We start from the raw sequence: 72,089 nt of genomic DNA on the forward strand, positions 1-72,089 counted from the left end.
ATACTTGCCAAAGACATTTAACTCGGTTTGATCCAAGGACAAGCTTCTTCACACCTCCAAATAAGGGTTATCTTGTACCATGTTGAGTTAAACACTTAGAGCTCATTTTCTAGATCAAACACTAGGTTTACAAGCCCACAAACATGTCATATGCTACCACTAGATCAAAATAAGCATAGAAGCAATAGTGGTACCATACAATCATCAAATTCATTTGATTTTCATGAATGAGCCTATTAAATGTGAAAGATGTCTAGATGCACTAAACAAGTCCTTAGCAAGGATGTATGCCATGCCAATCAACTTTTACCTTGGATTGCTCGAAGGAGAGGCATGTCATATGAGTGGGGGTGCATCAACACATATTTGAGAAATCCAATATGTTCAACTCATTCCTTAGCTTGCAAAACCTTTTCTCATCCAATGGCTTGGTGAATATATCGGCAAGTTGATCTTCGGTGCCTACACTCTCAATGCAAATGTCCCCTTTTTGTTGGTGATCTCTTATGAAATGGTGGCGGACATTAATGTGCTTTGTTCTTGCATGTTGAACCGGATTATTGGTCATCTTGATTGCACTCTCATTGTCACATAGCAATGACACTTTCTTGAACTTGATTCCAAAATCACTCAAAGTGGCCATCATCCAAAGTACTTGTGCACAACAACTACCGATGGATATGTATTTGGCTTCGGCGGTTGATAATGCAACACTATTTTGTTTCTTTGATGACCATAAAACAAGTGATCTTCCCAACAATTGACATGTGCCCAAGGTGCTCTTCCTTTCAACCTTTCATCCTACATAATCCGAGTTGGAGTAACCAACTAGCTCAAACTTTGCTCCTTTGGGATACCACAAACCAACATTTTGTGTATGCTTCAAGTACCTCAATATTCTCTTAGTAGCCTTCAAATGACTTTCTCTTGGTGAGGCTTGAAATCTTGCACACATGCATACACAAAACATGACATCCAGCCTTGATGTGGTCACATAGAGTAGGCTTCCAATCATAGACCGATACAATTTTTGATCCACCATATTTCCACTTGCATCACTATCCAAGTTACCATTTGTTTCCATTGGTGTGCTAATAGCTTTGCTATCACTCATGCTAAACTTCTTGATCATGTCCTTGATATACTTGCCTTGACTCACAAATGTACCATTCTTCAATTGTTTGATTTGAAGACCAAGGAAGTAACTCAACTCTCCAATCATGGACATCTCAAACTCATTAGCCATCATCTTTCCAAACTCATCACAAAAGTCTTGATTGGTTGATCCAAATATGATGTCATCTACATAGATTTGCAATACAAATAAATCTTTTCCAATCTTCTTGACAAAAAGAGTGGTGTCAACCTTGGCCATTATGAACCCTTTAGAGAGTAGGAAGTCCCTCAATCTCTCATACCATGCTCTAGGTGCTTGCTTCAAGCCATACAATGCCTTCTTCAACTTGTACACATGGTCGGGCTTCTTATCATCTTCAAAACTAGGAGGTTGCTCAACATATACTTCATTGATGTAACCATTGAGAAATGCACTCTTGACATCCATTTGATAGAGCTTGATATTGTGGGCATAAGCATAGGCTAGCAATATTCTAATTGCTTCCAATCTAGCAACTGGGGCATATGTTTCTCCAAAGTCAAGACCTTCAACTTGTATATATCCTTATGCTACCAATCTTACTTTGTTCCTTACTACTATCCCATCTTAATCTTGTTTGTTTCTAAAAAACCATTTGGTTCCAATCACATTGTGTCCCTTTGATCTCTCTACTAATTCCCATACTTGATTTCTTGTAAAGTTATTTAACTCTTCATGCATAGCATTCACCCAATCAACAACCTTCAATGCTTCATCTATCTTCTTTGGTTCAATGGATCACACAAATGAGAAATGCTCACAAAATAAAGCCAATCTTGATCTAGTTTGCACACCTCTTGAAATATCACCAATGATAGTGTCCAATAGATGATCCCTTGTAATATTGGTTGGTTGGAGCATTTGAACTTGATTGCTTGCACTTGCTTGATCATTGGGTTGAGATGATGTACTAGCCACTTGATCTTGTTCATTTTCATAAGAGCCACTTGTACTAGCTTGATTTGTATCATCTTGAACATTTAAGTTAGAGAGCACTTGCACTTGATCATCTTCATCATCATTCACTTGCCTAGGCCTCAATTCACCAACATCCATGTTCTTCATGGCATTTGAAAGTTGAATGCCTCTAACATCTTCCAAGTTCTCATTCTCTACTTATGAACCCTTGGTTTCATCAAATTCAACATCATGAACTTCCTCAAGAGTACCACTATCCAAATTCCAAACTCTATATGCTTTGCTTGTAGTGGAGTAGCCAAGTAGGAATCCTTCATCACATTTCTTGTCAAACTTGCCCAATCTAGTGCCTTTCTTCAAGATATAGCATTTGCAACCAAAGACCCAAAAATATGCAATGTTGGGCTTTCTACCATTCAAGAGCTCATATGGTGTCTTCTCTTTCAATGGGTGACAATAGAGGCGGTTGCTACAATAGCAAGCCGTGTTGATAGCTTTGGCCCAAAAAGATTGACTAACATTATACTCACTAAGCATAGACCTTGCCATATCAATGAGTGTTCTATTTTTCCTCTCAACAAGGCCATTTGATTATGGAGTGTACTTGGTCGAGAATTGATGTCTAATTCCAAATTCATGACACAACTCATCAATTCTAGTGTTCTTGAACTCACTACCATTGTCACTTCTAACTCTCTTGATGGTTGTTTCAAACTCATTGTGAATGCCCTTGACAAATGATTTGAATGTTGCAAATACATCACTTTTGTCCACTAGAAAGAATACCCATGTGTATCTAGTATAATCATCCACTATCATAAAGCCATATTTGTTACCACTGATGCTAATGTATTGTGTTGGCCTAGACAAATCTATGTGCAATAACTCAAATGCTTTACTAGTGCTCATCATGCTTTTCTTGGGATGGGTGTTTCCAACTTGTTTTCTAGCTTGACAAGAGCTACAAAGCTTATCCTTTTCAAACACAACATCTTTCAAGCCTCTAACCAAGTCATGCTTAACCAATCTATTCAATTGTTTCATTCCAACATGACCAAGCCTTTCTATGCCATAACCAACCCATGCTAGACTTAGTTAATAAGCATGTAGATAATCTAGCTTCACTAGCATTGAAATCAACCAAGTATAGATTCTCATATCTAAAGCCTTTGAAGATCAAGTTAGAGCCATCTACACTTATGATCTCTACATCATCTACCCCAAATATGCATTTGAATCCAAGATCACACAATTGAGCCACGGATAGCAAATTGAAGTTCAAGCTCTCTACTAGCAACACATTGGATATGCTCATGTCATTGGATATTGCAATCTTACCAAGCCCTTTGACCTTGCCTTTGTGATTATCACCAAATGTAATACTATCATAACCATCATTGCCATTGGTGTTGATTGAGTTGAACATTCTTGCATCACCGATCATGTGTTGAGTGCACCCACTATGAAGAACCCAATGCCTTCCTCTGGCTTTGTAATTGACCTACAAAAGAAGATCAATTCTTTTTAGGTACCCAAACTTGCTTGGGTCCTTGAAGGTTAGTTACTAAGCTCTTTGGTACCCAAATGGCTTTCTTCTTTGAGCCCATCCATGGTTTACCAATGAACTTAGCCTTTACACCATTTGCACCCTTAGTAAGTACATAGAAAGAATTAATCTTAACGGAGGATACATTAGCATTTTTACTCTTGTTCTTGCACTCATGCTCTTTATGACCAACTTGCTTGCAACTAGTGCAAAACTGACCATTGTTCTTCATAAAACTAGTCTTGTGAGGAGCAAAGGCCGCCTTGCCTTTCTTGGGGATATAGCTCATCCCTCTTTATAGAGAGAAGCTCTTTGGCTACCCAAGCACATAAGCAAGCGGTCCTCACTACCAAAGGCCTTAGCTAAGGTGTGAGTGAGCTTATTGACCTCCTTCTTGAGGTTCTCATTCTCAACCATTAGTAAGGCATCACAAGTGAAACCATCACTACTAGATAAGGTGGAAGTAGAAGTACTACAAGAAGGGTTAGTGGGAGCAACAATGATAGGCATAGATAATGATTCATCAATTATATCACAAGTTAAGCCTACATTACAAGTTTCAACATGCTTCTTTTTATTTTGCTCATTAAGCAAAGAGGAATGAGCTTTTTCAAGCTTCTTGTGAGCCTTGCCAAGCTTCTCATGGGCTTCCTCTAGCCTCTCATGAGTTGCTTTGAGCTCATCAAGGGCTTGCTTAAGGGCTTTTACCTCCTTATTCAAGCTCTTGCATTCCCTTCTCTTAATGTCAAAGTGTTCTTTAGCATCTTCTAGCATGTCATATAATTCATCTTTAGTAGGTTTATCATCATCACTATCACTACCATTTTCATTTTTGTTATCATGTTCTTCATCACTTCCATCATCACAAATTTGTACCTTAGTGGCCTTAGCCATGAAGCATGATAGAGTATCGAAGAGAGAAGGCTTCTCATTGATTGCAATGCTTGCAAGTGCCTTCTTCTTGGTGGTCTTGTCATCATCACTATCATCATCATCACTTGAGGAAGCATCACTATCCCAAGTGAACACATATGAACCACCCTTCTTCTTGAAGGTCATCTTGTCCTTCTTCTCTTTCTTTCCCTTCTTGTCCTTCTTGTTATTCTTGTTGTCGTCATCATTGTCGCTATTGTATGGACATTGAGCAACAAGATGACCTTTGCTTCCACATTTGAAGCACCTTCTTGACTCTTCATTGTTCTTGGATGAAGATTTCTTTCTTCTAGCATGGTACCCTTTCTTCATCATGAACTTGCCAAATTTTTTGACAAAGAGAGCCATCTTCTCATCATCATCATCATCCCATGAGCCATCATCTTCACTTGATGTTTCTTGCCTTGCCTTGCCCTTGGATGATGTGGCTTTGAATGCTACACTCTTCTTCTTCTCATCATCACCTCTATATGTATCATCGGTCATTATATCTCCCAACACTTGATTTAGTGTCATGGTGTCCAAACCACTCCTCACTAGAATAGTGACCAATGTGCCAAATCTTGAAGGTAAGCATCTTAAGAACTTGTGAGAGAAGTCCTTATCCTTCACCTCTTCTCCAAGTGTTTTGAGATCATTGACAAGCACTTGAAGCCTATGAAACATCTCTGGCACACTCTCATCCTCCTTCATCTTGAAGCTTGTAAACTTCTCTTTGAGAATATATGCCTTTGCACCCTTCATGGCTTGAGTGCCTTCAAATGATTCCTCTAATTTCTTCCATGCCTCATGAGCCATCTCAATATTCTTGATTTTCTCAAATGTTCTCTCATCAATTGCATCATGAATGGCACTTAGAGCAATGTCATGGTTTTGGAGAAGCACTTCTTCGGCCATGGTGGGATTCTTCGGATCACCAATCTTGGTTTCTACCACCTTCCACACTTTTCTATTGATTGACTTGATGTTTGTGGTCATCTTTGATTTCCAATATGAATAACTTGTGCCATCAAATTAGGGTGGCTCCTTGGTGTTGTTGATTTGAGCCATTTTAACACCGAAGGTTGTTAAGCCTCAAATCACGGTGACCTCGGCTCTAATACCACTTAAAAGGTCCTAATGGCTAGAGGGGGGTGAATAGCCTATTAAAAAAATCTACAACAACACTTAACAAACCGGTTAGACAATTATGAGGCAAAGCAAGTGTTATGCTAGCCTACTAAAATAGCAAGCCACCTACCACAATTCTAGTTTATATAGTTTCTATCCACACAATAGCTATGACACTACACTAAGTTAGTGTGCTCTCAAAAGCTAACTAAAGAGCCACACTAACCAAACTAACAAGCTCTCATAACTAGCTACACTAAAGACCTTGACAACTAGTTTGCGGTAATATAAAGAGAGTGAGCAAGATGTTTATACTCTTGTGTTGAGGAAGGAGCCAAACAATCACAAGAATGAATACCAATGAAGACCAATCACCTCGGAATCAAATGATGAACACAATGATTTTTTACCGGTTCACTTGCTTGCTGGCAAGCTACTCCTCATTATGGTGATTCACTCACTTGGAGGTTCATGTGCTAATTGGCATCATACGCCAAACCCTCAATAGGGTGCCGCACAACCAACACAAGATGAGGATCACACAAGCCACGAGTAATTCAGTACAGTACCTTTTGGCTCTCCGCTGGGGAAAGATCAAGAACCCCTCACAATCACCACGATCGGAGCCGAAGACAATCACCACCCTTCGCTCGACGATCCTCGCTGCTCCAAACCGTCTAGGTGGCGGCAACCACCAAGAGTAACAAGCAAATCCTGTAGCAAAACACAAACACCAAGTGTCTCTAGATGCAAACACTCAAGCAATGCACTTGGATTCTCTCCCAATCTCACAAAGATGATGAATCAATAATGGAGATGAGTGGGAGGGCTTTAGCTAAGCTCACAAGGTTGCTATGTCAATACGAATGGCCAAGAGAGTGAGCTTGAGCCAGCCATGGGGCTTAAATAGAAGCCCCCATGAAATAGAGCCATTGTACTCCTTCACTGAGCACAACATGGGGTGACCAGACGCTCCGGTCATATTGATCGAACGCTAGACCTCAGCGTCCGATCATGCGATGCGTGCCACGTGTCCCCTCTCTTCAAATGTTGATCGCTTGATCTCAATGGTCAAGTGACGATCGGACATTGAACCCCAGTGTTTGGTCATTTCTAATAAGCATCTAGAGATGACTTTTCATGACCGAACACGTCCGGTCATGTTTGACCAGACACACCCAGCGTCTGGTCACTCAATGACTCCTCTATCCACTGCCATGTTAGCAGGACCGGACGCACCCTGTTAGCGTCCGGTCACTGAGTGACCCAGTGTTTGGTCAGAGACTGACGCTACGCGCCCTCTGCTGCCACTGACCGGATGCGTTGGTCCAACCGAGACTAGCATCCAGTCACTTACAGTGACCTTCATCTTTTCTATCTAGGGCGCCGGTGAAGTTCCTAACCCTTGCTCAAATGTGCTAACCACCAAGTGTATCACCTTGTGCACATGTGTTAGCATATTTTCACAAACATTTTAAAGGGTGTTAGCACTCCACTAGATCCTAAATGCATATGCAATGAGTTAGAGCATTTAGTGACACTTTGATAACCGCATTCCGATACGAGTTTTACCCCTCTTAATAGTACGGCTATCGAACCTAAATGTGATCACACTCTCTAAGTGTCTTGATCACCAAAATAAAATAGCTCCTACTATTTATACCTTTGCCTTGAGCCTTTTGTTTTTCTCTTTCTTCTTTTCAAGTTCAAGCACTTGATCATCACCATGGCATCACCATCATCATGTCATGATCTTCATTTGCTTCACCTCTTGGAATGTGCTACCTATGTCATGATCACTTGATAAACTAGGTTAGCACTTAGGGTTTCATCAATTCACTAAAACCAAACTAGAGCTTTCACCAGGCAAGATAGGAAGGATAAGAGTAAAGTGTTGACTGTCTTGGCTGAATAACTGAGGATGTATGTTTAAGATTGAGCACTTGGTAGCACATGTTAGCTTAAACATTGTGTCTCCCTTTATAGTATGGCTTTTCTTATACTCAAATTCAAAATATAAAAGAATTTAAACCTCCTTTGAGTTTGAAGCCATCAACATTTGTAATTGGGGGCTCCTCTATTTTGTGTAACATCCTTGAATATAGATTCTATGCTTGTCATCTCGATAAATCTCATTAGTTCTCTAATTGCGTGGTCATTATCACCAAAACCCACAATGAGGGCTTGATTGCACTTTTAGTAATGTAACTAGAGGTCGGACAGAGTCTATGTGTAGGTTGGCTCATATGATTCCGTCTGTGCCGATTAAGGACCATATCATTGTTGGAACTTCTATTGAGATTGAACGCATGCCTCTCACTTGGCTGGCTGGATAACTCGTTCCGACCGTGAAGCCGAATAGCTCAGCTTAGGCCGAGCCCCGTTCTATTAGAGTGCGTACTCTAAATGGTAGTAAGGATGTGCGGGGAGCCAGATGTGAGCCCAAGGGCAGGGTAGTCCTGATCATCCTAGCAGTTGGTTGTCCCTAGTTGTGTGGCACTGATTGAACCCACGAAATGTGTACCTGAGTTGTACCAAAGGTGATCGTTGATCTGGTCTGCCTGGGTTTGTGTTAGGAATAAATTTCTAGCTGGTTAAAATCGATTCGAATCACCATATCTCCCAGACAGTGAGAAACTTGGCTAGCGCGAACATCGTAGTAACTGGATTATGGAATGATGGCTATGGTGAACTTGGAACTTTTACACCGGCTATGGTTACTACTATATGCTACTAAATGATATACTACATGTTTGGCACAGGTTAGTTGCTAATCTAGAGATGAATAGCTATAATTAACTTGATGATCAAATTATAAATGTATACCGGAATTAGTAGCTTTTTATGCAAAATATTGTCAAGCTAGCTCTACTTATAAAGCCTTGCATGATCCTTAGAGTCACTTTCTTTTTGGTTTATGATGGGTAAGTATAGCTGAGTACCATCTCATACTCAGGGTTTATTTTCTAGTTGTTGCAGATGGTACAGTCTATCATGGCTACTGTAAGAACTACTTCTGTCCCACCATGGATGAGGAGTAGGGCCCTGAGTAAGGCGTCTCTCGTTAATTCCCTCTATCATGCTTTTGTGGTTGTGATCATGGGCTGGCACTGTATTGGAACAATGATGTGAGGTGTTGGTTTTCAAACTTAATTGCTTTCGTGACTATTTTTATTTGAACATGGTTTGTAATAACTCTTAATCGTACTCTGATGTATGACATTGTATTTGTGAACTGATGTAACATGTGACATGTCTGTTGAATCATGTACGATCTTGGTTGTATGTTGACGGTTAATCGAGACCCTTCGTGGTACTCGACGGACTACCAGGTTTATATGGGCTCAAGTATGATAGTATGACCGCTTGTGGACTGCCATTGTACTTGTGCTCCTATAAATTAGACGGTTCTGCTACAATAGTAGGCCTCACTATGTTGAGACATAAAGGGAGGAGTTGGTAGTCAAGATAACTAAAAAATATATGAGAAGTCTTACCATGCTTTGCCACAGCCAGGCTGGGCAAGGCTACCCCATCTAGATACCAAAGATGTTTAGGGAGGATAGGAGGGAACTTAGAAGACAAAGGGAGAAAGAGAGAATTGACTCAATTATGTTCCTACAAAGGAAGGGAAAAAAGATGCCTCGAATAAGCTTATTCGTGTCGTAAATGCTTTTTACGGATAGAGGTGGGCATCAAAACTTCTAGTGACCTTATCATAAACTTAGCCTATAAAATCTAGAGAGCATCCTACTATTTTTAGACAAGAACTTTATTTTTAATATATATTATTCATTAATAATAAATAGAAGGTAGTGAAAATGAATGGATGGCATATTAGTGGGCAAACATATGAGAAACGAAGAGACTAGCGCCTGGACATCTGGACGCAACGTCCATCCGGATGCAGCGTCCATTCGGATGCTCGTGGCTGCTATTGTGGCAGAACCTCCTAAGTCATAGGGCCCACATGCACCTGTCACTGTCTGACGACCTTTGACATTTATGCATATGTTTCCAATAACTTAAAAAGACTGTCGGGTGTCCTCGGGGAACCCCAAATCATCCATGATTTCCGAGCAGGATCACGTTACAGAGTCATTGCAGTATAACAACATTTATTCAAATATATACATCAGAGTAAAATAGCGGAAGTCTTACGATAACTTAGTTTACAAACCAGTTGTTTCAAACCTTACAACTAAGTTCGATAATTATTACAAACCATAGTAGTAGTGGAGTGGCATAATTAACATAAACTTATCACACAAAATAAACATCCTGCCCAAGGATTACACATTTACTTCTCATCGTCAGAACGAACGATAGTCATGCAGCACGATCCAAAACAGATCTGCTCATGAGGCTCACCTGCAACAAGGGGTCAACGAAACCTGAGTACAAAAGTACTCAACAAGACTTATCCGAAATATTAACTGATAAACTCAGTAATGCAGGCTCAGGGATTCAAGGTATAGCTTTAACAATGATCAAAGTTCTTTTGCATAAAAGCTCTTTTAACAACATTCTTTATATAGAAAACTTCTTAAGAATTATATACAAAGCTGACACGATCTGCACTGAGATCATGAAACTTTATATCCAGCACCTTCACAAGCCTTATTCAAGTTCCGGTTATTAATTCTACGATGATGAACAGTGAGTTGAGTCTCCTTAACCGAGGAGCAACAACGATTCGAACCGATTAAGCCCAGCTGGGGATTCCAGACCACACGACATATGCAGGTCCCTGACCTCCATATACCAACCTACCCTCGGATCCCCTAAAACAAGAACGGGTCCGCGCCACCCGAGAACACAGTACTCCACCATTCCAGCCCATGGCCACGTGGGTACACGCTATTCCCGCCATCTCTCCACTCCCAAGATGGAATAGGTAATGGTTGTAATTCACCAGCAGATCTCAAATGTATAGCTTTCACCTTTTGACAAGTGTCACACTTTGTTATGTATCTAGCAATCTCTATTTTCATTTTAGTCCACCAGAATCTTTGCTTCAAGTCATGGTACATCTTGTTACTTCTCAGATGGATTGATAACCTAGTAGCATGTGCCTCATCTAGAATTGACTGCCGCAACTCAGGAAATTTTGGTACCACCAGGCGATCCTTGAACCATAACACATCTTCATTGTCAATACTAAAGCATTCTGCTTTTCCATTCTTGACTCTTTCCTTGATATGGGCTATACCCTTGTTTTCCTTCTGAGCAGCAATAACGTGATCTCGAATAGTGGCTTCAACAATTATGTTGGTCAAACTTCCTTGTTGAATTACTTCTACATTCAGCTTTTCCATTTCTTGACATAAATTCAAACCCATTGTTCTCACTGTCAGACAATTGCAATAACCTTTGTGACTGAGGGCATCTGCAACTACATTTGCTTTACCAGGGTGATAATGTACTTCCAAATCATAATCCTTAATCAGTTCTAACCATCTTCTTTGTCGCATGTTTAACTCTGACTGGGTGAAGATATACTTTAAGCTTTTGTGGTCTGTATACATATGACACGTATTACCAAGCAGGTAATGCCGCCAAATCTTCAGAGCATGAACCACAGCTGCTAACTCCAAGTCATGAGTCGGATAGTGTTCTTCATGTTGCTTAAGTTGCCTAGATGCATAGGCAATGACTCGGCCTTCTTCCATCAACACACATCCAATACCAATACCTGAAGCATCACAATAAACATCAAATGGCTTCTCGATGTCAGGTTGGGCTAATATTGGTGCAGTGGTTAATAGTCTCTTCAAAGTCTAGAAAGCCTTCTCACAATCTGATGACCAGACAAACTTAACTTGGTTCTTCAACAATTCAGTTATGGACTTTGATATCTTTGAGAAATCTAGAATAAACCGACGGTAATATCTCGCCAGACCTAGAAAACTCCGAACTTGATGAACTATGGCTGACGGTTTCTAATCAAGCACATCTTTCACTTTGCTGGGATCAACTGCAACTCCTTCGGCTGACAAGACATGTCCAAGAAATTGCACTTCCTTAAGCCAAAAATCACACTTGCTGAACTTGGCATATAGTTGATGTTCTCTCAAGCGGGTCAGAACAATTCTGAGATGTTCCACATGTTCTTTCTTATTCTTGGAATATACTAAAATGTCATCAATAAACACCACTACAAACTTGTCTAGCTCAGGCATGAATACTGAGTTCATTAGATACATGAAATGAGCTGAAGCATTTGTCAAACCAAAAGACATTACCAAGTATTCATATAATCCATATCTTGTGGTAAATGCCGTTTTGGGAATATCTTCAAGCTTTATCTTGATTTGGTGATATCCTGATCTCAAATCTATCTTGGAGAAAACTTTGGCTCCGGCCAATTGATCAAAAAGCAGATCTATCCGAGATAATGGATACTTATTCTTGATGGTCACTTCATTCAATGGACAATAGTCGACACATAACCTCAAAGTCTCATCTTTCTTTTTCACAAAAATTGCCGGACATCCCCAAGGTGAAGAACTAGGTTGGATAAACCCTTTCTCAATCAATTCTTGTAACTGAGTTTTCAACTCGGCCAATTCCTTAGGTGGCATCCTATAAGCTCTCCGAGAAATCGAAGCTGTTCCAGGTTGTAACTCTATATTGAACTATACATCCCTATCAGGTGGTAGACCGGGTAAATCTTCAGGAAACACATCCGGAAATTCACACACTACCAGAATATCTCTAATCTCTTTGACAGCAGTTGCACAAATCTTGCCCACTAATTTTCTTAGGGTTGGAAGTTGGATAAGAAGTTGAGAATTATTATCAGGCAAACTCACTCTTAAGGTCCTATTCAAAGCATCTATAACAGCCTTATGCTGGTACATCCAATTCATTCCCAAGATTACATCTATATCCTGATCCTTAAGGATAATCATGATAGTGGGAAAAATATGCCCACTCAGGTTTACGGGTATCTGGTATACCATTTCCTTAGTACACAGACGTCCCCCGGGCGACTGTATAAAGAAACTTTCCTTTGTTGCCCCAATTGAAATTTCATGCTTCACGACAAATATTCTATTGATGAATGAATGCGATGCGCCAGAATCAAAAAGTATAGCTACAGGGTGATTGGCAACAGGAAACATACCCATCATCACTGGCTCCCCTTTCGGAATTTCTCCAGCTTGAATATAGAACACTCGTCCTGTCTTCCTCTCATCTTTGCCCTTCTGAGCATTCTGATTGTGGTTCTTGTTTGGTGCCTGACCCTGTTGTTGATTGGCAGGAGCCTTCTGATAATTTTGATTAGCCTGCCTAGGATATGGACATTCCCTAGAGAAATGACCAGTCCTTCCACAATTGTAGCACGGATAGTTGTGACCCTGGGATGTTGGAGCATTGCCACTAGGAGCATTGGTTGACTATGAACTCGGATATGTTATAGCAGGATGGACATTTGACTGTTGCACAGCTTGGAACTGCGGCGGACGATAAGGAGGACGATTATGCTGTACTGGATGATAAATCACCCTCTGCCTCTTCTGATTTCCCCTAAAAGATCCAGACGGCACACTCTTTTTCTTTTTGAGCTCCTTATGCTGCTGATACTTTGACTCTGAAGCAATTGCAATATTTACTGTCTCATAGTAAGTAACATTGGTGCAAGTGGTCATCATAGTCTGCAACTTGGTATTCAAGCCTCTCATAAACCACCTCTTCTTCTTGGCATCAGTATTGACATGTTCGGATGCATATTGGGATAGATGATTAAATCTTCCCACATACTGCATCACGGTTTGATCTCCTTGTTTCAAAGCAAGGAATTCATCTAGCTTCATAGCCATAACTCCTTCGGGAATATAATGGGCTCTGAAGGCTGTACGGAACTTAGCCCAAGTTATTGGAATGCCAGCTGGTTGCATAGCCACTAAGTTTGCCCACCAAGCACTTGCTGCTCCTCTAAGTTGTTGGGCGGCAAATGTAGGTTTCTAATACTCCGTGCATGGGATAAGGTCAAATTTCTGTTCCATGGTTCGAAGCCAGTCATCAGCCTCCAATGGTTCATCTGCCTTGGTGAACACCGGGGGTCTTGTGTCTATAAAATCAACATATGTAGCCTCCTGTCGGTTATGGTGGCATCCACGGTTTCCGTACATCTGATTCTGATTACTCTGAGCCATCTCATGAAGCAAACGAGAATTTTCAGCCATCACATTGACAAGTGCAGTTATAGCATCAGCTAAATTGGTTGGAACTGGTGGCGGATCTGGAATACCATCCTCATCTTGTGAAGTTCCCGGAATAAACAAACCCCATGTACGACGCATCTGCTCATAACAAACCAAACTTCATTCACATGTCTTTATTGAATTGTACCAAAGCTTACTCTAGACACCTTACATAGAGTTTACTAATGTACAAACAAACCCATGAGTACGAGAACAAAACTACATAACTTAGCTAGAGCTACTATTATACAACTCTACTCTTTTCCTCAATTTCTTCAAACTTCAGGCTCGGTATCCATTTTGGAATTATTACCGCCTTCATCATCGCTTTCATCGATCATTACTAATTCTTCAGGATCTTTTTCTTCTTCCTCTCCCGATTCATCATCATCAGCAAGGATGACACCGGGGTCCATGGCATCAGCTTGAGGCTCATGATTTGGATTTAGTAGATTGCTAAGCCTATGAACTTCCTCATGTAGATATGTATTATGTTCTTCTAAATCGTCTACATAGAATTCTAGCTCATGAGTTCTAGCTCTAGCTACATTTTCCCTGTGCCAAGCTTCATTTCTTCCTTCCACCGTACGAACTAACATACTTTCGTAGTTCCTATGTGCGGTGGTGAGCTGCCTCAATTGACCCTGTAATTCTCCTATTTGGATAACATCCAAAGCCCTATCTCTCGTAGATTGTGCTAACTCCATAGAAACCCTCAATATCTCTACCTGGGGATCAGGCCTAGTACTGCTACTGCTAGCACCATTATTTCTAGGGGCAAGTTGGTGACGAGGAACTCCTTTGGGTCCGGTGGACTTACGGGGCGTCATCTTGGCACGAGCCATACTGTAGGAAGCCAATTTAATCTAAGTAAGACCATTTGATCAAAATCCAAAAAGTAGCTAAGATGGATTATATTCCTCCAACCAGACTCACTACTTAATTCCAGACTAAGAGGTGAAGGAAGTAACAAGTGAATTATTCATGATGCATGCATCGTTCTTACGAACAAAAACATCAAAGTTTATAATGCACCTAAACAACATTTATTTTTATATAGGGCATAGTATAATTACTACTCCACCACACAAAAACCTTTTAATCAAATAGGGAATGGTGAGAAAGAAATAAGATAAGTCAGAAGCAATTTGGACCAATTTTTCAAGTTAAATTTAGTCATCCCATTTCATTTTGAAGTTTTTGTAAAACAATACAACAAAAACCTTGTAACGATCGCTCTGATACCATTCTATGGCAGAACCTCCTAAGTTATAGGGCCCACATGCACCTGTCACTGTCCGACGACCTTTGACATTTATGCATATGTTTCCAATAACTTAAAAAGACTGTCGGGTGTCCTCGAGGAACCCCGAATCATCCATGATTTCCGAGTAGGATCACGTTACAGAGTCATTGCAGTATTACAACATTTATTCAAATATATACATCAGAGTAAAATAGCGGAAGTCTTACAATAACTTAGTTTACAAACCAGTTGTTTCAAACCTTACAACTAAGTTTGATAATTATTACAAACCATAGTAGTAGTGGAGTGGCATAATTAACATAAACTTATCACACAAAATAAACATCCTGCCCAAGGATCACACATTTACTTCTCATCGTCAGAACGAACGATAGTCATGCAGCACGATCCAAAACAGATCTGCTCATGAGGCTCACCTGCAACAAGGGGTCAACGAACCCTGAGTACAGAAGTACTCAACAAGACTTATCCAAAATATTAACTGATAAACTCAGTAATGCAGGCTCAAGGATTCAAGGTATAGCTTTAACAATGATCAAAGTTCTTTTGCATAAAAGCTCTTTTAACAACATTCTTTATATAGAAAACTTCTTAAGAATTATATACAAAGCTGACACGATCCGCACTGAGATCATAAAACTTTATATCCAGCACCTTCACAAGCCTTATTCAAGTTCCGGTTATTAATTCTACGATGATGAACAGTGAGTTGAGTCTCCTTAACCAAGGAGCAACGACGATTCGAACCGATTAAGCCCAGCTGGGGATTCCAGACCACACGACATATGCAGGTCCCCGACCTACATATACCAACCTACCCTCGGATCCCCTAAAACAAGAACGGGTCCGCGCCACCTGAGAACATAGTACTCCACCATTTCAGCTCATGGCCACGTGGGTACACGCTATTCCCGCCATCTCTCCACTCCCAGTGCGCGAGTAGCCATTCTCGTAATAGAATTGCCAAGTTCAGGCTTACCGGAGTATGTGGTTAGTACTACAAATTCTCACCTCATACAATTCAACAACGGACGTGCCTTAATCGACACAGGTGGAAAGAACCCACTCACAAGACCTCCATGTCTTGTGGCTCACACACACCGAGTCCGCCCGGTCTAGATTTATTACTCCACATTCCCATATCACATGCTAACAAAGTTAACCAATGTTCCGTTTAAAACTTGCAGGTGGCAGGTAGTCACCTGACTTTCATCGTTCTACGCATAGCTAAGCAAAACTAGACATATACGAATTTAAAACTGGTAATATGGTAAACATGGAATAACAAGGGTGGTAATGTAATAATTAGGCTTTTACTTAACTCCTAATTACTTAATGCAGTAACGGAAAGCAAAAGCGAAATTTATTTATAAAACACAAGGTAGGGTTGTATGCATCCGGGGCTTGCCTTCGTTGACGGAAAAGTCTGGCTCCTGCGACGTTATACAAGGATTCGATCCGACCTCAACAGATGGATTAACCTCCTCTACAGCTTGATTAACTACCACATTTTCACCTTCATTTACTACACGTAATAACAATGCCATGTTTAACATGATGCGGAATACTAAATATGATGCTCGATGATGGATACAAAATTAACAATTTGAATACAACTTTCCTTCGCGGTACAGTTGCAAGTCAACAACTAAATCTTTTTCATAACACATACATCAATTGCCAAGGATCATCATCACTAATGACCCAAGGTCATCACTCAATCCAAAAGTCCAAACAAAAACCTAAATCATTAAAGGTTACTATTCGCTTTTATGAATTAATTATTTAATTCAAAATTATGAAATAAATCAACTTATTCTAATTGAGCTCAAAATTTTAGTACATGTTCATTACATGTTAACTAAGTGGCAAAACAAATTTCATAATTTTTGGATAAATAGATAAGCCTGGAAAAATCATGGAAATCCATTTATTAATAAATTGAGCAATTTTTATCACATTCAAAAAGTACTGAAAAACATTATTTCATATTTTTCTTAAATACTATACATCATAGAGAGGTCACACAAAAAATTTCATAATTTTTGGAGCTCTAAATAAATCTACACAAAATTAACAAAAATAGACACTATTCATTCAAATCTGAAAATAGAAAAATCATTTGAACGCTGAGTCACTGACAACGGGTCCCACATGTCATCTTCAACCTCCGACGTTGACCACAGCAGCGACGGCTCTGACTAGCGATTTCTCGCCGACGGTGAGATCAACGGCGACGACCAACGTACCAAAATGATCACCAAGCCTAGGCGCATCGATTGACGTCCCTATCAACACTGATTACGGCCTTACACTAGCTCGTCGTCGGCCATGATGGACGCGGTGATACGGCAGCGCTACGTCGGTGACTACAGACCGGTAGCGGTCAAACTAAAGGTCGAGGAAGCACCAGTAGCTCACCCCGGACACGTTGACGCAAGGAGCAAGGTCGGAGAAGCAACGGAGAGGCGTGACGACGATCTCGGTGATCACGGCGGAGCAACACGTCGTCGGCGATGGTGTACCGGTGACTACAGTGATCAAAATGAGCAACCAGCTATGGAATAAGTACTACAGCATCGAGACAAAACAGAATTAGCCAAAACCAGGGACGAAGATGCACCGTATAGCTCTGGCCACGGCGAATCGCGCTCGGCGGAGGAATTGCCGGCCACGAGGAAGAAGACGATGCAACTCGAGTTCCCGACCAAGACTAGCCGAATTGGTGGGTTGGCTGGATGCGCAAAGATACGGCGAAGCTGGAGCACGCTTTGCCGAGATGGCAACGGCGCTAGGTCGATGGCAAAAGCTCGACGGAGCTGCGGCGGTGATGACTGGAAAAAAACAGAGAAGAAAGAAGAACGACGACGACGGCGTTTTGGTTCTTATAACGCGACTCAGAAGCTCAAGGAAGCCACGCAGGAGACGTCTCCACGCCAGCGCGAAGCCGAGGACGTCCACGCGCGCGCCTGGAACGTCGAAGGTCGCCGGTGGTGTAGCCTCGGCGGTGGACACTGTTCACAGTAATTACAAGTTTGTCATTCGTCAAAATTCTCAAATTACTCTTAAATTTTCATAACAACTCAAAAATCTCCAAAAATAAAAGTTGTTCAAAATCAAAAGTTCTACAACTTTTCTTTTATAATCATCTCCTAATTCGGTCTAGATTTTGAAATGAATTTTTGAATTTGAATAGAGAAATTTAACGAATTACGCCTTTTTGAATTACTCAAAATTTTTCTAAACAACTTGAAAAACTCCAAAAACAAACTTTGTATAACTTGCCAAACTCTACACTTTTGCTTTTGGGCCCAACCCTAAAATATGCTTAGATTTTGAAATGGATTTTCAGGGTAGGGTTTAAATGTCGAAAAGCGGGGTTTTCTCGAAAAATTCAAAACCCAGACAAACTTTGAACTTGAGTCAAACAATACAATTCAACACTCATTACACAAATGTAAACTTGTTTTAATAAATGCATATCAAAGTTTTCACCAAATGCCAAATGCTTTGCAATGCATATGATGACATGTCAGATTTTAATATTTAGACACCCGAGGTGTTATAGCTACCCACCTGTTTTCAATAATAATAATAATAATACCCTCAAGGCGCCTATATATATGCAGGTTCGTGCTTTTGCTTCGCCTCATGCTTCGAGCCTGCTGCCACGCCTAGCTCCGCGCCTGCTGTCGTGCTTGCTGTCGTGCCTGCTTCGTTTCCCCCGCGCACGCTGCGCCCGCGTGGACCACCTTCGCTTGTGCTTGCTCATAAAACACTTGCAACATAAAGCATTTGCAACATACGTTTGCTCATGAAATACTTGCAACATATGTCTAAAATAGATGAATTTTACAACATACGTTTGCAATACGTGTATGGGCACTACAACATATGCAACATCCAGATAAAACACTTGCAATATACGTTTAAAAATAGCTGAAACATTTAAAACATACACTTACAACATACATGTATAGCCAGTGCAACATATGCAACATCCAGATAAAAATACTTGCAACATATGGTTTGAAACAACTAAAACATTGGAAACATATATTTGCAACATACGTGTATAGTCATTACAATATATGCAACACCAGATATATTTTTGCAACATCCAGATGAAAATATATGCAACATATATCTAAAATGCATGAAACATACGGTTGCAACATGTGTCCATCTACTTGCTGCCCATAATAGACGTTCGTTGACGCGGAGCTTGACGCTGGCATGGAGCTCGATGCCATGGTCAGCTGTGAGCAGCGCGAATCTAGGCGGGAGGCGCGAGCTGCGACGGAGCGTAGCACGAGGCGTAAGCGGCATGAGGCGCAGGTGACGCGAGGCACAAGGCACGGGTGGGGGGGCGCGAGGCAAGTTAGGTTTTTATTAGGTCCAAATGTCAATAGTTGTAAAGCAAGGCTAGATCAAAAAGTTAAATTAAAGCCACAAATTAGCTGGCTGATGAAAATATTTAACAAAGTTTAATTGGAGATACAGTAAACTACAAATATTAAAATAAAAAATAGAATACATTAAAAAAGTCATAAAACTATTTTTAAATACTGTTCAAACTTAACGAGTTTCTCACGATGATAGAAGGATGGACCAAATCACCAAATACACGACTGCAAGACAATTAAATTAGCCTAGAAAGCCTAGGTTATGGCCCGCGCAATAACGGTCCCGTTCGCTGGCCTGAAACTTACCTGAAAATGGCTGAAAACACTGTTCTGGCTGAAATGTTGTGAGAGAAAAATACTGTTCCGACTGAAAAAAAAGCCAAACAAGCCAAATATCATACCAGCCGAACAAGGCCAACGTAGCCCATGTCCGTGCACAGCCGCACACAGTGGTGGCCGGCTTTGTAGAGAGGAAAAAATTCATCTTACCTCCCTGAACTATTCTCGAATTTTAATTTTCCTCTCTGAACTCGAAAACTAGATAAATCACCTTCCTCAACTTTTAAAACCATTCATTTTATCACCCTAGACCTGTTAAAGGTGGTTTTCAAAGGCGATTTTAACTTTATCTTTTTTATTTATTTTGACTAAATATTTGAAAAATTATAGTAAATCGCATAAAACTCATAAAATGGAAATTCTAATTTTGTTGGACTCCACATGAATAGATCAACATAGTAAACATATAATATATGGTATGCTTTAGTATAATTTTTTTGTTGTAGCTTTAGATCTATAAATTAATTCATAGCTGCAGTTTTTATTGTCTAATTATGGTGAAATTTTTATGATGGTCTAATTATTGTATGCTTTAACTATAGTAAAAATTTCATACTCGTTTCTATTTTTACACACTTTTAACTATTTTAAAACTATTTAAGAAATATAAAAATAAATAAATCCACAACTCAGTTATACCTGATCCAATGAGTATGTAATTTTTATTACAATTCAATTATATAATATTTAACTCACCATAAAAATTTCACTACAATTGGACCACATAAACTCAAGCTTTGAATTAATGATTAAAAATCATAAATATAAAGTTACAGCAAAAACTTTGTACTAAAGAATATCATATTATATATTCATTACGTAGATCTACTCACGTGGAGTTCAACAAAATTAGAGTTTCTATTTTATGATTTTTTTTTTATGATTTACTATGATTTTTTTTAAAAAATTTAACTAAAATAAATAAAAAAGAAAAAGATAAAATCGTCTTTGAAACTCATCTATATAACCGGGAGGTAAAATAAACGATTTTAAAAGTTACGAGAGGTGGGCTGGTTTTGAAGTTCACGAGCAAAACTAGACTTTGACGTAAAATAGACTTTTTCCTTGCTGAGATCGGCCGCGGCCTTGGCAACCGGAACCGGTGAGGGGGATCCACGCAGCTCCAGCTACCACCACCATTGCCGCCACAGCGGCGCATGCAGCAGCCGGCACGACGATGGGGGAGCGAGACTCGCTTCCGGCGCTGCCGCTCGCCCTCGGCCCGCCGCATCAAATCCCGCCGGCGCCCACCCGCGACCCATGCGCCATCGCCTTCCTTCCTGACCTCGTGGGCCTCCCCTGGGTCGCCTACGCTGCCGGCTCCTTCCTCGTCGTATCCCACCTCCCCTCCCCTTCCCCTTGCCGGGACGACAACAGCAACGGCAGCTGCTCCCCGTTCTTCCGCCAGGTCATCGACCTCCGCGCTTCCGTGTCCGCCGTCGCTTGGTGCGGCCGTGGGAGCGGAGAGGTCGCCGCCGCTGCAGACAATTCTGTATCCGTCTTCCAGCCGGCGCCCGCCTCTTCTCCAGGTCTGCTTCTCTGGCCAACTCCTCAAATTCTCCTCGTCAGCTCGCCAGTTAGCTTAGACGGCTGTTGTGGCACGGCTCAGTGTTTGGAGATTGGAATCTGCAGGTTCGTTTGGTTGGCTCCTGAGATGGTCTATCACCGAGACGTTCGCCATCACCGCTGTCTCCTGGACTGGCTGTGGCAATGGCATTGTGGCAGTTGGCTCAGGTGTTTCCATGTGGGCCAGATTGGAGTCCTCCTGGCAGCTCGCCTGGAGGTCTACGCCGCAGGTGCCGCAAGCCCTTGTCTCCACTACCTGCTCCGTGCAGGGTCCTGTCGCGACAGTGGCAGCTCTTGCTCCAGCTGAGGGCAGTGTGCCTGTTCTTGTGTTTCTGAATGATGCCAGGAGGGGGCTGGAGCAAGCTGAGCTTGTGCATCCTCAGCCTGTTTGTATGATCCAGTGGAGACCCTGTTCGTTATACGCCCATGATTGGTCTGAGATCAGGAGAGAGATCCTCATGACTTGCTGCTTGGATGGGACTGTCCGGCTTTGGAGTGAGGATGAGGTCGCCAGGTCGAAGAAGCAGCGTGGTTTGCAAATATCATTCAGTGTCATTGCAGTAATGGAGGTGAACAACACTCTGAATGGAGTCCTTGGAGTTGATATTAGTGTGAGATGGTCCATGGAGTCTGGCAGTGTTGTGTCAAGAGAGGAACAAGGTAGATTCAAGTTGTTTTCAGGCGATTTGAGGGAGAGCCAGGTTGGTAAATGTGAGTGGCTTGTAAGTGTTGGGCCCGGGCCTTGCGTTAGCTTTTGGGCTGTCCATTATTTGAATGATGTATTTCCACCGAGGTACCCACGGATTACTTTATGGAAACAGAGCAAACTTCAGGGCTGGGGGGAGTCCTATGTTAACTCAGGCCCTCTAGAACAGTCAATTTTTGTTGAGGCTGTCATCTCAAGAAGGTTATGTTCTGGTCCACCTGTAACATGCTTTTTGCTTCATTTGCTGGTGGACGATTCATTCGTTTGGTCAGCCTTATCCACCAGACTGTCAGCTGATTCTGGGAACCATGCTTCAAGTGATTCTGCTAAAAGTATCTTGTGTTGTTTGACTAAACCTGTCAAACAAGATGGACATAAGGGTAGCATCAGACAAGTGGCTGTCCATCCATATAGCTGCGAAATAGAGCTAGCTGTCTCCATGGATTCAAACAGAATGATATTTTTCTGGTCTCTGTCAACCTTTTCAACTCTCATACCGACATTGCATGCACCTATGTATCCTTTATGGAAGCTGTTGTGCAAATTTGATTTGCGTAACATTTCTGAAGATGTCCTGTACTCATGTTTGTGTTGGGCGCCTTCTGTAACTCATGATAATAGATTTCTGGTCCTTGGAGGGGAAAGTGGAGCTGGTTGTTTCATCGTCAGAATTCAGAAAGACGAGGTTCTTTCGTGCCAGAAAATTTTCACAATCCCCTTCCTTGCAGAAAGCAATGCAGAAGGGCCACCTGACAGCATTCATACAATACCATTAGCTTCTAAATGCAGCAGATGTTTTGTGAACAACAGTTTCCTAGTAATATGTCTATGGAAGAAGACCTTCCAAGCTTTCTCATGGAAAGTAGTATTGCATTCAGAAAATCAATATGTCAGTGGGAGATGTTTGTGTGGTTTTGCTCCTAGCTCACTTTCCACCACAAACCAAGGGGCACATGTATGCTTCAACAATGAAATGTTTTCAGCAGTTGTTTATGAAGGTTCTTCAGTCTTTCCTTCTGGCCTGGAGGGAGAATATCCCACGTGCATTTCTGTAATGCTGCTGAATAATACTGTACTGCCTATACAACAACATGACCCTTACAGAACTGTTCCAGGCTATCATATTGCTACTGGTTGCTCTGATGGCACTGTAAAACTTTGGAAGATGTCTTGTGCAGATAACTCTTTGCAGACTGAGAAGGAAAGACACATCTGGGAGCTAGTAGGCATGTTTGGTGCTCATCAAGGACCAATTGACACAGTTTTATTGTCAGGCTGTGGTAGAGTTATTACTGTTAGCAGAAATTTGAAGAAAAATAGCACCTCCATTCATATCTGGGAAGCAGTAAAAATCAGGGGGGATGGAAATTTTCTGCTAGAAGATACACTAATGTTGCAAGACCATATTGTTGGTTTAGATGGGCTATCCTTTGGTGATGGACGATTTCTACTTGCAGTTTATCTAGCTAATGAGTTGCATATATATTCTCATAAGCATCCTTCATTCCAGAATGTACTACACACTGAGAATTCAAAAGAAGAGCATCTTTGGAGCTGTATTGTATTATCCCATTCTCATCATAATATTGTTGGCTTTCATTGGGGGCCAAAGGCAACTGTTGTGCTTGTTCATGAGAACCATCTTTCACTCTTCAGTTCGTGGCTAGTAACTGGAGATGATGAGTACATGACCCAGATACATTCTTGTCCTGTAGTTCATGAGATGTTGCCATGTACTAACAATTTTAACGAAGCTACTTTTGGTAAATTCAAGTTACCAGAAAATTACAACAGTGGAAATGTTGATAGCAATGATGTCCTGCTAACAGACCAACATAGTCACTATTCTCATGGTTTATGGAGCTTGTTGCATATAGCTGATAGATTGAGTGGACCGCTGGCATCATATCACCCAAGAGCACTTGTCCAGTATCTTTATTCAGGTGTGGTTTTTTTTTTCTGGATTTACCTAAAATACTCTCTCTCTCTCTCTGTCTCTCTCTCTCTCTCTCAATTCTACATTTATCTCAAGCGTAGCTAAGTTGATACGAATGGACTTCTAGTTTTTAAAAACTTTGTCTAATGAAAAATAAGTAACGTTTGGGGTATGCACATTAACATCTTTTAACTTGATTATAGACCTCTCTGTGAATGCTTAATTGCGCAATTGAAAATGATAATCTGGATTCTCATGGAAGAATAATGTCCTATTATTATGATTTTACTAGGTTATATAGATACAACAAACTATTCCCTCCGTCCCAAAGTTTAAGCGTTTCTAGTTTTCTCCTAAGTCAAAGTATCCTAAGCTTGACCAAGTTTATAGAGAAGACTATTAACATCTATCCGATCAAGGAGTAAACTATGAAAATATATGTCGCAATCGATGTAATGATGCTCATTTGATATCGAAAATGTTATTGTTCTTTTTCTATAAGCTCGGTCAAACTTAAGGTAGTTTGACTTAGGACAAACCTAGAAATGTTTGTATTTTGGGATAGAGAGAGAAACTAGTAGTTCTTGGTGTGGTTTCAAGACTGCTACTGCTCATGATGAAATTTATTTGTGGCTAGCAGAGCAAGATGTTAGATATTTTTTGTTATGGTGGACAGCGGGTATCAACGGAGGAAGCAGAGTCGTGGCTGAGGAGCGAGCCATGCTGCGATGTGCCAGAGCGCGGTCACCAGGAGTCTCCAGCGCGTAGACGTTCAGTTGATAGGATCCGATTGTTTAGGAGTTTGTTTGTTCCTTTGAGTTAGCAGAGAAGTTTGTTAGGATTTGGGTATAAGTATTGGAAACTGGATTAATGAAAAGTTTACCTGGAGATTGATCTAATCTCTCCCGCTCCTCTGTGTTCTCCCGTGCCCAAGCCGACGCCGATTACGGCGTCGCATCCTCGCCGCCGGGCTCCTAAGCCTCGACCACCCACCTCCCACTCATACCTCCTATGCGGCAGTGCTAGCTCCAACAATTTTAGTGCTACTTTACCTTAGATTTTCAAGATGTTAGAGTTAATCTGCAGTTGAGTTTCGAGATACAAGTCTACTTTGCTGTTATTCTATGAGAAATCTAGACAAAGTTCTATGTGGCTCTTAAAAATCTTGTCATTTAGTGTATTCCAAAAGAGAACAATAAACTGCTGTGCCAAACTAAACCTGATTGTTTTAGTTCTAAAAGCTTTCCCCAGCCTGTTTGCAAGACATTAACCTTGATGGAACTGCTGTTTCCTGGAATCTCCCGGTAAGTAAGTTTGACCAGTCATAAATTGGAATAGCCAGGTTTGGATGGTTAATGTGTTCCTTTGAACCTTCTGATCTACAAATATACTAGCTTTTATAGCATCACCATTAAATGGTGCTGTCAACCACACCTTACAAGAAGAGAGAGAACATCTAGTGGGGATTAGATTTATTAGAGTATATAGATACCCTAATCTTTGATACCATTCGACAAGATATATCCTTGCGCTCTTGCATAGTTTATTTAAAAATCACTTAGCATCCTACACAATTTTGTGTGAATCAAGTAACATAGTTGAGTCATTGATTCTTTTGTTGCTTGTGCATAGGTGAATGGAAACGTGTCGATGCTGCTCTGCACCATCTTGTTCAATCCATGAAAGTGAGTGAAACTTCGAAGGCCATGTCAAAGTGCAGTACATGCCATAAATCAAGCCATAGTATTCCAGAACTTCCTCTGTCTGAATACTTTGCAGCAACAGTGTCGAACAACATTTCTACCAAGGGGTTTATGTGGGGTGAAGATAGAAGTAACACAACTTTCAATCTGTTGTCACCTTCAACTTCATTTCTTTATGAGGATGGCAATTTAGGTTTCAATACTACAACTAGCGCATCTAAGAAACCAGAGATTGTTGATCTTCTTGATAAGAGTTTCAGCATATATGGTATAAGTGACTCAGAGAAAAATCAGATACTTGCAATTTCTGATCTTATGGCTGGAATCACTGATCAGAGCCATTCCTCTCCCTACAAAAATCTTGATGAAGCAGGAAGAAGGTAAGGGAACTTTGAAATATTTACTTATGAAAATTCATTGGTATTGCATTACTTGAATCTAGAGACTAGTTAGGAGTGAGCCTAGTTCAACAGGTTGGGTGGGAGGTGTGGTCATGCACCCAACCCACCTAGGTTCAAGTCCCTCTTGGCTTGAATTTGGGTGCCTATTTTCTCTTCTAATGAAAAAACGCCTAGTTCCTCCTAGGTTGGATCTCGTTTTTTTTAATATAGAGACTAGTTAAGTGTTTGAATGGGATTTATACTATCATATGTGGTTAGAGTTACACTAATTGATAATTTTATCTCTCTCAAGGTTCTGGGTTGCTATGCAGTTCCAACAACTCCATGCTCTTAGAAGATTTGGAGATTCATCAGGGTGCCGTGTTGATTCTGCTTCCATAGCGTGGGCCTTCCAATCTGATTGTCAGGATGATCTACTTAATTCTGTGCTTCCTGCAGAGCCAACCTGGCCAGAGATGCAAAAGCTTGGTATAGGATTATGGTATACAAATGTGTCCCAACTAAGGACAAGGGTATGTGAATCCAAGCGATCCAATGCTTCAGAACTAATGTAACTTCTATAATTTTTTTCCTAAAGAGAAAATGGATTTCATCATTTAAAGGAGTGGTAAACTAGAGCATGTCTTAGTGAACTGGCAAAGCCCTCATGATGCACATTTTTTATCAAATTCATACGGATCATGTTCTCAACCACTGAAAAGGCCGTTTATGATTTTTTGCAATGCATCCTGCAGGTGCTAATAAGATAATTTAAACCAACACGTTGATCGCTAATATCCTATATCAAGTGAGTGTTTGGATGAAGTGGATTTCGTTGCCCCTTGAAAATATTGATCCTAAAGATTCATGTCTATTTCCCATACCAAAACAGGCACTAATGTTCTTTCTGCTTGCCTTGGTTAGAGTTAAATGCTATGTTGCTTTTCCCCCAAAGAAGTCATTGAATTTGACTTGTCTATGATAGGATTGCAGACTTTCTCAACTTATGTGATACTGTTTTATTATTGTTGTAATGCAGTTTCCAAATTTTAGGAATTAAGCATTAATGACTCTCCATTGATCTTTTGTGCCCTATCTCTAAACACCATAAAAAAAGGGCGTACCCAGTGCAGAGAGCTCCCGCTTTGTGCGAGGTCTGGGGAAGGGTGTTAGTGGCAAGCCTTACCCTCGCCTGTGCAATGCGAGGAGACCGCGACTCGAACCCGGGACTCTAAACACCATAATGAAGGATTTTTATACTTGCAGTTATCTGGATATCACCTGTGCTGATTAGGTATTTATGAAATTGTAGATGGAGAAGTTGGCAAGGTTGCAATATCTTAAAAGCAAGGACCCCAAGGATTGTGCTTTGCTCTACATTGCATTGAACAGAATAAAAGTGTTGGTTGGTCTTTTCAAGATTAGTAGAGATGAAAAGGATAAACGTCTATATGAGTTTCTGTCCAGAAACTTCCAGGTATTTCAGTCTGTTGTAAGTTTTTTATTTGATTCAACAACAACAACAACAAAGCCTGTCAGTCCCAAACAAGTTGGGGTAGGCTAGAGTTGAAACCCACCAAGAGCCTCTAGTCACGGTTCAGGCACTTCAATAGCTGCTTTCCATGCACTCCTATTCAAACATAGATCTCTAGGTATATCCTAAGCTTCCAAATCTCTTTTTATTACCTCCCCCCATGTCAATTTCGGTCTACCTCTACCTCTCCTCATATTATTAGCTTGGCTTAGGACTCCACAATGCAGTGGTGCCTCTGGAAGTCTCCTTTGAACATGGCCAAACCACCTCAACCGATGTTGGACAAGCTTTTCTTCAATTGGTGCTACCCCTAGGCGGTCACATATATCATCGTTCCTAACTCGGTCCATTCTTGTGTGACCACAAATCCATCGCAACATACGCATTTCTGCAACACTCAGTTATTGAACATGTCGAATCTTTGTAGGCCAACATTCTGCTCCATACAACATAGCCGGTCTAATCGCCGTTCTATAGAACTTGCCTTTTAGCTTTTGTGATACCCTCTTGTCACAAAGAATGCTAGAAGCTTGTCGCCACTTGATCCACCCTGCTTTGATTCTATGGCTAATGTCCGCATCAATATCTCCATTCCTGTGTAGCATCGATCCTAGATAACGAAAGGTATCCTTCTTAGGCACTACTTGACCTTCCAAACTCACATCTTCCTCCTCCTGTGCACTCCGCCAAAGTCACATATCATGTATTCCGTTTTAGTTCTACTTGTTTCATCTCCATACTAGTGGCTAAGTTTTTTACATTGGCTCGGCAAGCCTAACACAACCCTTCTCCTTTATCAAGGCTTGGGACCTGCTATGCTAGAACACCGTAGGCACCCCAACACAAGTGGAGTTATGTGGTTGTTTCTATTTGATATGTGTGGCTTTATCCTATAATTATCTTGCAACAACAACAACAACAACAACAAAGCCTTTAAGTCCCAAACAAGTTGGGGTAGGCTAGAGTTGAAACCCAACAGAAGTAATCAAGGTTCAGGCACGTGAATAGCTGTCTTCCAAGCACTCCTATCTAAGGCTAAGTCTTTGGGTATATTCCATCCTTTCAAGTCTCCTTTTATTGCCTCTACCCAAGTCAACTTCGGTCTTCCTCGGCCTCTCTTCACGTTACTATCCTGACTTAGGATTCCACTACGCACCGGTGCATCTGGAGGTCTCCGTTGCACATGTCCAAACCATCTCAACCGGTGTTGGACAAGCTTTTCTTCAATTGGTGCTACCCCTAATCTCTCACGTATATCATCGTTCCGAACTCGATCCCTTCTTGTATGACCGCAAATCCAACGCAACATACGCATTTCCGCGACACTTAGCTGTTGAATATGTCGTCTTTTCGTAGGCCAACATTCTGCACCATACAACATAGCAGGTCTAATCGCCGTCCTATAAAACTTGCCTTTTAGCTTCTGTGGTACCCTTTTGTCACATAGGACACCAGACGCTTGCCGCCACTTCATCCACCCTGCTTTGATTCTATGGCTAACATCTTCATCAATATCCCCGTCCCTCTGTAGCATTGATCCTAAATATCGAAAGGTATCCTTCCTAGGCACTACTTGACCTTCCAAACTAACATCTTCCTCCTCCCGAGTAGTAGTGCCGAAGTCACATCTCATATACTCAGTTTTAGTTCTACTAAGTCTAAAACCTTTGGACTCCAAGGTCTCCCGCCATAACTCCAGTTTCTGATTCACTCCTGTCCGGCTTTCATCAACTAGCACTACATCGTCCGCGAAAAGCATACACCAAGGGATGTCCCCTTGTATGTCCCTTGTGACCTCATCCATCACTAAAGCAAACAAATAAGGGCTCAAAGCTGACCCTTGATGTAGTCCTATCTTAATCGGGAAGTCATCCGTGTCTCCATCGCTTGTTCGAACTCTAGTCACAACATTGCTGTACATGTCCTTAATGAGCCCGACGTACTTTGTTGGGACTTTATGTTTGTCCAAAGCCCACCACATAACATTCCTTGGTATTTTATCATAAGCCTTCTCCAAGTCAATAAAAACCATATGTAGGTCCTTCTTCTTCTCCCTATACCGCTCCATAACTTGTCTTATTAAGAAAATGGCTTCCATGGTTGACCTTCCGGGCATGAAACCAAATTGGTTCATAGAGACCCGCGTTATTGCTCTTAAGCGATGCTCGATAACTCTCTCCCATAGCTTCATAGTATGGCTCATTAACTTAATTCCCCGGTAATTTGTACAACTTTGAATATCTCCTTTATTCTTGTAGATCGGTACCAATATACTTCTCCTCCACTCATCAGGCATCTTGTTCGATCGAAAAATATGGTTGAACAGCTTGGTTAACCATACTACAGCTATGTCCCCGAGGCATCTCCACACCTCGATTGGGATACCATCCGGTCCCATCGCCTTACCTCCTTTCATCCTTTTCAACGCCTCTCTGACCTCCGATTCTTGGATTCTCCGCACAAAGCGCCTATTGGTGTCATCAAAAGAGTCATCCAACTGAAAGGTTGTGTCCATATTCTCACCATTGAACAATTTGTCAAAATACTCTTGCCATCGATGTCGGATCTCATCCTCCTTTACCAAGAGATGCTCTCTTTCATCCTTAATGCACTTAACTTGGTTGAAGTCCCGTGTCTTTCTCTCACGAACCCTAGCCATCCTATAAATGTCCTTCTCTCCTTCCTTCGTACTCAAATGTTGGTAAAGATCCTCGTACGCTCTACCCTTTGCCACACTTACAGCTCGCTTTGCAGTCTTCTTTGCCACCTTGTACTTCTCTATGTTGTCCACACTCCTGTCATGGTACAAGCGTCTATAGCATTCTTTCTTCTCCTTAATAGCCCTTTGGACTTCCTCGTTCCACCACCAAGTATCTTTAGCCTCGCGTCCCCTTCCTTTGGTTACTCCACACACCTCTGAGGCTACCTTCCGAATGTTGGTTGCCATCTTGTCCCACATATTGTTTATGTCGTCTTCTTCCTTCCAAGAGCCCTCTTTGATAACCCTTTCCCTAAATACCTCTGACGTCTCCCCTTTCAGTTTCCACCACTTTGTTCTTTCAATCTTAGCTTGTTTATCCCTACGGGCACGCACCTGAAAACGAAAATCTGCCACCAAAAGCTTATGTTGAGAAACAACACACTCCCCTGGTATCACCTTGCAATCCAAGCATGCTCGTTTGTCCTTTCTTCTTGCGAGGACAAAGTCAATCTGGCTACAGTGTTGTCCGCTACTGAAGGTCACTAGATGAGATTCTCTCTTTCTAAAGAAAGTGTTGGCTATCATCAAGTCAAAAGCTACCGCGAAGTCCAGAACTTCCTCCCCCTCCTGATTCCTACTACCATACCCAAAACCTCCATGAACTGCCTCGAAACCTGCGCTTGTAGTACCTACATGCCCATTAAGATCTCCTCCTATAAAAAGCTTCTCACTACTAGGTATAGCTCTAACCAGACCATCTAAGTCTTCCCAGAACTGTCTCTTAGCACTCTCAGTCGAGGCCTACTTGGGGGGCATACGCACTAATTACGTTCAAGACCATATCACCAACGACAAGCTTGACTAAGATAATCCTATCTCCTTGCCTTCTCACTCCCACCACACCATTCTTGAGGCTCTTATCAATCAAAACTCCTACTCCATTTCTATTCGCAACTGTCCCTGTGTACCAAAGCTTGAAACCTGTATTGTCCACCTCCTTCGCCTTCTGACCCTTCCATTTAGTCTCTTGAACGCATAATATATTTACACGCCTCCTAGTCGCGGTATCAACTAATTCTCTTAACTTACCTGTAAGTGACCCTACATTCCAACTACCTAAACGGATCCTAGTTGGTTCGACTAGCTTCCTTACCCTTCGCACCCGTCGACTCTGATGCAAAGACCCTTGCTCATTTTTCACTACACCCGGGCGCTCGATGTAGCGCGCCACTAAGGAAGCGACGACCCGATCCTTGGTTACTTGACACCATGCCCAGATCACGACACGGCGCGTCACGGGGGTGACGACCCGGCCCTTGCCCATTTAACACCATACCCGGGTTCCGATATGGCGCGTCGCTAAGAGGGTTACGCCCCAACGATTTTCTTTCGGGTTTCATCTCCATTTAAGTGGCTAGGTTTTTACATTGGCTCGCCACGCCTAACACAACCCTCCTCCTTTACCAGGGCTTGGGACCTGCTATGCTGGGACACCAAAGGCGCCCCACCATAGGCGGAGTTCCTATAATTATCTTGCAATGTTCATATTTTAGATTCTTCAGGAAATATTTTAGATTCTTCAGGAAATAAGTAATGCTAGTTCTGGCACCTCATATGAGCCAGGGGACAGTTCATAGATTATCATTATGCTGGCAATCCTGGACTTTTTTGAGCCAGATGCAGATAATATGACAAAGGAATTTCAGGTTATTTTTTAATAACATTGTTTTTGAAATATTCGTTTTTTGAAAATGTACTGGTTTCCATTTTTTGTTCAAACATATCATCATATAATCAATTTGCGAAAGGGTCTGTTGCTTAGGGCACACAACAACCATAGTAGCACCCCTGGTCCTAGGTTCCACTTCTCGTGGGAGTGAATTTAAACAAGTCTGGATTAAAAAACACCCCTCGTCGGCTGTGTTCCTGAGTTATATGTGTAACCATTTGAGTTGCTTCCAGCGTGATACACATGGCCGTAGGCATGTGTCTTAAATGTTTGTTGGCACGTCTAGGGCAGCCACCCTTTGGGGTGTTTCTCGGTCTGCACAAGAGAAGCTTCTTCTTAGTGCAATGCCGTTGGACCAGTCTTCCCCCCGCAGGTTGATTTTTTCTAGAGCCTTCTTGCCAAATGATTTGATGATTGCACATTTTAACCCTCCTTTGGCAGGTTCCTTCTGTGATAAGGTCATTCTATTGCCCACACAAATTGACGAGGGGTACATATATTTGTGAATGAATATCTAAGTTTTGTATTGGTTAAAAACTCGAACTTCATATATACGAAAACAACGCTCTGTGTTGTAAACTATATTATTACATCACACTTATTGGGATGAATCTATTCAGGAAGAACGGCACAAGGCTGCTGCTCTAAAAAATGCTTATGTACTAATGGGAAGGCATCAATGGGAGCTTGCTATAGCTTTTTTTCTCCTTGGTGATGATACTTCATCAGCAGTGAATGTTTGTGCAAAGAACCTTCAAGATGAACAGCTCGCCATTGTAATTTGTCGGCTTGTTGAAGGATCTGGAGGACCTCTGGAGCGTAATCTCATTTCTAATGTGCTACTTCCAGATGCAGTTGAGAGAGGAGACAACTGGCTGTCAAGCCTGTTTGAGGTGTGTCATATACATGTGGCTTTTGTCTAATTGCCTTTCCATTTTGCTATGTTGAGAATCAATATAAATTATTGTGGTTCCAGAGTTACAATCCTTCAACTTAATTTTATCTCATCTGAATCCTCAGTGGATGTTAGGGAATTATTGCCAGTCTGTCAATAGACTATTTGGTTGCCATCCAAAGTTGCTGATTGATCAAAATGTGCTTGCAGACCCAGAAGTGGGTCATTACTGTGCAATTCTCTCGACAAAAAGTAGTTTCAGAAACTCTGTTGGTGAAGCTGTATCTGCAAAGTTATCTAAGTTTTCATTTGCAGTGGCTGCATGTGCCTTGAATAAGTGTGGACTACCTGTAAGTTTACCCTGTGCTGGCTGACTTCTTTTCGCTTGTCCACCCTGTGTATCAGCATATTTTGTATCTATTATTTTGCATGATTCTAATTGTTGAACTTTTTTTCCCACTCATTAGCTTGAAGCACTTGAATGCCTATCTACTAACTCAAACATAGATGTCAAGGATAGCATCATCTCACCTGGTGATGGAGACCACAGGATTTTTGATGGAATACTGAGCCCTTTCTCTGCTTCTAAGAATTGGCTATCTTCATCTGTCATTAGTGGTGTTGAGTCCAACCTTAAAGTAACTATGGCTTCAAAGTATCTATCTAGCCTTCTGAGAAAGCACTCACTCTGTTCACAATGCAACGCATCATTATCTGAAGAAAAAGTCCTTAATGAGTACAACAATCACCAAATCGAAAAACTTATGCGTGATATTACAACAGTAATCTCAATATTTGATAAAAGGTTCTCCCTCAAATTGGCTGATATAGCTGAGAAGGTAATGCTGGTAGATAACAGCTTCTTTTATTTTGATAATTTCTGGTCAACTTTGAATGGTAGTTCATCCAAAAAAATTTCCCTCTTTTGTTGCAGATACTAATCTTTTGTAGCCATGATGGTTTATTGTTTCTAGCGTATGTTTTGTTATGGGGTACTAGGTCACCAGATGTTGCAACTCATAATCGTATTCTTGAATGTCACCCTCTCTGCCCAATCGATTATCTGTTATTGTTTTCATTCAAAGAGAGCTGCAAGTTTCTTAGTCGATATGTTGTCTTCTCCTCCATGTGTTCTGTTCTGAATATGCAGCACACCAATTCTACTGCATGCGCACCTAAAGAGAGTCATAAGTACATTATAACAGGTTTGTCAAATTACCTGAACGTCAGCAGGTTACTTCTTAGACATGACAACAGTGGAAATTATATTCTGGATGACAGGTCAGCTGTGCTGGCAGTTATGGATCTGTTAGAGTACATTATAGAGTTTTCCTTTTCTTGGTTGTATTGTGACATAAAAGCATTACTTATAATGATAAATCCAGTTCTAGCTGCTTCTGTTAATGGGGAGCCCTTTCAAGTACTATTAGATCAACTGATGCATGCTATTCGCCACAAAAATCATGATATATCATTGAATACAGAAGGAAGAATGTCCCGTGCTGCATTGAGTAAGACACAGCTAAAAAATAGTGTGAATTCAAATCTTTTAGCAGATGAGAAGTGGCATTTGGTAGGCGCTTCTGTGTGGATTCGATTGATATCTGTGATTGAACATCCTCTAAGGGAATTCTTTGAAAAAGAGGGACTTGAACATGAAGCTGGTGTTAGGGGTTCGGAATTCAGGGGTCTTATCACTTCTGTTGCTGCAAAGTTTGTTATGGATTCCATTCATTTTGTGTCATCTTCGTTAGTAAAACTGCATGCATCGTTCTTGAGGAAGAAGTTACCGATGAATTCAAGTTTGAGTTTGCTCTTCTGGTTAGAGTCCAAGTTGTCTCAGCAACACCCAGTCAGTGATAGCTATGATCACCTCTCGAGAATTTCGCAGCTTTCAAACAGTGAGAATATGGAGGCATTGTTTAATATTTTGTGGGAAATATCTGTTAATCCTGTGGATGTTTGTAATGCCTTTGTGAATGAAGGAATTAATTGTTTTTCCTTAAGCAGCATAAATATCACTAGATCTTGGAAGGACATAACATGTCCTGTAGTTGAGTGTGATAAAGTTATTACTCAAAGAAGTGGAGAAGAACATGAACACAGACTTGGCTCCAAGAACAATGGGAAGGGACCGGGATTCACTGACAAAGCCTCTTCTAATGGTGAAGTGCTTTCTGAAACTAAAAGGAGAGAGTTGATCATACAAAAAGAGTTTCAGAGCCCAAGGGAAATTTTAAGGAGAAGCGGGGAGCTTCTTGAGGTATTTAATATAAGCCTATTGAGCCTTTAAAGATCATTTACTGTTTAGGGTACACATTGCTTCCCTTTCTAGTACTGCATTTTAACCTTTGCAGTGGTGCAGGCGATATGTCTTAACTCTGTCAATGAGAAACAAGCTGCTATTGCTACTAATCGAAAGGTATATTTTTAATCACTTCAGTATGTCATAAGTCATCCTGATTTTTTATATCATCACATCTTGAATGAGAAATTTATACCTGCATTGGATGAAATATATTCTTTTATTTTTGTAATATATTAAACTTTGTTGTATTAATGCTCTTCAGTTTTGCTGGCCAAACCTCATTTCAAGAGCTGTCTTTGTACAGTGTGTGCTGTTTGTCTAGCAAGTCATTGTGTCATATGGTTATGCTGCTGCATTGTTAGTATTGTATACCGACTAAGGGAAGCCTCTTTTCAGGGCCTTGTTTTCTTCAATTGGAGTGACAAGCAGCATGACAAGAATTTTTCAGAGTATGTCTGGTCAGGATCTGATTGGCCATTAGATGGCTGGGCTGGCTGTCAGGCTACACCTACTCCAACTTCTATCTCGTCTGGTGTTGGTCTTGGTCGGAAAAAAGGGTCACAACTTGGTTCAGGTGGAGCGACTATAGGTTTGGGTTCGTTAGCAAAACCCGGAAGAGACCTAACTGGCGGTGGAGCATTTGGAATTCCAGGCTATGCTGGTATTGGGGCCTCTAGGTTTGGGTGGGGTGAACCTGAAGACTTTGAGGATTTCATTGATCCTCCAGCAACAATTGAGAACATCCATTCAAGAGCATTATCCCGCCATTCCTCACTACCATTGTTTCTTGTTGGTTCAAGCAATACACATGTGTATCTGTGGGAGGTATACATTTTCTACCTACAACTCTGTTTGGATTGCAATGGCTTTTCTAAAGCACTTCTTTCCTCCTAGATTTGGAAGCAGTTTTTAAGCATCTTTTTAGGAGCCATAACATCAAACTTTACTGGAACCAGTAAAGATTCCCATAGCACGCTATATTTCATGAATGATTTCTACTATGGGACTGAGTTCATTTATTAGTGTTGAACTATTTATAAGTTATATATACCCTATGTTTAAATATCCATTAATACCTTTGATTCTTACAATTTTTCAGTTTGGTAAAGATAGTGCTATGGCTACATATGGTGTTCTACCTGCTGCTAATAGTCCACCGCCTTATGCACTGGCCTCCATATCAGCTGTTCAATTTGATTATTATGGACAGCGGTTTGCCACTGCTGCATTAGATGGTACTGTTTGCACATGGCAAGTTGAAGTGGGTGGAAGAAGCAATGTCCATCCTACAGAGTCATCTATTTGCTTTGACAGCCATGCCTCGTATGTGTACCAAACTCCATCCATGCAATGCAACAGCCAATAGCTGCTGCTTGGTACAGATCTCATTGTCTTACAGATAAGTTCTTATTGGTTACAGGGATGTTGCGTATGTGTCTGCAAGTGGATCAGTTGTTGTTTCTGCTGGATATAGTTCAAATGGTGCAAATGTTGTTATATGGGACACACTGTCTCCACCAGCCACATCTCAAACTTCTATCATGTGCCATGAAGGTAAGTTGTGAGCGTGAGCAATGCTTTTTGTTTACTGTTTGACTATTGGGAATAAATAATCATTATTCTTGAATAAGCAATGTAATACGATTAGTACGGGATAAATCACTAAATGTATACGACTATAGCAGACACACCTTGGGATCTTGTTGCATATTAGGATATAGTAGGAAAATGATTATGATAGATTGTTTGCTGACTCTGGTGTTACCCTGTTATATATATCACAAAAAGTCTTTACATGGGCAAAAAGAAAAAGTTTCACAATCCAGTTACCACTCTAGAAGGATCACCTTGATGAGGTGTTGAGAACATTTAAGTCAAATCCATTTGTTTTGAGCATTTTCCATGGTTCATTGCTATTTGCGAATATGAAACAAGAGAATTGCAGTGCATTCCCACCTCGTGCCTCATTTTCTGAACTCTTCTGCAGTAGAACCCAAGTTGCTCTTCCGTTCCGTAATGTGACTGCACCTTGATGCAGTATCCAAGGTTGTCGCAGGCTTGCAGCATGGGGTCATGACATCTGCACAAGTGTAAATATTAGCGCCATAAATACAACAACAACAAAGCCTTTAAGTCCCAAATAAGTTGGGGTAGGCTAGAGTTGAAACGCAGCAAAAGCAATCAAGGTTCAGGCACGTGAATAGCTGTTTTCCAAGCACTCCTATCTAAGGCTAAGTCTTTGGGTATATTCCATCCTTTCAAGTCTCATTTTATTGCCTCTACCCGAGTCAACTTCGGTCTTCCTCTACCTCTCTTCATGTTACTATCCTGGCTATAAATGTGATTTTGAAAATTTTCCGAGTCCGCAACTGTATATTTTAGTTGTCAATAACTGAATACTCGTGTTGGTATGAATGCAAAGTGATCCACATCTATGTTTCTGAAAGAAACAGAATAAATTGGTTTTCTTTTCATACATAAATACATAATGTGAGCCAAGTCATTTCTTGTCGTTGAGTTTTATTGTATATGTTGCCTGCAGGCCAATCTCCTGTTACCAAAATACATCTTGTTCTTTCTTCTTTCTCTCAAATAAAACAGTGAAAGATTAAATGAACCCAAGCACGGACTGAACATGGCCACACAGCAATATAGAAAAAAAAGATAGATATACAGCAAAAAGTGTCATTTTTGGGTTGGATGCAGCCATGTTTTAACTTTGGCCATTGATATCTTTTTTATTATTGAATTCCAGTTGAACATTATACAGTATATTTATCTTGAAAATAATTTTCATAATGTTGCAAGTTCTCTGCTTATAAATATATTATAAAAAACTTAACCCATGGGGCAAGACAGCCCACCACGACATTGCATCTAAGGTCAACAAAAGGCACCAAAGGTCAGCCACCTAGGGGCTTTGCTTAAAGCAGCTGTGAAGTCGCCTAGGTCCACTCTGAAAGCGACACACAACGAGGCACCTTTTTTTTTTGGTGAGAACCAGGGTTCAAGCCTTGGTGTCAGCACTAACTGGGTGACTTCCACCATGCTACAAGCACGTTCTCAATAGCCGAAACTGTATATTATGATGGAAGTTACTGGTCAACCTTTCATTTTTAAGACCATGTCAATATCCGTATGTATTGTCTGTTCTTGAGTGCACATGCACTCTTCTTCAACCCTGCCTACTGGAAGACTATAATATCACATGAAATTTCTTTTAAACATTGTTTAGATAGCCATTGAGCCCTTATCTGTTTGCCTTAGTGATGGATGAGGTCACACAAGGGGATATCCCTTGGTGTATGCTTTTCGCGGACGATGTAGTGCTGAAAGGTCCTAATGGCTAGAGGGGGGTGAATAGCCTAATAAAAATTTCTACAACAATACTTAACAAAAGATTAGACAATTATGAGGCGAAGCAAGTGTTGCGCTAGCCTACTCAAAATGCAAGCCACCTACCACAATTCTAGTTTAAATAGTGTTGATTCACACAAGAGGTATGACACTACCCTATATTAGTGTCATCTCAAAGGCTAACTAAAGAGCCACACTAACCAAGCAAGCAAGCTCTCACAACTAGTTACACTAAAGAGCTTGTCAACTAGTTTGCGATAATGTAAAAAGAGTGATTAAGATAGTTATACCGCCGTGTAGAGGAGCGAACCAATCAACCACAAGGATGAATAACAATGGAGACCAATCACCTCGGAATCAATGAATGAACACAATGATTTTTACCGAGGTTCACTTGCTTGCCGGCAAGCTACTCCTCGTTGTGGCGATTCACTCACTTGGAGGTTCACGCGCTAATTGGCTTCACACGCCAAACCCTCAATAGGGTGCCGCACAACCAACACAAGATGAGGATCACACAAGCCACGAGCAATTTACTAGAGTACCTTTTGGCTCTCCGCCGGGGAAAGGTCAAGAACTCCTCACAATCACCACGATCGGAGCCGGAGACAATCACCACCTCCGCTCGACGATGCTCGCTGCTCCAAGCCGTCTAGGTGGCGGCAACCACCAAGAGTAATAAGCGAAATCCGCAGCGAAACACGAACACCAAGTGCCTCTAGATGCAATCACTCAAGCAATGCACTTGGATCACTCCCAATCTCACTATGATGATGAATCAATGATGGAGATGAGTGGGAGGACTTTGGCTAGGCTCACAAGGTTGCTATGTCAATGAAAATGGCCAAAGATGTAAGCCATAGTCGGCCATGGGGCTTAAATAGAAGCCCCCACGAAATAGAGCCGTTGTACCCCTTCACTGGGCACACTGCGCTCTGACCGGACGCTCCGGTCCAACTGACCGGACCCTGGACTCAGCGTCCGGTCCACTGATGGACGCCACGTGTCACTGGCTTCAAACGATGTTCGTCAGATTCCAACGGCTATGAAGCTGACTGGACGCTCTGGTAAAACTGACCGGACGCTGGAGCCTCAGCGTCCGGTCGAGTACAGTAAGGGTCGAAACCTGGTTTTCCTCGACCGGACGCGTCCGGTCCACCTCGACCGGACACAGCTCAGCGTCCGGTGGTAAACCCTAGCTTCTGTACCGCCAGTCAACGCGACCGGACGCAGCCAGTCAGCGTCCGGTGCTTTTGGATCCAGCGTCCGGTCAGTTGACCGACACCAGCATCACCTCTGTTTTCACTTCTAACTTCTCCACCCTTGCTCTAATGTGCCAACCACCAAGTGTATCACCTTGTGCACATGTGTTAGCATATTTTCACAAATATTTTCAAGGGTGTTAGCATTCTATTAGATCCTAAATGCACATGCAATGAGTTATAGCATCTAGTGCCACTTTGATAACCGTATTCCGATACGAGTTTCATCCCTCTTAATAGTACGGCTATCAAATATAAATGTGATCACACCCTCTAAGTGTCTTGATCACCAAAACAAAATAGTTCCTACAAATTATACCTTTGCCTTGAGCTTTTTGTTTTTCTCTTTCTTCTTTTCAAGTTTAAGCCCTTGATCATCGCCATGTCATCACAATTGTCATGTTATGATCTTCATTAGCTTCTCCACTTGAAGTGTGCTACCTATCTCATGATTACTTGATAAATTAGGTTAGCGCTTAGGGTTTCATCAATTCGCCAAAACCAAACTAGAGCTTTCAAGTGCTAATTGATGAAAGCCGGACAGGAGTGAATCAGAAACTGGAGTTATGGTGGGAGACTTTGGAGTCCAAATGTTTTAGACTCAGTAGAACTAAAACTGAGTATATGATATGTGACTTTGGCACTACTACTCGGGAGAAGGAAGATATTAGTTTGGAAGGTCAAGTAATGCCTAGGAAGGATACATTTCGATATTTAGGATCAATGCTATAAAGAGACGGGGATATTGATGAAGATGTTAGCCATAGAATCAAAACGGGGTGGATGAAGTGGCGCCAAGCATCTGGTGTCCTATGTGACAAAAGGGTACCACAGAAGCTAAAAGGCAAGTTTTATAGGACGGCGATTAGACTTGCTATGTTGTATGGTGCAGAATGTTGGCCTACGAAAAGACGACATGTTCAACAGATAAGTGTCGCGGAAATGCGTATGTTGCGTTGGATTTGCGGTCATACAAGAAGGGATCGAGTTCAGAACGATGATATACGTGATAGATTAGGAGTAGCACCAATTGAAGAAAAGCTTGTCCAACACCGGTTAAGATGGTTTGGACATGTCCAACGGAGACCTCCAGAGGCACCGGTGCGTAGTGGAATCTTAAGCCAGGATAGTAACGTGAAGAGAGGCAGAGGAAAACCGAAGTTGACTTGGGTAGAGGCAGTAAAAGGAGACTTGAAAGGATGGAATGTACCCAAAGACTTAGCCTTAGATAGGAGTGCTTGGAAAACAGCTATTCACGTGCCTGAACCTTAATTGCTTCTGCTGGGTTTCAACTCTAGCCTACCCCAACTTGTTTGGGACTTAAAGGTTTTTTTGTCGTTGTTGTTGTTGTATTGTTTAGATAGCCATGTTTACCAGTTATGAACCCTTTTTGTTTTCTGCACTAGCCCTAGATCAAGTGGACATTTTCCAATTTACATTAGTAGCCCAGTAGGACTCAAATCTACACATGATTATATAAACGTACTGCATAATAGTAAATAGTCTTGAATACGTTTTATGACTTAGTTTGGGCAACATGGCCAAATTGTCATGAAGTTCAACGGTGGGATAGTAAACCACAAGGGGCCATGTGTTGCATACAGCAGCCTGACTAGGCTTGTGGCCTAGAGGTTTTTGGGAAGTGAATTTGAGTCCTACCCAGGTGGTTTTTGCCGTATTAGCAGCCATATCATCAGGTTTGCGCAATGTGATGTCTTTTTGTATAGCATATAGTATATTTAGTTGACCATGGACTTCATCTTGCAGGAGGAGCTCGGTCTATTTCTGTGTTTGATAGTGATAGAGGCTGTGGGTCTATATCACCGCTTGTTGTGACTGGTGGGAAAAATGGAGATATAGCTTTGCATGATTGCCGCTTCCTTTCTACTGGAAAGCCCAAGCATCATAGAGTTACCACTGAGCATGGTGTCAAGGCATCTTCCATGCATGACATCAAATCTAGTACTTTTGGTGGTACCAACAGTGGGATGGTCTGGCATATACCAAAGGCTCATCTAGGTAACTAAGTGATACTGCATTGTACTCTTCAGAATTGAAGTTGGTTTCTCTGTCTGATCTTTTATCGTCCATCTTCAGGTAGTGTCACAAAGGTATCGACCATCCCAAATACCAGCTTGTTCTTAACTGGAAGCAAAGATGGAGATGTGAAGCTTTGGGATGCTAAAAACTCCCAGCTAGTCTTTCACTGGACAAAGATGCATGAGCGACACACCTTTTTTCAACCAACTTCCAGGGGCTTTGGCGGTGTTGTTAGAGTATGTAGTATTATGAAGACGATATAAAATGTTTAATGACTTTGTTCGTAAATTTTGGTCATGTTATGATAAGAGAAGATAGTTATATCACATACTTCTCTTTTATTAACTATATACCTATGTATTTGCAGGCTGCTGTAACAGACCTCCAGATGTTGCCTAATGGTTTCGTTTCATGTGGGGGTGATGGTTCTGTGAAGCTTGTTCAGATAAAAGATGAACTCGCTGCAGCATATCAGCTTTAATACAAGCAAAAAGGGAAGAAGACATGCTAGAAGTTGTGATGGATGCAGTTGGTCACTTGATATCATTCTATTTTGTTTCGTCCATGAGACTTTGAGATGCTTTACTCTTTCAAGGATGGCATAGCAAGGATGGAGCTATGATGTAAGAGCAGAGACATCTAGGCAATTTGACATCATCATTTGTACATCGAGTTTTTATATGAGCTTGATATGTGGCTAGTCATACTGCCTCAGTGATTTTTTTTGAGGCATGAGTTTTTGCACTTTGCACAAGGCAATGTGGACCATAAATCTTTGGAAATTTGTACAGTCAGTTATCTTGTTTTGCACAAGGCTAGAAGTAGGGAGATACCAAGCTACAATACGTTTTTGTCACTTAATACAGAAGTGCTGGGTTTAGGGTTAATGTACAATGGCAGGGCAAATGGACCAAACAAAGATTGTATTTGGTATGGGAGTATTTATGCGATTTGTCGAGTGGAGCACTGGCGTTAATGTTGTCATATTCATATCAACTCTGTATAGTTATGTAGTTATAATATTTCAAGAAAATCCTGTAGTTTCTACTTTCTACTCTCTTGCAATGCGTGAGAGGTAATTGCTTCTGTTACACCTGATGTTTCTGTGTTGTGTATTACCATCCTTGACTGTTACAGGTTTATCTGAGCATCTCTTACAGAAACAGGCAAGTGGGTGAGACATCTTGCTGAAACTAATCATCTTCAACTACATTCATATTACCTTTAAGCTATTTCTATACAATGACGATATTTATATTGAGAACATAACACTTCGATGAAAACACTGATGTAGGAGTAAGCAGAGATTGCGGTGCCATCCAATGGAGGGAGAAATCTTGTGGCTCAGTAGTCGTCAAAATAACTCGGCAGCGACTCATCTTTTCTGGACTTGTGCCTGCTGAGGATGGACTTGAGAAACTTCTTGCTCTTCTTTGGGGTATGCTCACCATCCTTTGAGTCGTTGCTCCTGTCAGCCTGTGACCTCAGTGGTGCCAATTTCTTGGGCTGTGAGGTAGCCTGCATTTTAAGCAACAACAGATTAAAATGTCTCAGCATAAGTATTAGAGTATCATTTCTTGGAAGATTCCATCACAAGCCCATGTGATTTACCTGAACCCTGACGCTTGATGTCTTGAGCAAGGATGCCTTCTTTGAGAGTGATGCAGACCTTGTCAGTGGAGTTGTCAAAGGAATTGGTGATTCTGATCGCTTATCTGCTTTTGCAGAAACAAATTGAAGGTTAAGCATGACTGATCTTGATATACAACTGTAGGGGCAGATCAGGAGCCTCGTTCTAATAATCTCCTGTAATTGCACAGCTGGAATGAACTGCACAGATGTTGATTATTCTACCTCTGTTGGTGGGTATAGCAGTCTTAGATGGTGCCATGGAATGTGCACGATGTGCTGGTGATGCTGAACGTGCACGCTGTGAAGGTACTCGGGCAATTGATTGCACCTTTCTGCAAACAGTAAAAATTTCGATTGTCAACCTACCTGCAAAAGGAAAGAACGAGGGGGAAGGCAGTCCAAGCTTTTGGTTGTGCATCCTGGACTGACCTGAATGAAGGCTGCTTCTCTTTAGCTTTTGTTTCTGCTGCTAGCACAATACATTTCAGGTCAGTAGGAAGTTGACATATATGGTACTTCATAGGCCTATTAATTGAAGAAGCGGTGAAGACTTTCTACTAGATGTTATGGTGCATTCTTACCACTGAATACTTGATGTATCTGAGAAGCCCTGTTTGTGACCTTGTTCATTTCCCTGAAGTTGGGCACGGCACTGGGCATTGACTGGTCTCCAGCTGCAATTGCCAAATGGATTTTAGATATCTTGCCAAAGTTAATTACAAGTCATTCCTTGCGTTCATAATGTGCTGACAAGTTACAGTTGAGATACGAAACAAAGAATAGGATAGCTATACTCTTTTACCTGGCAAGATGTATCTCTTGTGATACTTAGGGGCAGTGATCACCAAGGATTGCTGTGAAAGGCCCTCTCTGTCCATACAGGCTTGGCTAACTTGAGTTCTCTGAAACCAATCGCTTCATTAGTAGTTCAAAAAGAGAGACGACTGGACTAATACAGATTCTAGGATGAGAAGCCTTTTGAAACCTGCTGGATGCCGGAGATCCGGAGATTGGCGACTGCGACCTCATTGAACCTTTGATCGATTAAGCTGGAGACCTTGAAAGAGATGGACCCCAGGTGGTCAACCGTGTTGACAAGGGCCTTCACGGCATACTCCTTGAGGTTCTTTGTCACCCTATGCAGATAAACATCCAGACCATCAGTAAATTCGGAGCAACATAAGCCAGAATGTGTGAAAAAAATTCAACTGCAAGTGCATTCTGCTTGGAATTTTGCTTGATGATCTCGTGCGGGAAGCAGGAGGGAGGGATATGCGTATGACACATACGCCTGCTTTTTGTCTTCTTGCATGTAGGCAAGTTCAAAGTACTCTGCCGCGGAGTACAGCTGCGACCTCAGTGTCTTGAGATCCTGCACTTGGAAAAGCAATGTGGCCTTGTTTTAAGTGGTCAACAAGCAAGATATGTAGTAGTGTTTTTGGAAAAGCTGGAAGGGAAACGAAACGAGATGGAGAAGAATGCAGCGAGGAACACGAATCTGGTGGAAGGATGAGCCGACCTTGATGGTTTCAGAGAAGGCGAGAGTCTCCTGCATCTGCATCTCCTCCAGCGTGCTGCTCATCCCCACAACACCGGGGCCTCTGCTCTCGAAGGCGAAGGACCCTACTGCTTCCACCATTGTTGCCAGCAAAACCAACTCCTCTGTTGATGCTTTGCCTCTATTCCTGTTTCGCTCTTTGACCACAGAGCCAGATGGGGGTGGAAGCCTGGAGCAAGCACGACGAAGAAGGCGAGAAGCAATGATGGGGTGGAACTCAACGCCGTGCTGGGAAGAAGACCATGGCGGAAGAAGAAGGTGAGCATGTCATGAGCACGACAGATATTTAACTAGTACTATAGGAGCAGTTGTGGTGATGCTCCTGCAGCGGCAGCATCAGGTACATATATGATATAATAATGCAAGTTAAGGCAAAGCCAATGTGACAAGCGATGACTGCTGCAACTACTTATCTATTGAAAGGTGTTTTGGTGACCTGGTGAATGAACTGCAAACATGGTAAATTGGATGGCCCTTACTCCTGAGTACTTGCTTAGTAGTATTACCGTTACTCAGTCCCCACATTACGCTGGCAATCAATTCCAGCATAGGAGTACTATCATCAGCTCATCATGTCGAGTGACCCCTACATCCACTGCCACCAACAGTCACAATGCCTGATACGTACAGCAGGGTGAAGTGAAGCTGGTATGGTAGAGCTGGGCACTGGTTTACAGCAGTGTTTAGTTGGTTAAGCAGTCAGGATGGATGGGTCTCACTCTTACACCGACTGCGGTGGAGCAGGATGAAAAGCTCCCAAGGATGAGATGAGATTTCGTTCGTTGGGATGCTGAACTGAACACTTCTTTCTTACCTTTCTTCTCTTTCTATCCCTGTGCTGTGCATGGCGGCCATCATTTCTGCCCATGCATATGGACCCACCTTACCTTATGGGTTTTTTTCCCTTTTTGAGGGAAAAATGAAAACCAAACCTCCTTATGAATCATCACACCTCGCTTCCATCATAAGCACTCAATCAATATGTTTGTTGTTTTTTAATTAAAAGAATTGCTATTTCTTTTATTATCATTTGATGACACAGGTTAACTAGTACAATTAAATCTTGCCTAGGACTACAATGGTGGTGTTCGCTGGTCTGGACTCGTTAGTTAGCCAGCCAGCTGATCCCACTCACAAGTTACTGTTCACCAAACCAGTCGAACAGTATTTTTCTCTCACAACAAACCAGCCGGAACAGTGTTTTCAGTCAAGTTTCAGACCAGCGAACGGGACAAATATTTGCGTACCAACAAAAGTGCTGCTCATCCGTACAATTTAGGAAAGAGTTGTAAGAGAGAGAAAAAAACTTGAGAACAATACGTCATCACGTACGCTCAAAGTGAAAAAATACTAAAGCATTGTGTCGTCCTCTCTATCCCATTCCCATCCCACATTCCCACGTAATGACACAAGTCCTATGATCGATGTTCCCATGCTTTTCTCCAATTTCTTTTTGTCCTTTTTCTTTCCTCTGTTTTAGATGATGTATGTCTGGAATCTGGATCACGTGTGCGCGCGAGATGGGTCTGCCACTGCCAATATATTTAACTGCAGTTCAAATTGACGCACATCGCGGCGGACCGGCGTGCAGGCTAGACGCATCGGCATGTTCGTTGGAATTTATCAACCAACTTATCGTCTAGAATTTATTGAATTTTTTTTCATAATAAAACAGCTTCAAACAATATATCAGCGGGCTTTAATATCAACCGAAACATCCGTGAGGTCACAGTCAGTTCGGGCCGGCGCGTTCCTTTTGTCAGGTGTCAAAAAGTCGTAGCCTCTCCCATCCTAGCTAATGGCTGTCTGCACGATTTCTACTTTTTTTTTAATGAAACGATTTCTACTTTTAAAGGGCACCAGGAATGGAGGCTAACATTCTTAGCGGTTCTGGTACAAATAAAGTGATCTGCATAAATTAGAAAATATTAATACTACTATTCACATAATGTAAACTATCGGTTTGCAAAGAAACTTTTTTCTTTCACCATGCATCACCTTTATTTTCTCTCCCTCTTCTTTTTTAGCATGGACCACCTTCTCTCTCCTCAAGCATATGTAGCTTCTGCAAGCTACTATAACAATTGTAGAGCACTTACTTTTTTTTCCGATCCTACATATCATTTTGGACTACTAGTGAAAAAGTAGCGTTTTGGAAGGCCTAATATCTTGATTGATGAGATGTCCCATAATTTCATAGCTAAGTCGCTCCCACGATGCCTTTAGCGCCAGTAGTGCATATTTTACCTTTTTAATTTAAATATTGTCTTTAAAAAAACGTCCTATTCTTGTAGTATTGTTAGTAACTTTTTTCTCGCAAGAGGCAAGATTGTTGTTTCTGGCTTTTGTTTTGCCGAGAACACAAGAGACAAGACATTTGTTTCTGGCTTTTGTTTTGCCGAGAAGGGCGCTGTAAGTGGAAACTAGCGAGTGGACAATTGCCTTTTCAGTTGGTCTGTACTCCTAGGTTCCAAATTATAATTCATTTGTTTTTTTTAATCTAAGTTTGACTGTTCATCTTATTAAAAAAATTATATAAACATAGTCAAATTTAAGTCATTCTTGAAGAACTTTTGTTAATAAAGCAAGCCACAATAAAAAAAATAATATTTAGCATAAATTTTTAAATAAGACGAGTAGTCAAACTTGAAGTAAAAAAAGTTAAACGAACTATAATTTAAAACGGATTTAGTAGCAAATAAATGCACCTAGTTTGTGCGCTAAAAGTGAATTTTCACATCGAATAGAGCTTCTTTCCTCCTGCGTCAAAGTAACCTTGGTCCGGCTGCCTACTTCTCACTTGAACCGCAGATTACATTGGGTTACTTTCTGGTGGGAAGAAACTGATATACAGATTAAAATAAAAAGGAAAAATGTGAAATATCGTCAAAAAAAAAGAGAGATCCCAAGTAGGGTGATAGGTCTTGTTCCGACTGTATCTGACGTTGGTGGGCAAATTCTAGTGTTTGCTAGCGGAGTATGTTAGCCGAAAAAACTCTACTCTCTCCCCTCCCTCACCTCACTTTTGAGAATGGCATACCCGGACGTCCGGACGGACGTCCTCTTCTGGATGTCGGTGCCTGTTGCTCCATTTCCCGCGCGCATGCGGGAATCTCTGTGCCTCTCTGTCTGGAGACCCGCGCCCGCATCCACTCCGCATCTCGCGCCTAGGACCCCACGCCCTGCCTCCATCTCCTTCCACTTCTCACGCGCATGCACAACGCCCCAGCAGCTACAGCAGACGGATCCCATTGCAACATGTTGAGCACCAGATCTACTTTTACAACGTCTAGATGAAACACTTGCAACATATATTCGAAATAGCTGAAACACATGCAACATACGTCTGAAACACTTGCAAAACACTTGATAGTCATTGCAAAACATATGCAACATCTAGTAGAAACACTTGCAACATACGTATGAAATACCTAAAACACTTGAAACATACTCTTGCAACATGCATGTACATGCAACTCTCAGATCTACTTTTACAACATCCAGATAAAACAAAACACTTGAAACATACGTCCAAAACACCTGAAACACTTGAAAACATACACTTACAACATGCGTATATTGTCACTTGCAACCTATGCAACATCCATATCAAAAACATGAAACATAAGTTTGGAACGTCAGAAACACTTGAAACACGACGTCGCCAACGACCACGGCCTACTTGGTGGGGAACTACTGTAGCCAGCAAGCTCAAGTCAGGGAGACGTTGGCCCAGTGTACACCTCCACTATAGGACGTCGACCCGTCGCTCCTCCTAGAATTCTCTCGTGCCTGCTCGCTGCCTAGTCTCGTGCCCGCACGGCTTCTCAACGCTGCTGCTGATCGACCATAGTCGTCCAGCACCATCCACTCGTGGGATATGGGGCACCCCACGGCTAGCGATGGGGTGTGGCGTGGTGGGGGAAGGGCACGACGCGGCGGGGATGGGTGGGCGGAAGGGGGCACGGCGAGGCAGAGTGCGGCGGGCGTATGCGTGCTGAAGCCACGACACCAATGCGAGTATGAGTGGGGAAATTTTCTGAGATAAAAGAGACGTATTGAAAGCTTTAGTTTGATTTTGGTGAATTGATGAAACCCTAAGTACTAACCTACTATATCAAAGTGATCATGAGATAGGTAGCACTATTTCAAGAGGTGGAGCAATGGTGAAGATCATGATAATGGTGTGGTGACCATGGTGATCAAGTGCTCGGCTTGGAAACGAAGAAAGAGAAAAACAAAAAGGCTTAAGGCAAAGGTGCTATCTATAGGAGCTTTTGTGTTTTGGTGATCGAGACACTTAGCGAGTGTGATCTCATTTAGGATCGATAGCAGTACTATTAAGATGGGTGAAACTCGTATCGAAATGCGGTTATCAAAGTGCCACTAGATGCTCTAACTCATTGCATATGCATTTAGGATCTAGTGGAGAGCTAATACCCTTGAAAATGTTTGTGAAAATATGCTAACACATGTGCATAAGGTGATACACTTGGTGGTTGGCATATTTGATCAAGGGTGGCAAAGTTGGTGAAGTGAAGGAGGTGATTATCACTGTCTTTTAGTGACCGGACGCTGATCTCGGCGTGACCGGACTCAGCCGGTGCGTCCAGTCAGTTCAGAGCCATGAAGGGCTCAGCCTCGGTGAGCGACCGAACGCCATGTCAAAATGTGACCTGACGTGACGCTTGTGCATCTGGTCGAGGATGATGTACGCTGATGCCAGCGACTAAGTGAGCGTGGTTGAGACCTGACTTAGTGGCGCATCCGGCCGTGTGCACCTGACGCGTTCGGTCATGGTTTTGGCACTCAGTGAGCTCTCTGGAGTCAACCTGATGCTGCACAGTGGCGATGAGCTACGCATCCAGTCGCAGGGTGAAGGCTTGGGCGCGCGCAGGGGCTAAAGTGAGCACTAGCGCGTCCGGTCTTGGTTTGTGGCACGTTCGATCATCAATTAACTGCGTGGGAACTCGACCGTTGGAGATCAGCGGCAGAGGTTTGAAGGCGGGGACACGTGGCATTGATTGCATTATTGGACATTAGGTTGGCTGCGCCCGGTCGGTCGGACCTGCGTGTCCGATTGCCCTGATTTTTAGTGGACAGTGGAGCCAACGACTCTATTTCATGGGGTCTTCTATTTAAGCCCCATGGCCAGATCAGTCTCACTCTCTTGGCCATTTGCATCGACATAGCAACCCTATGAGCTTAGCCAAAGTCTTCCCACTCATCTCCATCATTGATTCATCATCTTTGTGAGATTGGGAGAGAATCTAAATGCATTGCTTGAGTGTTTGCATCTAGAGATACTTGGTGTTCGTGTTTCACTGCAGGATTCGCTTGTTACTCTTGGTGGTTGCCGCCACCTAGACGGCTTGGAGCAGTGAAGATCATCGAGCAAAGATTGGTGATTGTCTCTGGCTCCAATCATGGTAATTATGACGGTGAAAGGTCCTAATATAGCTAGAGGGGGGTGAATAGCCTATTTAAATTCTACAAATCAACTAGAGCAATTTGATTAGTATGACAAATGGTGAAATACAAACTTGCTCTAGCTCTACAAGGGTTGCAAGCCACCTATCCAACAATTCTAGTAGCAATGATCACTTGTCACACAACTTGCAATCCTACTAGCTAGATGAACTAGAATAACAATGCAAGCTCTCAATTCTAATTACACTAAAGAGCTTGCTACAACTAGTTTGCAAGAATGTAAGTGAGTGAGTAGGATGATTATACCGCTGTGTAGTGGAATGAACCAATCACAAGATGAAGATTACATCAATCACCGGGAGAATACAAATGACAAGAGACAACTGATTTTCTCCTGAGGTTCACGTGCTTGCCAACACGCTAGTCCCCATTGTGTCGACCAACACTTAGTGGTTCGGCGGCTAAGAGGTGTTTCACAAACCTCGTCCACATGATTGGACACCGCAAGAACCTATCCACAAGTGAGGTAACTCAATGACATGAGCAATTCACTAGAGTTACCTTTTGGCACTCCGCTAGAGAAGGTACAACTCCCCTCACAATCACCGAAGGCGGCCACGAACAATCACCAACTCGTGCCGATCCTCCACCGCTGCACCAAGCCGTCTAGGTGGTGGCAACCACCAAGAGTAACAAGCGAAATCTGTAGTGCAACATGAATACCAAGTGCCTCTAGGTGCAATCACTCAAGCAATGCACTTGGATTCTCTTCCAATCTCACAAAGATGATGGATCAATGATGGAGATGAGTGGGAGTGCTTTGGCCAAGCTCACAAGGTTGTTATGTCAATGAAAAAATGCAAGAAAATGGAGGTTGATCCGGCCATAGGGCTTAAATAGAAGCCCCCCACGAAATAGAGCCATTGTACCCCTTCACTGGGCACTGATCGGGGTGACCGGACGCTCCGGTCCTACTGACCAGACGCAGGGCTCAGCGTCCGGTCGCCTGATGGTGGCCATGTGTCATTCTATGTTTAACTGTGACCGCTAGATCTCAACGGTCGATAGTTGATCGGACGCTCCGGCACAAGTGACCGGACGCTGAACCCCCAGCGTCCGGTTATTTACAGTAAGGTTCCAAAACCGGTTTTCTTCGACTGGACACGTCCGGTGGCACTTGACTAGACACAGCCAACGTTCAGTCAATCACACTGATTTCTGTGCAGCTACATCAGCTCTGACCGGACACAGCCTTCTAGCGTCCGGTCAGTCAGAGGCCCAGCGTCTGGTCGCATGACCGACGCTAGGTTTTCACTACCACGCCTGACCGGACGTGCCGATCCCCCTGAGACCAGTGTCCAGGTCAGTTATAAATCAGCTGAGACTGACTCTCTTTCATCTCTATCTCCTTCACCCTTGCTCAAATGTGCCAACCACCAAGTGTATCACCTTGTGCACATGTGTTAGCATATTTTCACAAATATTTCTAAGGGTGTTAGCACTCCACTAGATCCTAAATGCATGTGCAATAAATTAGAGCATGTAGTGGCACTTTAATAACCGTATTTCGATACGAGTTTCACTCCTCTTAATAGTACGACTATCTATCCTAAATGTGATCACACTCACTAAGTGTCTTGATCACTAAAACAAAATGGCTCCTTCATTTTATACCTTTGCCTTGAGCCTTTTGTTTTTCTCTTTCTTCTTTTCCAAGTTTAAGCCTTTGATCATAACCATGCCATCACTATTGTCATGATCTTCGTCATTGCTTCATTACTTGGAGTAGTGCTACCTATCTCATGATCACTTTGATAAACTAGGTTAGCACTTAGGGTTTCATCAATTAACCAAAACCAAACTAGAGCTTTCAATCTCCCCCTTTTTGGTAATTGATGACAACCCTTATACAAATATATGAATTAAAGTTCATTTGAATTCACGTTGCTTGCCCAAGTATATTTACCATGTGTAAAGTATATGGACAAGTTTTATGAACTCCATATGGTAGCAATTGCTCCCCCTACATATGTGCTAAGAGTTTGGATTGTAGCTTTGCACATATGCTTAGATAGAAAATATAGGAGACAATTTCGACCAAATGATGCTAAGGTATAAGAGATGGACCTTTGAAGCGTGATACCAATCGGAGTGCACCATTATACCATCCTTAGCACCATTAGTAACTAGACATGCATAAAAAACTAGAATACCCCATGAGATCAATATTACAAGTAAGGGCCTAATTTCCATATGATGAACGTAAGTCTAGTTACTTTATCTAGATACCTCTTGAATAGCTAGATACCACTTGTAAATTCATGGGAAAGAAACCATTTTATGACCTATGCATGCTAGATTTTCAATTCATCATTCAAATCTACAATTAGCATATACCACACAAGCATGGACATTGAAATTTAACACTTGTGCCATGCAAGCAAACATATGAAATGCACATTCAAATGCACCATACAAGTTCATGAGCTTGCTCCCCCTATTTGTATACTCAAAATTAATTGATCCCCTTCCTTTGTCATATCTTATCTCTCCCCCTTTGTTCCTTTGTTGTCTATCTTTGTACACTATTTCTCCCCCTATCACTTATCTTTATTTCTCTCCCCCTTTGTCATCAATGACCACAAAGGCTAAAAGTATAGATAGGTTGGGGTGAAACCATGTGAAATGAGGATCATTTTACAATTTGGTTCAATCTAGATTACTTGCAAAAGATATTTAACTCGGTTTGATCCAAGGACAAGCTTCTTCACACCTCCAAATAAGGGTTATCTTGTACCATGTTGAGTTAAACACTTATAGCTCATTTTATAGATCAAACATTAGGTTTACAAGCCCACAAACATGTCATATGCTACCACTAGATCATTTCAAGCATACAAGCAATAGTGGTACCATACAAGCATCAAATTAATTTGATTTTCATGAATGAGCCTATTCAAATGTGAAATATGTTTAGATGCACTAATCATGTCCTTAGCAAGGATGTATGCCATGCCAATCAACTTTTACCTTGAATTGCTTGAAGGAGAGGCATATCATATAATGGAGGGTGCATCAACACATATTGGAGAAGTCAAGTATGTTCAATTCATTCCTTAGCTTGCAAAACCTCTTCTCATCAAGTGGCTTAGTGAAGATATCAGCAAGTTGATCTTCAGTGCCCACACTCTCAATACAAATGTCCCCTTTTTGTTGGTGATCTCTTATGAAATGATGGTGGACATCAATATGCTTTGTTCTTGAATGTTGAACCAGGTTATTGGTGAGCTTTACGGCACTCTCATTGTCACATAGCAAGGGCACTTGCTTGAATTTGATTCCAAAGTCACTCAAAGTAGTCTTCATCCAAAGTAATTGAGCACAACTAACTACCAGCTGAAATGTACTCTACTTCAGGTGGTTGAAAGTGCTACACTATTTTGCTTCTTTGATGACCAAGACACTAAGTGATCTTCCCAATAGTTGACATGTGCCCGATGTGCTCTTTCTCTCAACTTTGCATCCCGCATAATCGGAGTCCTGAATATCCAGTCAACTCAAATCTTGCTCCTTTGAGATACCATAATCCAACATGTTGTGTATGCTTCAAGTACCTCAATATCCTCTTAGTTGCCTTCAAATGACTTTCTCTTGGTGAGGCTTAAAATCTAGCACACATGCATACACTAAACATCACATCCTGGCCTTGATACGGTCACATAGAGTAAGCTTCCAATCATAGACCAATACATCTTTTGATCCACCATGTTGCCACTTGCATCACTATCTAAGCTTCCACTTGTCCCCAATGGTGTACTAATGGCTTTAGCATCATCCATTTCAAATTTCTTAAGCATGTCCTTGATGTACTTGCCTTGACTCACAAATGTGCTATTCTTCATTTGCTTGATTTGAAGACCAAGGAAGTAGCTAAGTTCTCTAATCATGGACATCTCAAACTCACTTGCCATCATCTTGCCAAACTCCTCACAAAAATCTTGATTTGTTGACCCAAATATGATATCATCAACATAGATTTGCATTACAAACAAGTCATTTCCAAGCTTCTTGGTGAATAGAGTGGTGTCAACCTTCCCATCTTGAATCCCTTAGAGAGTAGGAAATCCCTCAATCTCTTATACCATGCTCTTGGTGTTTGTTTCAATCCATACAAAGCCTTTCTCAACTTGTAAACATGGTTGGGTTTCTTTCCATCTTTAAAACCAGGAGGTTGCTCAACATACATAAGCTCATTGATGTACCCATTGAGAAATGCACTCTTCACATCCATTTTATACAACTTGATGTTGTGGGCACAAGCATAGGCTAACAAGATCCTAATTACTTCCAATCTTACAACCGGGGCATATGTTTCTCCAAAGTCAAGACCTTCAACTTGAGTGTAACCTTGAGCCACTAATCTTGCTTTGTTCCTTATTACTATCCCATCTTGATCTTGCTTGTTCTGAAAGACCCACTTGGTTCCAATCACATTATGATTCTTAGGCCTCTCAACTAAATTCCATACTTGATTTCTTGTGAAGTTGTTTAGCTCTTCATGCATAGCATTGACCCAATCAACATCCCTCAAAGCTTCATCTATCTTCTTAGGTTTAATAGATGACACAAATGAGAAATGCTCACAAAATGAAGCCAATCTTGATCTTGTTTACACACCTCTTGAAATATCACCAATGACAGTGTTCAATGGATGATCTCTTGCAACATTGGTTGGTTGAAGCACTTGCACTTGATTGCTAGCATTTGATTGATCACTTGGTTGAGATGATGAACTAGCCACTTGTTGATCTTGCACATTGCCATCACTAGTGCTTGCTTGGATTTGATCATGAGAACTACTAGCTTGCACATTAGAGTTAGAGAGCACTTGATTCTTGTCATCTTCAACATCAATCACTTCTCTAGGCCTTAACTCACCAATGTCCATGTTTCTCATTGCCTTGACCAATTGAGTGCCTCTTACATCATCTAGATTCTCATCTTCCTCTTGGGAACTATTTGTTTCATCAAACTCCACATCATGAACCTCCTCAAGAGTACCACTAGCCAAATTCCAAACTCTATAAGCCTTGCTAGTAGTGGAGTAACCAAGCAAAAAACCTTCATCACATTTCTTTTCAAACTTGCTCAATCTAGTGCCTTTCTTCAATATATAGCATTTACAACCAAAAACCCAAAAGTATGCTATGTTGGGCTTTCTTCCATTCAATAGCTCATAAGGTGTCTTTTCTATCATGGGGTGACAATAGATTTGGTTGCTATAATAGCAAGCCATGTTGATTGCTTCAGCCCAAAATGAATGACTTACATTGTACTCACTCAACATTGATCTTTCCATATCAATTAAGGTTCTATTCTTTCTTTCAACTAACCTATTTGATTAAGGAGTATACTTGGCCGAGAATTGATGTCTAATTCCAAATTCTTCACACAACTCATCAATTCTTGTGTTCTTGAATTCACTACCATTGTCACTTCTAACTTTCTTGATGGTTGTTTCAAACTTATTGTGAATACCCTTGACAAAAGATTTGAATGTTGCAAACACATCACACTTGTCAACTAAGAAAGAAGACCCATGTATATCTAGTGAAATCATCCACAATTACAAATCCATATTTGTTTTCACCAATACTAGTGTATGTGGTTGGTCCAAATAAGTCCATGTGCATCAACTCAAATGCCTTAGATGTGCTCATCATACTCTTTTTAGGATGTGTGTTACCAACTTGCTTTCTAGCTTGACATGCACTACATAGCTTATCCTTCTCAAATGTAACATCTTTCAAGCCTCTAACTAAGTCATGCTTGATCAACTTGTTTGATTGTTTTATTCCTAACATGACCAAGCCTTCTATGCCATAACCAACCCATGCTGGACTTAGTGATCAAACATGTTGTCAATTGAGCTTCTCTAGCATTGAAATCAACTAAGTATAGATTTTCATATCTAAATCCTTTGAATATCAAGTTAGAGCCATCTACACTTATGATCTCTACATCATCCACACCAAATATGCACTTGAAACCAAGATCACACAATTGAGCTACCGACAAAAGGTTGAAGTTCAAGCTCTCTACTAGTAACACATTGGAAATGCTCAAGTCATTAGATATTGCAATCTTACCAAGCCCTTTGACCTTTGCCTTTTCCATTGTCACCAAATGTGATACTATCAAACCCATTGCTCTTGTTTTCATTGATTGAATTGAACATTCTTGGATCACCAGCCATGTGTTGTGTGCACCCACTATCAAGCACCCAATGCCTTCCTCTGGCTTTATAATTTACCTACAAAAGAAGATCAATTCTTTTTAGGTACCCAAACTTGCTTGGGTCCTTGTAGGTTAGTTACCAAGGTCTTTGGTACCCAAATGGCCTTCTTCTTTGGGCCCACAATTGGTGTACCAATGAACTTAGCATTCACACTGTTGGCACCCTTATAAAGCATGTAACAAGAATCAAATTTGATTGAGGATACATTAGGTAGCTTGTTCTTGTTAGTCTTGCAATTTTTCTCTATATGCCCAACTTGCTTGCATCTATTGCAAAACCGACCATTGCCCTTCACAAAGCTAGCTTTAGGAGTGACAAAGGCTGCCTTGCCTTTCTTGGGAGTATAGCCTAATCCCTCTTTGTTGAGAGAAAACCTTTGGCTACCCAAGCACTTTAGCAAGTGGGCTTCTCTACCATAGGCATTGCCTAAGGCACGAGTGAGCTCATTCACCTCCTTATTGAGGGTCTTATTTCCCACCATTAGTGAGGTTTCACAAGTGAGACCATCACTCATAGGTGAAGTAGAAGTGATAGTGCTACAAGAAGTGTTAGTGGGAGCAACAAAAACAGATTCATCAATAAGATCACATGTTAGTCCCACATCACATGATATAATCACTTGCTCCTTCTTAGCTTCCTCCACTTTGACTTGCTCAATGAGAGAGAAGTGAGCCTTTTTAAGCTTAGAGTGAGCTTTGCCAAGCTTCTCATGGGCTTCCATTAGCCTCTCATAAGTAGCATTGAGCTCATCAAAGGATTGCTCAAGAAATTTTACTTTCTTACGTAATTCTTTGCACTCCTTTCTCTTCATCTCATTGCAAGCATGCACTTGCTCACACATGTCCAAGAGCTCCTCCTTGGTGTACTCCTCATCCTCATCATCATCATCATTCCTACAAGAGTTACTTTCACATTCATCATCATCACTCTCATCATATTTTACCTTGGTAGGCTTTGCCATGAGGCATGTTGATGGAGTGTCGAAGATGGAGAGCTTCTTATTGATGGCGATGCTTGCTAGTGCTCTCCTGATAGATTTCTTGTCATCATCACTAGAGCTATCACCATCCGAAAGAACCATCACTATCCCAAGTGACTACATAGCCTCCCCCTTCTTCTTCTTCTTTTGGAAGATCATTCTCTTCTCCTTCTCCTTCTTTTCATTTTTATCTTTCTTGTGCTTCTTCTTCTCATCTTCATCATTATCACTATTGTAGGGACAATTTGCTACAACATGATCGAGGCTCTTGCAATTGTAGCATCTTCTCACATACTCTTTGCTCTTGGTGTGATCTCTTCTCTTTCTTGCACCATAGCCCTTCTTCTTCATGAATTTTCCCATCTTGCGGAACAAAGAGGGCCATAGCTTCATCATCAATATCACTAAGATCATCATCATCACTTGATTCTTTCTTGGACTTGCCCTTGTTCTTGGATGATGATGAGCTAGCCTTGAATGCTATACTCTTCTTCTTATCTTCTTCTTCTTTCTTGTCATCCTTGTCATCCCCCTCCCTTTCCACACGGTATGTCTCTTGGGTCATGACATCACCTGATACTTGGTTGGGGGTAATCTCCTTCAATCCTCCTCTTATGATGAGCAATCTCAATATCTCAAATCTTGGAGGTAGGCACATCAAGAACCGATGAGAGACATCATCATCCTTGATCTTCTCTCCCAATGCCTTCAAATCATTGACAATGACTTGCAATCGATGGAACATCTCCAGGAATGCTCTCATCATCCTTCATCTTGAAAGTTGTCAACTTGTCCTTGAGGATATACAACTTGGCACTCTTCACCACCGGTGTGCCCTCATATGCTTCTTCCTAATCTTTTCCACACCTCATTTGCTCTTTCACAATCCTTGATTTGCTCAAACACCTTGGAATCAATGGCATTGTATATGGTGTTGAGAGCAATTGTATTGCATTGCTTGTTGATCTTATCTTGGTTGGTGGGATCATCGGGATCGATGATAGCATAGTCATTCTTGGTCACTTCCCATACTTAATCATTGATTGAACCAAGATACATCCTCATCTTTCTCTTCCAATAATCATAGCATGTGCCATCAAAGAACGGTGGTTTGTCCCCCCCATGGTTGAACACAACTTGAGCCATAATTTGACACCGAGGTTGTTAAGCCTTCAATCAAACGATGACCACGGCTCCAATACCACTTGAAAGGTCCTAATATGGCTAGAGGGTAGTGAATAGCCTATTTAAATTCTACAAATCAACTAGAGCAATTTGATTAGTATGACAAATGGTGAAATGCAAACTTGCTCTAGCTCTACAAGGGTTGCAAGCCACCTATCCAACAATTCTAGTAGCAATGATCACTTGTCACACAACTTGCAATCCTACTAGCTAGATGAACTAGAATAACAATGCAAGCTCTTAATTCTAATTACACTAAAGAGCTTGCTACAACTAGTTTGCAAGAATGTAAGTGAGTGAGTAGGATGATTATACCGCCGTGTAGTGGAATGAACCAATCACAAGATGAAGATTACACCAATCACCGGGAGAATACAAATGACAAGAGACAACTGATTTTCTCCTGAGGTTCACGTGCTTGCCAACACGCTAGTCCCCATTGTGTCGACCAACACTTAGTGGTTCAGCGGCTAAGAGGTGTTTCACAAACCTCATCCACACGATTGGACACCGCAAGAACCTATCCACAAGTGAGGTAACTCAATGACATGAGCAATTCACTAGAGTTACCTTTTGGCACTCCGCTAGAGAAGGTACAACTCCCCTCACAATCATCGAAGGCGGCCATGAACAATCACCAACTCATGCCGATCCTCCACCGCTGCACCAATCCATCTAGGTGGTGGCAACCACCAAGAGTAACAAGCAAAATCCGCAGCGCAACATGAATACCAAGTGCCTCTAGGTGCAATCACTCAAGCAATGCACTTGGATTCTCTCCCAATCTCACAAAGATGATGGATCAATGATGGAGATGAGTGGGAGTGCTTTGGCCAAGCTCACAAGGTTGTTATGTCAATGAAAAAATGCAAGAAAATGGAGGTTGATCCGGCCATAGGGCTTAAATAGAAGCCCCCACGAAATAGAGCCATTGTACCCCTTCACTGGGCACTGATCGGGGTGACCGGACGCTTCGGTCCTACTGACCGGACGCAGGGCTCAGCGTCCGGTCGCCCGATGGTGGCCACATGTCATTCTATGTTTAACTGTGACCGCCAGATCTCAACGGTCGATAGTTGATCGGACGCTCTGGCACAAGTGACCGGACGCTGAACCCCCAACGTCCGGTTATTTACAGTAAGGTTCCAAAACCAGTTTTCTTCGACTGGACACGTCCGGTGGCACTTGACTAGACACAGCCAGCGTTTAGTCAATCACACTGATTTCTGTGTAGCTACATCAGCTCTGACCGGACACAGCCTTCTAGCGTCCGGTCAGTCAGAGGCCCAGCGTCCGGTCGCATGACCGACGCTAGGTTTTCACTACCACTGCCTGACCGGACGTGCCGATCCCCCTGAGACCAGTGTCCGGTCAGTTATAAACCAGCGAGACTGACTCTCTTTCATCTCTATCTCCTTCACCCTTGCTCAAATGTGCCAACCACCAAGTGTATCACCTTGTGCACATGTGTTAGCATATTTTCACAAATATTTCCAAGGGTGTTAGCACTACACTAGATCATAAATGCATGTGCAATAAATTAGAGCATCTAGTGGCACTTTGATAATCGTATTTCGATACGAGTTTCACTCCTCCTAATAGTACGGCTATCTATCCTACATGTGATCACACTCACTAAGTGTCTTGATCACTAAAATAAAATGGCTCCTTCATTTTACCTTTGCCTTGAGCCTTTTGTTTTTCTCTTTCTTCTTTTCCAAGTTCAAGCCTTTGATCATAACCATGCCATCACCATCATCATGATCTTCGTCATTGCTTCATTACTTGGAGTAGTGCTACCTATCTCATGATTACTTTGATAAACTAGGTTAGCACTTAGGGTTTCATCAATTAACCAAAACCAAACTAGAGCTTTCAGATAGGTTCTTGATCTTTCCCTGGCAGAGAGCCAAAAGGTATTCTAGTGGATTGCTCATGGCTTGTGTGATCCTTATCTTATGTTGGTTGTGCGGCACCCTATTGAGGGTTTGGCGTATGATGCCAATTAGCGCATGAACATCTAAGTGAGTGAATCGCCACAACGAGGACTAGCTTATCGGCAAGCAATTGAACCTAGGTAAAAAAATCTTATGTCATTATTGTCCCAAGAATTTCTTGATTGATTGTGATTGATTGGCTCCATCATATTGTGATTGGCTCTATCCTCAACATGTCGGTATAATCATCACCATCCCCTCTTGTATTTTTATTCCTAGTGTGTAAGCTAAGCTCTTTAGTGTAATTAGTTTTGAGAGCTAGCTTGCGTCGGGTCTAGTGGTTAGTGAGGCTCTTTAGTTAGTATGAGGGCTCACTAACTTAGTATAGTGACATAGCCATTGTATGGATAAAGACTATAGCAACTAGAATTGAGGTAGGTGTCTTGTATTTTTAGTAGGCTAACGCAACACTCGCTTTGATGTTTATTTGACTAACCACATTGCTTAAGTGTTGTTGTAGAAATTTTTATAGGCTATTCACCCCCTCTAGCCATTAGGACCTTTTAAGTGGTATCGGAGCCGTGGTCACTTGTGATTTGAGGCTTAACAACCTTCGGTGTCAAAATGGCTCAAATCAACAACACCAAGAAGCCACCCCAATTTGATGGCACAAATTATCCATATTGGAAGTCAAAGATGACCACACATATCAAATCAATCAATTAGAAAAGGTGTGGAAGGTGGTAGAAACCAAAATTGAGATTACTGATCCGAAGAATCCCACCAGCAGTCAAAGAAGTGTTTCTCCAAAACAATGACATTGCTCTAAGTGTCATTCATGATGCAATTGATGAGAGAACATTTGAGCAAATCAAGAACATTGAGATGGCTCATGAGTCTTAGAAGAAGTTAGAAGAATCATTTAAGGAAACCAAGGCAATGAAGGGTGCAAAGGCATACATTCTCAAGGAGAAATTTGCTAGCTTCAAGATGAAGAAAGATGAGAGTGTGCCAGATATGTTCCATCGTATGGAAGCGCTTGTCAATGATCTCAAAGCACTTGGTGAGAAGGTGGAGGACAAGGACTTCTCTCATAAGTTCTTGAGATGCTTACCCACAAGATTTGGCATGTTGGTCACCTTGCTAGTGAGGATCGGTTTGGACACAATGACACCAAACCAAATCTTGGGAGATATCATGACCAATGATGCTTATAGAGATAATGATGAGAAGGAAGAAAAGAGGGAGAAGAAAGATGAGAAGAAGGATGACAAGAAGAAGAGTGTGGCATTCAAGGCCACATCATCCAAGGGCAAGGCAAAGCAAGAATCATCAAGTGAAGATAAAGACTTGAGCTTTGATGAGATGGATGATGAGAAGATGGCTCTCTTTGTAAAGAGATTTGGCAAGTTCATGGTGAAGAAGGGCTACCGTGCTAGGAAGGAAGAAGTCTTCATCCAAGAACAAGGATGAGTCAAGAAGGTGCTTCAAGTGTGGAAGCAAGGATAATCTTGTTGCTCAATGCCCATACAATAGCAACAATGATGATGATGATAAGAAGAGCAAGAAGAAGGACAAGAAGGAAAAGAAAGAGAAGAAGTACAAGATAATCATCAAGAAGAAGAAGAAGGGTGGTTCATATGTGGTCACTTGGGATAGTGATGCTTCCACAAGTGATGATGATGGTAGTGATGATGACAAGATCACCAAGAAGAAGGCTCTTGTAAGCATTGCTATCAATGGGAAACCATCTCTCTTCAACACTCCATCATGCTTCATGGCTAAGGGAACTAAGGTACAAACTTGTGATGATGGATGTGATGAGGAACATGATAATGAAAGTGAAAGTGAAAGTGACAATGGTGATGAACCCACTAAAGATGAATTAATTGACATGTTAGAAGATGCTAAAGAACATTTTGACATTAAGAGAAGGGAATGCAAAGACTTGTGAAAGGAACTAAAAGCCCTTAAGCAAGCCTTTGATGAGCTCAATGCATCTCATGAGAGGCTAGAGGAAGCCCATAAAAAGCTTGCAAAGGCTCACAAGAATCTTGAAAAAGCTCATTTCTCTTTACTTAATGAGCAAAATAAGAAGGAGCATGTTGTAACATGTGATAAAGGCTTAACTTGTGATATAATTGATTAATCATTCTTTAAGCCTATCATTGTTGCTCCCAATAACCCTTCTTGTAGCACATCCACTTCTACCTTATCTAGTAGTGATGGTTTCACTTGTGATGCCTCACTAATGGTTGAGAATGAGACCCTCAAGAAGGAGGTCAATGAGCTCACTCATGCCTTAGGCAAAGCCTATGGTGGTAAGGACCGCTTGCTTATGTGCTTGGGTAGCCAAAGAACTTCTCTCTACATATAGGGATTGGGCTATACCCCAAGAAAGGCAAGGCGGCCTTGCTCCTCACAAGACTAGTTTTATGAAGAACAATGGTCGGTTTTGCACTAGTTAAGAGCAAGTTGGTCATCTAGAGCAAAAGTGCATGAACAAGAAGTCACAAGCTAATGTATCCTCCATTAAGCTTGATTCTTTCTATGTACTTACTAAGAGTGCAAATGGTGTAAAGGCTAAGTTCATTGATACACCATGGATGGGCTCAAGGAAGAAAGCCAATTGGGTGCCAAAGAGCTTGGTCACTAACCTTCAAGGACCCAAGCAAGTTTGGGTACCTAAAAAGAATTGATCTTCCTTTGTAGGTCAATTACAAAGCTAGAGGAAGTCATTAGATTCTTGATAGTAGGTCAACACATGATCGATGATGCAAGAATGTTCAACTCAATCAGCACCAATGGCAATGATGGTTATCATAGTATCACATTTGGTGATAATGGCAAAGGCAAGGTCAAAGGGCTTGGTAAGATTGCAATATCCAATGACATGAGCATATCCAATGTGTTGATAGTTGAGAGCTTGAACTTCAATTTGCTATCTGTGGCTCAATTATGTGATCTTGGATTCAAATGTATATTTGGATTCAATTGTGTGGCTCAATGGCAATGATTCAAATGCATATTTAAATTTGCTATCTGTGGCTCAATTGCTAGTGAAACTCAATTGTTAACATACTTGTTCACTAAGTCTAGTATGGGTTGGTTATAGCATAGAAGGCTTGGTCATGTTGGAATGAAACAATTGAATAAATTGGTTAAGCATGACTTGGTGAGAGGCTTGAAAGATGTGTTTGAAAAAGATAAACTTTGTAGCTCTTGTCAAGCCGACAAACAAGTTGGAAACACCCATCCTAAGAAAAGCATGATGAGCACTAGTAAAGCATTTGAGTTGTTTCACATGGATTTATTAGGGCCAACACAATACACTAGCATCGGTGGAAACAAATATGGCTTTGTAATAGTGAATGACTACACTAGATACACATGGGTATTCTTTCTAGTGGACAAGAGTGATGTGTTTGCAACATTCAAATCATTTGTCAAGGGCATACACAATAAATTTGAAACAACCATCAAGAGAGTTAGAAGTGACAATGATAGTGAGTTCAAAAACACTAAAATTGATGAGGTGTGTTGTAGAGGACCGTGACATCTAAGAGAGGGGGGGTGAATTAGGCAACTTAAAAATCTACTTCTTAACTATGGCCTCTTTTTCTAACCTTAGCAAAACCTATGCAAAAGATAAACTATCTAAATATGCAACTACGGTTTTGCTAGTGTGTTGCTATCTCTACCACAAAAGGAGTAATACAATCAAAGTAAATGCGGAAGCTAAAGAGCAAGGTAGAGATATGCAAACTCCCATCAATGACTCCGGTATTTTTACCGAGGTATCGAGAAGCATGCAAGCTTCCCCCTAGTCCTCGTTGGAGCCCCTCGCAAGGAATCCCTCGCAAGGGCCAAGCTCCCGGTCAGGTAACTCCGTGGATAACCTCGGGCCTTCCCCACGCGCAAGTGGGTCTCTGACGTGCCTTCCGGCAAGCCTCTCCTAGATGCTCCCCGCCGTCTTCACTATCAAGCTTTCGACCAAAATGCTGCGGACCTTGTTCCCTCCGGTACACGGTGGCAGCCACACCACAAATGCGATTGGTGTGATCTCACAAGACTACAAGCCCCTTCGATGTACAACAATGGTGCGCGTAAGCACTGAGTGGTAAGAGGTATGCAAACCTCACTAAACACTAGGCCTAAACCTAGAGCAAGCACATAAGCGGTGGTCTAATTAACCTAAGCACTTTGCAAAGCACCTACACTAATCACCTAATAAATCACTAAGCACTATGCAAGTGGAGATCACTAAAATGGTGTATCAACACCCTTGATATGTTTCCTCAGCTCCACACTTCTCAAATGGCCAGTTGGGGGTTGTATTTATAAGCCCCACTGAGAAAGTAGCCGTTGGGGACGAAGTCCCGCTTTTCTGCTATTGACCGACTGCTGATCACATCCTGACAGGACGTATTCGATCCTCCCGACCATTGGAGCCGTGAACAACTGATCGGACGCTGCCAGCGTCCGGTCACTTGCCACCGGACGCGTCTAGTCACAAGTTCGCCGCTCTAGAACCTCTCTGTACTCAATCGGACGCTACTGTCCTACGTCCGATTGGTTTGCCACCAGCAGTCTGGTCACTTGTTGAGTGTGTTGCGGACTGATGAACAGTGCCATCGATGCATCCGGCCAATTTGCTTATTCAGTGTCCGGTCGCTGCTGCTTGTTGCCGAGCCACTGATCAGGAGTGTCCGGTTGCTTTCCTCTAGCGTCCGGTCACCTCTGTGAGCTCATTTCTTCACTGATCTTGCGTGCGGCTTGGTTCCTATCTTCATGCTTTGACTTTGCTTGATATCTTGGGTCTTCTCTTGTGCTCCTAAGGTCTTGCTTAAGGTGTTGATCATTGGATCATCACATCGCCTTCGTCCAAGTCATGTCTTGCACCCTATTGAACTACAAAACAATCACTTGCAAATTCATTAGTCCAATTTGGTTGTGTTGGTCATCAAACACCAAAATCCAAAGTAAATGGGCCTAGGGTCCATTTTCCTTACAATCTCCCCCATTTTGGTGATTGGTGACAACATGACCAAAGCAAGCAAATAAAAAAAGTTTTGACATTTAAAAACTTGTCTATTTGCTAGGATGCAATGCAAGGGGCAAGGTTATATGATGTTAAAGGATACTACTTGTAAGACTACATAAAAACTTATCTTGCCCTTGCAAATGTCCCCATGTGGTGTTATGGATTTAAGCCTTGCTTCCTACAAATTCTCCCCATTACATAGGCTAATCCATAATCCATAGTCCTCCCTTTCTCAGACCATTACCACTTGTAGACACCATTTGTAGACCATTACCACTTGTAAATGATCTAGCTTTTGGTCCTACTTATTAATGTTTGCTTTTGGTCCTCTAAATTCTCCCCCTTTAGAATCAAACACCGAAAAGGAAGCTATTACTAGCATAAGGGAGGGTCAAACTTTGTGATCCTTTGTGTATAGGGTGAAGTAGATCACAAAATTTGACTTTCACGTTATATAGACTAAGGCCCCAGTTTGGTTCTCTAGTCCATGGACTAAAAGTTTTAGTTCACTTTAGTCCATGAACTAAAAGTAGACTAAAGTGGTGTTTGGTTCCTTGAACTAAAATGGACTAAAGTGGAGAGAGATGTCAATAAATGTAGAGGCATGGGTGTCCCCAACACCTTTTAGTCCATTTTAGTCTAGTTTTGTGGACTAAAGGACTAAAGGATTTTAGTCCACTTTTAGTCCAAGTGTTTGACTGTTTAGTCTAACTAAAGTATAGATTTTAGTCCAAAATGCTTTAGTCCATGGAAACCAAATACCCCCTAAGCCCCCCCCTAAATATATGCATACATATGATAAAAGGCAAAGCATAAGCATAATTGGCAAATTTTTTGCTCAAAGGAATTTAATCTATATAATGCATGGAGAAAGCATATAAATATCAAAATGGAATCAACATGATGATATCGGTTTAAAAATACCACATGTGGAAACCAATTTGATTTCTACCATTTGCAATAGGTGGTGGATATTTGAAGTATGATGCTTAACTCCGAGGACTCCATTTTCTTTGCAATGAGACTACTACACATATGGTAAGCTTGAAAAGGTATTAGTCTCAAAGCATCCAACTTGTAGAGTAACCTCCCCTTAGATTTGTGCACACAAGTATGAAATACTTGTAGGTAATATGCACATTGATTTTAGAATAAAAAATACCACTTGAAAGATGACATCACATAAACATGAGAGTCATTTTTGAAGGCGATATTCAGGAGAGATTATCTACAATTTGGACTTTGGCAGCATATTAGATGAACAATCGAAAGACAAGCTATGTGTCGTGCTCCTAAACAATTTTAAACCATGTAGGTTTGCTCCAAAGGTTAAGAATGAAACTGAGCAAGCCTACCATAAGATATACCAGTGTATGCATGACAAAAGATGTAAGCATGCAAATGCAAATCTAGGCATGAAGAGTAACTAGATGCTTAAAGATACTAATTTATAAGAAAGTTAAATCTAATACCAATTGAAGCAAATATAATCTAGTTACCTAACATGGGAAGGCGAATTTGGGTCCATAGTATTCACTAACCCACTTGGCAATGTCTTTGTCCATCATGATGCACCCCATGAAATGCATCCACACTTTGCCAAGTCTCCAAATTCCCCGAAGTCCATTGGACTTCTTACTTCCCTTTTGGGATCCAAACTTTCTTGGTGCTCTTCATATTTGAAATGATCTCCTTTGGCACCCAAAAGCATTTGACCCCATTGTTGGCTTGCTTGTTCACCTTGATGGCCACCACCTTGTCATTTTTCTTCTTCTTTAGCAAGTATAGTGTGGAGGCCTTCTTGTCCACCTTGTTGGTGTAGGTGTTGGAGAGCTTGCTTGTTTGCTTCTTCTCTTTCTTCTTTGCTCCTCCCCCATTCTTCACCTTGCACTCATAGAACTTGTGACCTTCCTTAGGGCACACATAGCAAACCATGGTTTAGTCCTTTATTAAGCTTCTTCACTCCCTTGACGGTGTTATCTTGATGAAGTTGGGCTTGCTTCGCCTTGCCTTTCACTTGAGTCAAGTCCTTGGTGACCCAAGCTACTTCTTGCTTGAGTTGCTCATTCTCCTTTGCAACCTCATGTGTACAGTATCTACAACAACTTTCTCAACACAAACTTGGTTGCACAAGAGTGAGTCTAAACATAAATCATTACAAGAAGTAGAGGCATCCTTTTTAGACATGTTAAAGATAGAACTTTTCTTTTTAGATGTCTTGGTGGGGGTTGAACTAATTGCTTCAAGATTAGAAACTTTATTAGTTAGCTCATCATAATGTTTGCACATGGTTTCCATTTTAGCAAGCAAACTTTTATAAGCATCTTGTGAGCTAGCTAACTTTTCTTTTAATTTTGCATTTTTCTTTACAAGTTGCTCATCATTGATTGTGCATGCATTTGTTGTTGCACTAGCCTCAAGTCGCTCAATTTTAGTAGATAGTTCAACATTGAGATTAGCAAAGTTCTCATATTGTTCAAGCAAAGTTTTGTATGTTTCTTGTGAACTATCTAGCTTTTCTTTTGTTTTTTTGAGCTTCTTTTGTTGACTAATGCAAACTTTAGCATCATTAAGAGTTTGTTACACAATTTCATCATAAGAAGGCATTTCATCATCACTATCACTCTCACTAGAGAATGAGCTTTCATTACCTTGTGCCATAAGGCACACACGAGAAGAGTTTGATGATGAGTGCTTGCGCCCTTGCCTCTTGTGATGGTGCTCTTCTTCACTTGAAGAATCATCTCATGACCTTATTGATGTAAGAGCTTGGTTCTTACATGCCTTCTTCTTTGTCTTGGGTGTGGGCTTGTTTGGACAAACTTCCATAAAGTGCTCTAACTCACTGCATCCATAGCATCCTTTCTTTCTTTGCTCATTTCTTTGATTTGTGAAAATGAGATCTTGGATGTGGGTGGGCACACCCTTGACATTGAGCTTTTGGATCATCTTCTCTACTTTGTTGATTAGTTTGATTGATTCTTCATCAAGGTCGGAGGTGAAGGAGGAAGATTGATCATCATCACTTGAATCATCATCATTATCATTATCATCCTCATCATCTTCTTCATCTTCACTTGAGGAGCTTTTGCTTGAGCTTGTCTCAACTTGCTTGCTCTTCATCTTCTTTTTCTCGCTACATGTGAGAGCTTTGCCTTTGCTTGATGAAGAAGCTTCTTCTTGACCCATCTTGTGTGATATTTCAAATGCCACTATCTTGCCAATGACTATGGCTAGGGTCATGGTGCTCAAGTCCTCCATGTTGTGAAGGATGGTGATGATGCTTACATATTTCTTTTGTGGTAGCACAGAGATGATCTTCCTCACGATGTCCACATCATCTAGCTTTGTTAATCCTATAGAATGGAGCTCATTGATAATTAGATTCAAATGAGAATACATATCATGAACAAGCTCATCATCATTCATTGTAAAGGAATCATAATTTTACTTAGCTAGACAATGCTTTTGCTCACGGACATTAGATGTGCCGTCATGGAGCTCTTGGAGTTTTAACCATATTTCATGTGCCATATTTAAAGTGAATACTTGGTTAAAAACATCCATGCTAAAAGATTCAAACAAGCAATTCTTAGCTCTAGCATTGAAATGCATTTCCATTTCATCACTCTTTGTGGGTTTATCAGTATTCTTAATGGGTTTCATTCCGTCACGAGTGACTCTCCAAACTCCCAAATCAACCACCTCAAGGTAGCAAGCCATTCTAGCTCTATAATAAGGGAAGTTAGTGCCATCAAAGTACAGAGGCCTAGAGGTATCCATCCCAACCACTCTAAATAGCATCGGCTCAACGGTGGTTAAGCCAAAGGTCCAAAATGAGCCAACCAGCTCTGATACCAATTGTAGAGGACCGTGATGCCTAAGAGGGGGGTGAATTAGGCAACTTAAAAATCTACTTCTTAACTATGGCTTCTTTTTCTAACCTTAGCAAAACCTATGCAAAAGATAAACTATCTAAATGTGCAACTACGGTTTTGCTAGTGTGTTGCTATCTCTACCTCAAAAGGAGTAATACAATCAATGTAAATGCGGAAGCTAAAGAGCAAGGTAGAGATATGCAAACTCTCAGTCGACGACTCTAGGTATTTTTACTGAGGTATCGAGAAGCGTGTAAGCTTCCCCCTAGTCCTCATTGGAGCCCCTCGCAAGGGCCAAGCTCCCAGTCAGGTAACTCCATGGATAGCCTTGGGCCTTGCCCCATGCGCAAGTGGGTCTCCGAATGTGCCTTCTGACAAGCCTCTCCCAGATGCTCCTCGCCGTCTTCACTATCAAGCTTCCCACCGAAATGCCACGGGCCTTATTCCCTCTGGTAATGGTGGTGGCCACACCACAAACACTGGTTGGTGTGGTCTTGCAAGACTACAAGCCCCTTCGATGTACAACAATGGTGCACTGCAAGCACCGAGTGGTAAGAGGTATGCAAACCTACACTAGGCCTAAACCTAGAGCAAGCGCATAAGCGGTGGTATAATTAACCTAAGCACTTCGCAAAGCACCTACTGCAAATCACCTAATAAATCACTAAGCACTATGCAAGCGGAGATCACTAAAATGGTGTATCAACACTCTTGATATGTTTCCTTAGCTCTAGACTTCTCAAATGGCCGGTTGGGGGTTGTATTTATAAGCCCCACTGAGAAAGTAGCCGTTGGGGACGAAGTCCCACTTTTCTGCTACTGACTAGACGCATCCGGTCGTCTCGACCATTGGAGCCACGAACAACTAATCGAACACTGCTAGTGTCTGGTCACTTGTCACCGGACGCTGTCCGGTCTCAAGTTTGCCACTCTAGAACCTCTCTGTACTTGATCGAACGTTGTTGTCCTCTATCCGATCGATTTGCTGCTAGCGTCCGATCACTTGCTGAGTGTGTTGCCAGACTGATGAATAGTGCCATCGGTGTGCATCTGGTCGATTTGCTTATTCAGTGTCCGGTCGCTGCTTGCTGTTGCTAAGCCACTGATCGAAGCGTCCTGGTTGCTTTCCTCCAGCGTCCAGTCTAACGTCCGATCACCTCTATGAGCTTGTTTCTTCACGATCTTGCAGTGTGGCTTGGTTCCTATCTTTGTGCTTGGACTTTGCTTGATATCTTGGGTCTTCTCTTGTGCTCCTAAGGTCTTGCTTAAGGTGTTGATCATTGGATCATCACATCGCCTTTGTCTAAGTCACGTCTTGCACCCTATTGAACTACAAAACAATCACTTGCAAATTCATTAGTCTAATTTGGTTGTGTTGGTCATCAAACACCAAAATCCAAAGTAAATGGGCCTAGGGTCCATTTTCCTTACATGTGTGATGATTTTGGAATTAGACATCAATTCTTGGCCAAGTACACTCCATAATCAAATGGCCCTGTTGAGAGAAAGAATAGAACACTCATTTATATGGCAAGGTCTATGCTTAGTGAGTACAATGTGAGTCAATCATTTTGGGCCAAAGCTATCAACATGACTTGCTATTGTAGCAACCACTTATATTGTCACCCATTGAAAGAGAGACACCATATGAGCTCTTGAGTGGTAGAAAGCCCAACATTGCATATTTTTGAGTCTTTGGTTGCAAACGCTATATCTTGAAGAAAGGCACTAGATTGGGCAAGTTTGACAAGAAGTGTGATGAAGGATTCCTACTTGGATACTCCACTACAAGCAACGCATATAGAGTTTGGAATTTGGAAAGTGTTACTCTTGAAGAAATTCATGATGTTGAATTTGATGAAACCAAGGGTTCCCAAGATGAGAATAAGAACTTGGAGGATGTTATATGCATTCAACTTTCAAATGCCATGAAGAACATGGATGTTGGTGAATTGAGTCCTAGGCAAGTGAATAATGATGAAGATGATCAAGTGCAAGTAGCTCTCTAACTCAAATGTGCAAGATGATACTAATCAAGCAAGCACAAGTGGCTCTCATGACAATGTGCAAGATCAACAAGTGGCTAGTACATCATCTCAACCCAATGATCAAGCAAGTGCAAGCAATGTTCCTATTCTCCAACCAA

At 41.6% G+C, this 72,089-nt stretch overlaps 2 protein-coding genes across 2 annotated transcripts; one reads left to right on the top strand and one right to left on the bottom strand.

Moving 5' to 3' along the window:
• The first annotated feature begins 20,920 nt into the window (after positions 1-20,920).
• LOC136456107 (uncharacterized) lies at positions 20,921-42,800 on the top strand. Its single transcript, XM_066455887.1, has 16 exons — positions 20,921-21,414; positions 21,518-24,100; positions 25,726-26,176; positions 26,490-26,709; positions 27,489-27,653; positions 32,761-33,033; positions 33,161-33,385; positions 33,503-33,874; positions 33,970-35,298; positions 35,401-35,457; positions 35,740-36,168; positions 36,443-36,666; positions 36,764-36,897; positions 41,730-41,981; positions 42,060-42,238; positions 42,370-42,800. Exons 1-16 carry the CDS (start codon positions 21,063-21,065, stop codon positions 42,481-42,483), a joined length of 7,359 nt encoding a protein of 2,452 aa, XP_066311984.1. The 5' UTR covers positions 20,921-21,062; the 3' UTR covers positions 42,484-42,800.
• Positions 42,801-43,088: 288 nt separating this feature from the next.
• Positions 43,089-45,552, bottom strand: LOC136456109 (putative protein ABIL2). Its single transcript, XM_066455888.1, has 9 exons — positions 45,154-45,552; positions 44,924-45,006; positions 44,620-44,770; positions 44,437-44,536; positions 44,216-44,308; positions 44,064-44,100; positions 43,857-43,966; positions 43,614-43,717; positions 43,089-43,520 (listed from the first exon to the last, which is right to left on the bottom strand). The coding sequence occupies exons 1-9, from the start codon at positions 45,271-45,273 to the stop codon at positions 43,347-43,349; spliced, it is 972 nt and encodes a 323-aa protein (XP_066311985.1). The 5' UTR covers positions 45,274-45,552; the 3' UTR covers positions 43,089-43,346.
• Positions 45,553-72,089: the final 26,537 nt, after the last annotated feature.

The sequence above is a fragment of the Miscanthus floridulus genome, chromosome 6 (genome assembly GCF_019320115.1).
Source record: "Miscanthus floridulus cultivar M001 chromosome 6, ASM1932011v1, whole genome shotgun sequence".
Taxonomy (NCBI): Eukaryota; Viridiplantae; Streptophyta; class Magnoliopsida; order Poales; family Poaceae; genus Miscanthus; species Miscanthus floridulus.

Excerpts from the sequence above, each read along its gene's own strand:
- LOC136456107 (XM_066455887.1), top strand. The coding sequence starts at position 21,063 with ATGGGGGAGCGAGACTCGCTTCCGGCGCTGCCGCTCGCCCTCGGCCCG. Across the intron at positions 24,101-25,725 it reads TGTCCAGTATCTTTATTCAG|GTGAATGGAAACGTGTCGAT; the intron begins GTGTGGTTTTTT and ends GCTTGTGCATAG. Across the intron at positions 26,177-26,489 it reads CTTGATGAAGCAGGAAGAAG|GTTCTGGGTTGCTATGCAGT; the intron begins GTAAGGGAACTT and ends ATCTCTCTCAAG.
- LOC136456109 (XM_066455888.1), bottom strand. The coding sequence starts at position 45,273 with ATGGTGGAAGCAGTAGGGTCCTTCGCCTTCGAGAGCAGAGGCCCCGGT. Across the intron at positions 44,537-44,619 it reads GGATCTCCGGCATCCAGCAG|AGAACTCAAGTTAGCCAAGC; the intron begins GTTTCAAAAGGC and ends GATTGGTTTCAG. Across the intron at positions 43,967-44,063 it reads GAGAAGCAGCCTTCATTCAG|AAAGGTGCAATCAATTGCCC; the intron begins GTCAGTCCAGGA and ends TACTGTTTGCAG.